This window comes from Prunus persica, chromosome G1 (genome assembly GCF_000346465.2).
Source record: "Prunus persica cultivar Lovell chromosome G1, Prunus_persica_NCBIv2, whole genome shotgun sequence".
Classification (NCBI taxonomy): Eukaryota; Viridiplantae; Streptophyta; class Magnoliopsida; order Rosales; family Rosaceae; genus Prunus; species Prunus persica.
This window is the reverse complement of record NC_034009.1, coordinates 14,815,738-14,887,436: the sequence shown is the minus strand read 5'-3', so window position 1 is coordinate 14,887,436 and position 71,699 is coordinate 14,815,738. Positions and strand designations below refer to the sequence as shown.

Genomic DNA, 71,699 nt, shown 5'->3' with positions numbered 1-71,699 from the left:
ACCAAAAGTTTTGAGAAATGAATAATTGGGGACTTTGTGAAATAAGATTTCATAAGGGGATTTATGATAAAGTAATTTAGAAGGGAGACGATTAATTAGATAGACAGCGGTATGCATAGCCTCAGCCCAATAGGAAGGGGCCATAGAGACATGGGCCAAAAGTGTGAGGCCAGTATCAACAATATGACGGTGCTTGCGTTCAACTAAGCCATTTTGCTCGGGGTGATGAGGACAAGAGAGACGGTGATGAATGCCATGATGAGATAAGAAATCCTTAAATAAATGATTAGTGTATTTCCCACCCCCATCAGATTGAAAAGCCTTAATTTGAGTAGAGAACATATTTTCAACCAACGCCTTGAATTTAACAAAATGAGAGAAGACTTCAGATTTTAACTTCATTGGGTAAATCCAAGAATAACAGGAAAAATCATCAACAAAGAGAACATAATAAGAAAAACCAAAAATTGATTTATTTGAAGAACTCTACACATCGGAGTGAATAAGTTCAAGCGGTGCAGTAGAAACAGAAATAGACGGACTAAAGGGTAATTTAACACTTTTACCCAATGGACAGGACTGACAAAAAAAAGAACTAGATTGAGAGCCAGAAAGCGGTAATTGATCATGAGAAAACAAAAATTGTAAAGTAGATGAAGCAGGATGACCAAGACGAGAGTGCCAGACTGAGCGACCGACCCGAACACCTAGCAAAGCAACACGATCAGGCAAAATGTGAAAGGACTCATTCAGGTAGAAGGAAAACGGATATAGGCCATTGCTACTCTTGCCCCAGAAAAGAATCTTCCCCGTCGCCAAATCCTGGATATAATAGTAATCAGGGAAAAAGGTGAACAATTGTTGTCAGTAGCAAATTTATGAACAGATGAAAGGAGAAGAGAGGCATCAAGACAATGAAGAATATGATGAAGAGAAAAGGAGGAGTTACGAGAGTGACCAATATGAGTAATAGGCAAACCTGTTCCACCAAGCACACCTCCAACATTGTCAGAACCATGATACTCTCTAACAAGGGAAAGATGGCTTAAGTCATTGGTAATGTGGGTGTTAGCCCCAGTATCAGCAACCCATTGTTGTGCACCACCATGGGACAGATGGTGAGCGGTCATGCCTTGAAGACTGGTAGGAGGAGTAGGCACAGAAGGAGCTTTGGAAGGACAAACAGCAGCAACATATCCAAAACCACGACAATTGTAACATTGTAAAGGCCCACGTGAAGAAGAATTGGACCCAAAAGAGGAGTGAGGAGGGCCCAAGGGAAGAGGCCCAAGAACAACTTGACTAGAATTTTGGTGACGACACGGCTGTGAAGAAAAATATTGGGAGATGCCGTAAGACCCAAAGTTTGGAGAAGATCCAAAACGCGGGGCAGAGAGCGAGGTACGACGATCGAAGCATGACCAGCGAAGCCACTGCGTTCACCAAAATCGCGCCCACCACAGCCATCGCGACCATTTTGGGAAACAACCATGGTTGTCACACCAGAAGAGATAGCCGGAAAAGATGAAGCTTGAAGACGTCGTTCAGCTGATAAGAGAAGGGCTTCAAGGTCAGGAATGCCGATAGGTGTCTCACGAGCTTGAGTGACAGCAACCATATTCTCATAAAGCAGGCCAACATTATTCATAACCATAGTTAGAAGATCGGATTCATGAACTGGAACACCTACAACGCCAAGTTATTTGTAATAGAGTGAATACGATCCAGAAAATCAGTGCGAAGCAAATCGCTACGAAGTTGAAGAAGACGATTTTGATTTGGAGAAGCGAAGCGGGTTTCAAGTGCCACCCAAGTGTCACGTGCGGTGGTTTTGGTAGCAACAGTAGCAAGAACTTTATGATGAAGAGAACCATTGATGAGAGAGAGAGAGAGAGAGAGAGAACAAATTGATCTTTCTGAACCCAGTCCTTATATTCGGGATTGGAGATGAAAGACGAAGGAGAAGACTCATTTTCCTTGGCCTTGAGGTCTGAAATGGTGGGAGAGGGACTCTGGCAGCTATCGTCGACATAGGAAAGCAAGCGGCGGCTGAAAAGAGAAGAGGGAAAAAAAATAGACGATGGATCGAAGACGGTAAGTCTCAGGCTCTTGATACCATGAAAGGATTTGAATCTCTTCGATGCTTTTCATTGATAAACAATATAAGAAATATATACATAGCTATTACTTGGTGATTACACAACATATCTCCTATTCTAGGTAAGAAATATACAGACATAAATACATATAATTGGCAAGTAAATCATATCTCAATCATATCAGCATTAAGTCCATTAAAGACTTCCTTAAAATGAAAGGAGGCAACTGAGATAGGTCTGGTACTACACACAAGCACTTCAAGGATTTCAGAGTTGTTAGAAAAGGCCAGTTGCAGAAGCTCAATGGGCAAGTCTGACCACAATCTCTTCAAAACAACCTCGTGTATGCTTGCGGGCAAGCTAATCTCATTTAAAACACTTGCAATTGTAGGAGATGATCTAAACTTACCAAAACCACAAGCATGTAACTTTTTTCATAAAGTTTCATGAAACTCTGAGCTAAAAAGTTCCTTCCCTTGATCATTATAGTGAATTTTTATTTTGTCATCTAAGACTTCATCAAGATTACCATTCAGATAACCACAGCAAATAATCCTTAAAAAGCAAATGTTCTCTATGTGATTCTTCTACTTTTTTTTACAAAATCAAACGATGCACAATGTCTCTGTAATTCAAGCTTTCCTGAGGACATAAGCCTTATCAATGTAAAACCACCAAATTCATCTGGCTCAGAAAGCAGAGCAGACAGATCTTTGTTTACAACGCCGAAGCCCAAAACAATTTCTTTCTTCTGCTGCCAATCAATCCATTCAGGAAGAGCGTCTTTTGAAAACTCTTCTTTTACAAGACAGCTTCCGTAATGGCACTCATGGCCTGAGAATAAAAGATCTGAAGGGAGCTCTCGTGCATAGAAGGATTTCTGAAGTTCTGCTATTTTCGAAGCTACTGATCCTATCGGAGCTGGGAGGGAAGATCCATAGCAAAGATACTACACTCACAATTCCAAAACGACCCCACTTAATGGAAACCGGAGTCAGAAGCCCAATTAAATTTGTCATCCCTCGACTGTGACCTCAACTCTGACAGTCTTAAAACATCAACATAGCTTGGTTTATCAAGGCCATAGGCCCATTGTAACATCGGCATCAATGGCTTGCGCACATCACAAACAACTAATAAAGTGTTAGAAGCCAAAACAAAGTGAAAATCATCAGAATCTGCGTTTGAAAGCACAAGGAACTATTCCTTTTCAAAGGAGGCATACATATGCAACATCTCAGTTTTCATCGAACAACTCACATTACACTCATGGGCCCTCAAATCAACTAAGAAAACTGCATATCTGAACGTGTAACTATCAAAACTCTAGGCTTGTTATACTAGAATCAACGACCAATAAAAGCAAGACACGTGGATAAAAGAGTGCATCGGCGGGGTCACCCTCGCCACCCAAGCCTGTCGATAGCATGATTAAGGAAAAATCATCCTCTGGACACGTGGATCCTCCACAGTGAATGTCAACAATCCCACATCGAAATTCTACACAACATGCACACCTCCCAAGGCCTATAAGAAGGGGCACAAGTCCCAAATTGGAGGTAATTGGAACTTTCGGCATACTAGCCATTGCTCTGTCCAGATCATTTACTAAATCCGAACTTACTAAAGCATTAGAGAGCCTTCGGCCGGTACCACACTGGTACCTTAGGTCTTACCTAGCGTTTCTTATCTTGCAGATCAAGCACTCTTGCCAAGGCCCAGAGCATTCTGAAGGCCCAGACATCACTAAGTTGGGCCCAAAAGTGCCGAACCACTTTTTTACATCAATAGTTTGGCGTCATCTGTGAGAATCGATTTTAATCTACCCATTATCCCTATCACATGGGGACCACATCAGTACCTGTATTTTGCCGTTCGGAAGGCAAAGTGGAGTTAGCCTAGCACTACCACCTTGCACTCCTTTCGGCAATTCACCCAACAACTGCTCAATCAGCAACAGACATAAAATATCCAAACCACACAATCCTCTCGGAGCCTGCAAACTCCAAGTAGGCAGAAGAAGGTTACAAAAGGGGCAAAGGTAATGCCAGCGCCCTCCAAACACCTTGTAGTTCTGGCTTCCAAGGATAAACCTCACTTGTAGAAGAAGGTTTATACCGACTGTCGCCATCGGCTGATAGATCGAGAAGTTGGAAAACAAAGATTACCGATCAGAATTGGGGCACATCTCAAAGACTCACGAATGAGGGTTCTAGGAAATAAATCCCCCATCCGAAAAGTGCAGGGTTTGGAGTCCACGGCAGAGTTCGATCACGAGTATGTTCCTTCCAAAACTAGAGAGTCCTCCTACCGTTCGGCCACACCAACACGATACTCCGAGGCATTCGAAGGGTTATGGATCAGAGGAGATTCCTGGCCGAAACCCTGTCATCCGACTCATTTTTCAGAAGGTTCAAAAAATGGAAGATGACCGAACTCGTTCTTAGGAAACCGACTGGGGGAAGCTTAGGCCAGGACCGTTCACCAAACGCATCAAGCGCTCCAGACAAGACAGAGATGTGCAGCCACTGTGCATACTGTTCTACACCGAAATAGAAGATCCCCTGACACACCTCAACTCATTCTAGTCTGCCGTAGGGTGCAAGAGTCTTAGTGACGAAGGGCAATGCTTGCTGTTTCCATATGCGCTTACCAGAGCAGTTTAAATTGGTTTTACAGGTTGGAACCAGGGACGGTAGACTCCTTCGATGAGTTGAAGCAGATCTTTCTCATCATTTTATGATCCAAACAAACCGTCTGTATGTTGCCGATGACTTATACACTATTCAGAGCCCTTTAAGAGAATATGCCATACATTTCAGTCATGAGTACTTGAGGTGTCTTGAAATTGATGATAGGGCAGCCTACGGCACCTTCAAGAGCGATCTTCGGTCGTCACACTTTCAATACTTGGTACATAGTAGCAACTGGCGTACCTATGACGAGCTAATGAAGCAGGCGGCAATCCACACAAAAGCTGAATACTTCAACTTAAAATCCTGACCATCGGCTCGACAAGAGGAGCCAGCGCTGAAGAATTATTCAGCGCAAGGATCACCATACGCCCCGACCGAAAGAACCGATGAATATCCGGTGAACCAAAAGCGGAAGGACCCCTCCGAAACTCGGCAAGGGCACTTGAAAAAAGGAAATGGTAAATACAGTCGCAACGACCACAGGGCACCTTTACCGAACTAAGATCGCGAGCTAATGAAGCAAGCGGCAATCCACACAAAAATCGAATACTTCAACTCAAAATCCTGACCTTCGGCTCGACAAGAGGAGCCAGCGCTGAAGAATTATTCAGCGCAAGGATCACCATACGCCCCGACCGAAAGAACCGATGAATATCCGGTGAACCAAAAGCGGAAGGACCCCTCCGACACTCGGCAAGGGCACTTGAAAAAAGGAAATGGTAAATACAGTCGCAACGACCACAGGGCGTCTTTACCGAACTAAGATCGCGGTCATGAGGTCTTCACTCTGCTCAACACCATTGACGAGGTTGTTCTCATGAATGAGCATGAGGTAATACCGAAGCCTGCGAACTGGAATCCTAATCAGCAAGACAATCGGGATACCGAAAAATTCTGCCGGTATCACCAGCACAACAGTCACAATACTGAAGAATGCATAAGCTTGAGAAAAATCTTCGAGCGATTAATTTGGGAGGGCAAGCTAGATCAGTACATTGCCAGGCCACCACAGGCGTTGGTTCAGAACACAAATCTTCAGATTGACATGATCAGCAACATTAGCGGAGGTCCAACTCTTGCAGGTATATCCAACCGCTAGAGGAAGCAATACGTCTGTGCTGCACAATACCCTCAGGTCTTCGGCATTGATATCAACCAGCATCATAAACTGCCCAAGATTCGATGGGAACCCATCACCTTCTGCTAGGAGGAAGAGGAAGGGATCCTTTAGCTCCATGAGACCCAATGATCATCCGAGCCAATATTTCCGACTTCGATGTAGGTCGGGTGCTAGTTGATACAGGGAGTTTGGTAAAAGTGATATTTGCCGATGCATTCGGGGAATTAGGAATTGATGATAGCCAAGTCAACTGACAGTTGACGGCCCTACTCAGTTTCTCAGGGGATGTGGTTCAGCCAGTCGGAAGCGTTAGCCTACCTATCACCTTTGTCGTTGCCCTCACAAAAAACAATGATATATGACCAATTTCTCATTGTTGATTGCCCAACGGCATACAACGTCATAATAGGATGAACGCACTCACCAGGATCAAGGCGCAATTGTCCCCTCACATGTTACTCATGAAATTCCTAACTTGGCACGGCACATGTGCAATTCAAGGAGACCAGTTGAGTGTGCGAACCTGCTATGCGATGGCGCTCAAATCGATAGCCCTCAAACCTCCCAGGGAGACCGTTGCTGTTCAAGGGACACCGAACGGTAAAGGACCCATAGACGACCTAATAGATGAGGCACCAACGCCTCAAACGCAGCCTGCCGAGGATTTGGAAACAGTCGTCTTGAACGAAGATCAACTAGACCGGTGTGTAAAGATCGGCACCACACTCACCCAGCCCTCCGATCAGAGTTTATTCAATTTTTGTGGCACTACTATGAGGTGTTCGCTTGGTCGTACGACGATATGCTGAGCATCTCTTCTAAAGTTATTAGCCACAAGCTCAACATCTCCCCTACTTACAAACTTATGCGTCAAAAGCACCGATCCTATGACTCCGAACGGTATGAGGCCATGAGAGCCGAAGTTGATAAGCTTCGCACTATTGACTTTATTCGGGAAGCTGTATACCCAGCATGGCTGGCGAATTCCGTAATGGTTCTGAAGGCAAAAGGCGGATGGCGAATGTGCCAAGACTTTACCGATCTGAACAAGGCTTGTCCAAAGTATAGCTTTCCACTACCTTGAATCCACCAGCTCGTGGACGCCACTGCCAGTCCTGACTTGCTCAGCTTCAAGGATGCATACTCGGGGTACAAACATATCTTCATGTACCCTGCCGATAGCGAACATGTGGCATTCATCACAGATAGGGAACTATACCACTATAATGTTATGTCGTTCGGCCTAAAAAATGTCAGAGCGACATATCAGAGACTAGTCAACCAAATCTTTGCCAAACACATCGGCAGTACTATGGAACTGCACTTTGATGACATGTTGGTAAAAAAGTAAAATTGCAGAAGGGCATTTGCCCAACTTATCCCTCATGTTCGGCATTTTGAAGGATTACCAAATGAGACTAAACCCTACGAAGTGCGCTTTTGGCGTATCTTCAGGAAAGTTTCTCGGTTTCATGATTAATCAAAGAGGGATCGAAGCGAACCCTGAGAAAATCAAGGCTTTAGTTGATATGGAAAGGCCGAAGACATAGAAGGACATTTAGAGCCTTACCGGACGCGTCACAGCGTTAACACGGTTCATTTTCAAGGTCACCGACAGATGCACACAGTTCTTCAAAGCCTAGAAAGGGGTCAAACAACACATCTTATGGACTGCCGAATGTGACCAGGCATTTCAAGATTTGAAGAATTACATGAGTAAAGCACCACTGCTGTCGAAGCCCCTTCCTGGAGAAATTGTATTCCTATACCTCTTTGTATCCCACAGTGCCGTCAGTTCTGTATTGATTAGGAAACTGGAGAAAGTTGAACTGCCGATCTTTTATGTCAGTAAAGCACTACAAAGCGCAAAACTTCGGTATCATCCCTTTGAGCAGCTGGCCCTAGCCCTTATCACCTCGGTGCGAAAACTCCATCCCTATTTTCAAGCTCATTCGATCACAGTCCTAACCAACCAACCGCTTCGACAAGTATTCTAGAGGCTGTAAACCTTTGGCCGATTGGTTAAATGGGCAATCAAACTGGGGGAGTTTGATGTACAGTTCAAACCCAGACTAGCCGAGAAAGGATAGGCGGTAGCTAATTTCATATCCGAGCTAATGCCTTTGGCAGCATCGGCGAATTCTGGTACAGAAAAGCCCTGTCTACCGAATGCTAGGTGTTTCGACCAGTCAATCCCAATTTGGGTCCTGCACGTAGACAGTTCGGCCAATCAGCAGGGGTGCGGAGCCGGCCTAATGTTGACCTCTCCTTCCGGGGTTAAAATGGAATATGCCCTCCGTTTCAACTTCAGAACCTCCAATAACGAAGCAGAATACGAAGCCCTTTTGGCTAGCCTTAGGCTAGCCAAAAGCATGGGCGCCAGACAGATCAGTATCAATAGTGACTCCTAGCACATTGTGAACCAAGTGACTACTGATTTCGCAGCCAAAGATGTATCCATGTTACCCTACCTATAAATGGCGTATCAATTACTTTAGAATTTCCTGGCTTACGAAATTCGGCAAATACCCAGAATAGAAAACAGCCATGCTGACGCACTCGTCAGACTAGCTTAAGCCATCAATGACACGGCCGAAGGGAACCTATGGAGATTTTGTCTCAACCAAGTCCGGCAACCTCTGAAGTATGTGTCATACGGTATGAGAGCACATGGATATCTCCGATACACGCTTACCTGACGAATGGTACTCTGCCCATTAACAAGTTCCAAGCCAGAAAGCTGCGATACCGAGCGGTGAGATATACGGTCATCAACGATATCCTTTACAAACATGGCTATACCACTCCTTATCTTAAAAGCAAGACATGTGGACAAAAGAGAGCATCGGCAGGGTTCGCCCTTGGTACCCAAGCCTGTCGATCACGTGATTAAGGAAAAATCATCCTCTGGACATGTGAAGCCTTCACAGTGAATGTTAACAATCCCACATCAAAATTTTACACAACATGCATACCTCCCAAGGCCTATAAGAAGGGGCACAAGTCCCAAAATGGAGGTAACTGGAACTTTCGGCATACTAGCCATTGCTTTGTCCAGATCATTTACTAAATTCGTACTTATTGAAGCATCGGAGTCTTCAGCCGGTACCTCACCGGTGCCCTAGGTCTTACCAAGCGTTTCTTATCTTGTAGATCAGCGCTCTTGTCAAGGCCCAGACATCACTAATTTGGCCCAAAAGGGCCGAACCACTTTTTCGCCTCAACAAGGCTGCCAACTAAACTCACAACTCAACCACCTCTAATTTCGTGAACTACCCGAACCATCATTAATATCCCAGGGCAATTTTAATATGGTCCCATTAAATTTAAAATTTTCATTCAAAGTGTGGGGGGTTTGTAGATGAGAGTCCAAATCAAACAAGAATAAATCACCATTCTCTAACAAGACCACACTCTTTTCCAATAAATGTGGACTCCAACAAGCATGTTCAATATTTCACACCATCGAGGTTTAGGGTGTGTATTAATATGGGCCCCAAGGTTTCAATTTTATCAATTTGATACCTATTTAGCCTCCGCGTTTTCCCAGTGAGCTGGAGAAGAGATTTCTTATGCATGTCGCCGTATGTTGCCTTTCGAACTTTATGTTCTCACTCTTTTGTTTTTGAAAATTGTCTAATGCCTTATGATTTTCTTTGCAGAGGTCCATGGATTTGTAAGTGATGACGTGAAAACTGCTAAAGCCAAAGCTCATATCACCAAAGGTGGGTAGGCCATGAGGGAGCACCACAAATTGGTGAAAGGCAAAAAAGATGCCAAGCAGAGTCTGAAAGAGGCCAAGGCCAAATTGGTGGAGCTTTGGGCGAAGGTCGAGGCTGCAAATTAGGTAGCGAGCGTTGCTGAAACTGCTAGGTGTTTGTCGAAGAGACCTTGAAGGCCATGTAACTGGAGAAAGAGGAGGAGCTTCAGGAGGAAAAGAACCCTGGGGCCGAGGAGGCTCTTGCCAACTTTCAATGAGGAGGAAATTGACATTGAGGTTGGGAAGCTGGGCCGTAAGTTGTTGTGGCACGTAAAGCGATACAACTATGGCAAGGAGCTAGACCTCCACTTCACCAAGAATCCTTCTCCTCTCCCCAAGGGTGTGACCGAAGACATGGTCTGTTCCCTGTTAGGGCAAAATATTATGGGACCCAATTTCATAATTAGACCTGGTCTATAGCTGTAATTGGGATCCCATATATCCTTGAGTAAAAATTGGTTATATTATATATACCCGCGGGTTTAGGGTGATTCTGTTCATAACCTCTCTCTCTCTCTCAAATAGCTACACATACGCCTACACTTAAATTAAAGGCCTCATAGTATTGTAAATTGTAATGCCCAATGGGGTCTCCATTTGGGTTATCAATCACCCTATTGGGTTAATCACATATATAAACTATAGAGAAAGAATATGGTCGATGACAGTTAAGTTCCCTTTGCAAATTGGGATGCATTTGCATTTGTTCTTTGAATGATGTGACTGAAAATTTTGAATCATCAATCACAACTCAAGCAAGGCACCTTATTGGCTCCTTTACCATGTTTGGTTTTTACACGTTATAATGTATATGTGCTGAAAATGGAATTTTTTTTTTGTGAGCAACGTAGGAGGCTTTTTTTTAATATATTTTTTTTTTCATATGTTCAGGTTTATAATTTTAAGGACCCGCCCCGAATTTTCTCAAAACCCGGGACGAACCCTTTGGAATTCCTGACATCACCTTGATGTCGGGCCCACTTACTAAAAACCGAGACTTCCTGCCGAAATTTCGGCAGAGTCTCCCCTATAAATTGGACATTTTCCAAAATTTATACCTGCATAAAAACGCATTTAATATCCCCAACTGGCAGCATGCACAAAATAATTTCATGCAATTCACATAAATGGCCTTCGGCCTTCCAATAATTCTTAACCAACTACCCGTCAATATCAAATATAATTTATGACTAACATTTAGTCTGCGGCTGCACCTAATACCCTTAGGCTGCCTACGTACCCTCCTTGAGGGATCAAGCCACACGTAGTTCTTCCCTAAAACCCAATTCCACACTTGGGCGATACCTTATTTCATTTCTTTGTATTTCATATAATCTCCCCATACGCCGGTACAACCAACGCCACGTATGGGGCCTGTCAACACGCCGGATAACCTACGCCACGTGCGACCATGCCATACTATCATAATATCTCCCCATACGCCGGTACAACCAACACCACGTATGGGGTCTGTCTCAACGCCGGATAACCTACACCACGTGAGACCTGCATATCATATCACATAACTCCCCATACGCCGGTACAACCAACGCCAAGTATGGGGCCTGTCCCAACGCCGGATAACCTACGCCACGCGGGACCTTAATATCATATCACAAATCTCCCCATACGCCGGTACAACCAACGCCACGTATGGGGTCTGTCGACACGCCGGATAACCTACGCCACGTGCGACCTCAACACAATATCACAATATCTCCCCATACGCCGGTACAACCAACGCCACGTATGGGGTCTGTCTCAACGCCGGATAACCTACGCCACGTGAGACCTGAACATCATATTACAAATCTCCCCATACGCAAGTACAACCAACGCCACGTATGGGGCCTGTCCCAACGCCGGATAACCTACGCCACGTGGGACCTAACTTTCACTTGGTGGTGCTTGTAATGAATTCAAAGTCCGAGGAGGTACCTAGGGTAGTGCGTATAGCACTCCAAACGGACATTCTAGACTATGTTGTAACCTTGTACAACTTATTATAATTATAATAATAAATATTAATTCTAATATTGTGTAACCCCTCACAATAGTCTAGCACCCGAAAATCTCCCCTGGGAAGGTAAGATTACTCCGGGAGACTCACGGTCAACCCAAGGTCAAACTACTCTAACCCTGGTCAAACGGACCTGCAGAACCCACGACCTCCAATTTCCGATCCGAAAGTCTCTATGGGTTCTACCAGGTATAGGACACTTGTCCTGCGAGTTTGGTCCAGATCAGACGGTCGGATTTCTCACGATCGCATGATCTGACGGTTAATATAAAATATAAACTTTAAATTATTATTCGGAACATCCGGGGCCCCGATTCACGATCCGTGAATTCGTACACGATCCTAGAAATATCTAGATTAACATATATTAAATTTAGGACCATCCAACGGTCCCAACCTATCGAACCCGGATAACGCACACTATGCGATTATCCGTTCGATAGTCAAACGACGTCCGAATTGAGATCCGCGAAATCCTACGCACGTGTGACAACCTAAGGATCTCATCGGAACACATCGCTACGTTTTCTACAGTGCCCACGCGCCGCCGCACGCGCCGGCAGCGCGTGGGTGCCCAAAGCGATAACGCTTCGCCGGAAAATCTCAAAAACCACGGCTCCAAACTCCTATCCTAGGTATAACACCCTATTTGGAGCCACTTTTGTTCTTGGACCTACCCCAAAAAGTGGCTGAAAATGGCCGATCACGACGGCCGAAGTTTCGGCCGATTTTCAATTCGAAAATTGAGTTGTCTACGCTAAGAATCGATCTAATCCTAACCAACCATCAGCTAGAGCAGCTCGAGAGGTTCAAAATCCATACCTGGGTCGACGGAATTGGTGGCCGGAGGAGGAAGATCGGCGGCCGTGAAGATCAGGCGACATCCGGGCGAAAATCGCCATTTTCCGGCGACTGGAGCGGCGGCCGATGTCGGGGGAGGGCTGGGTCGTCACGCCGAGGTCGAGCTGGTTCTTTTGGCACCGGCCCCGTCCGCAGCCGCGGCCGGTGGCCGGAGTTACGAAGAGAGAGAGAGGAGAGACCGACGGGAGAGAGAGAGAGGTCGCGGGAGAGAGAGAGAGAGAGAGAGAGAGAGAGAGAGAGAGAGAGAGAGAGAGAGAGAGAGAGAGAGAAATCAGATTTTATAAAAAATCCCATTTCAAAATATTTACGATTATGCCACTAGGCTTCTTTTGACCATATCTGTCTCGTTACAACTCCGATTCGAGCCCACTACGTGTCTATGAACTCGTCTCAGTACGACCTATCCAAAAATACAAGTCACGGTCCCAAACTCTCTCCAGTTAAAAATATGACTAAAATACCCTTAAATAATTAAATCATTAAGTAAGGGTAAAATTTGGGGAAATTTGGGGTCGGGGTGTTACAATAATATTGGTTTTTTTTATTGTTGCAGTACTAAAAAAAGGTAGGAAGCTTCCTTCAGATGCAGAAAACAATGCATATGGTAGTATTAGGGACACATTTAAAAATGAACTTTAGGGTTTAGCTCAGTTGGTTACAGAGAAAAACGCCCAAAAAAGAGAGAGAGAGTTCGAAAAAGGGAAAAAAGGTTTTCTGGAGGCAGACTGATAGCTGGAGTTTAGAGAGAAGGGTTTGAGAAGGTTAGCACCTGTTTAAGGCTTATATCACAAGTGGTTTTGTGTGGGGTGCTCATTGCGATGTAAGTATCCTAGACTTGCTTTGGAACTATGATAAATATAAATGTGAATGTGTGCCTATACGTACGTAAATAAGTAATTGTATATGTGATTATATCATTTGATTGCGATGTTTGTATGTTTGCAAGTAACATGGCTGCTACGTAAGTTCGTTGGATTGGTGTATGTAAGTGTGTCTAAACCATGGCAAGTAGGTATGAGTAAGTTATATACAAGTCTTAGTACACCATTTAGCCGTGACTTAGTTTAAGTAAGGACTACTAGAGAATCCTAGGTCACTATGAGGCCTCATGCGTGGGGGTGCACAACAAGTTTAAGGCTCATAATGTGGGTGTCGCCGATGGGTGACTTTCAATAAGTTATAAGGCTCACAACCTGAGTGTCATCAATGGGTGACAATAAAATGTTATAAGGCTCACATTGTGGGTGTTGCCGATGGGCGACGACAAGGCCCCTTTATCTGTTAGTAAAAGTATTTGATAGGCCTCTAGTACTGAAGGATCACTCTAAGTGCAATTTGGATAAGTTAAGGCCATGCATTCTTTCTCATGCTAGGTGCACAAGCATATGAGCATATTGCTAAGTATATTTATATGTCTAGTATATTTGTAATTGTTTGTGCTTGTTTGAAGCGTGTTCTAGCTACTTACTGAGTTTATCTCACTAGTAGTTTATTGTGGTTCCAGGTACCAAAGTTATTGAGAAGTAATAGAAGGCTTGGTGGTAGCAGTCCTTGGTCATTGTCCCATAGGATTTCCGTTCTCTAAACTTAGTTAGAAAAAGAAAAAGAAAAATAAGTGTTTGACACATAACTTTTTAAATAAGTTGATTTGCTTCCGCTAGATGTACTTATTTCATTTAAGCTACAATTTTGTTTGGTGACCCTTGAGCTTCTTTAAGGAATTAATTTCTATTGGTTTTTCCATTTCAATTATAGTCCAATTGACCAATCTTTTGTTATTAACTCTCAAGTAGGTAGGGTAAGTAGCACCTTTCGAAGTACTAAAAGAGGGGGGAGGGGGAGTGTTATAGTTGGGTATCAGAGCAACGTTCTAAGGGACTATTAGCTCTTTAGACTGTAGGATTTGTGAAAGTAGATGGGACCAGTTCGCTGCCAAGTCATAGGTGTATCTGTCCGCTATCTTGAATTTCCTTGTACTTGTTGATTGTCCTTAACCTCCATGTTTAAATTGTTTGCATCCTGTAGTATGAATATGAAAGGAGGGGAACATGGGAAGCATCCAACATTCAATAGGTTCCATTCGTGTCAACTAATCAGGAATAGGATTCTGGTAAAGAATATTAGGGAGGTAATTAAAAAGCTGAAGGAAGATGAGTTGCAGCGAGAAAAGTTTAAGTTACAACAACGACTTCGTTTTTACAGAGGACCCAAGATGAAGTGCACAGCTACAAAGGAGAGTCTTAGGTATGCCGTGAAGTTCGAGTTATGCATTTTTAGGAGAGGGCGAAACATTATAAGTAACTTCGACATAAGAATCTTATGGTGAAAGCCGTGAAACCTTCGCCTCCTACTGAATCTCTTGTTGAGACTCCCGGTATCCCCACAAGGGGGCAGATAGTAGTACTTGATTTGTTCCCTGTTAGGGAGAATAGCACATTTATGACTGCGTGACGTGAAACTGTCGACTTAGATAGTTACCTGTGGTTTGATTAAATTTAAATTCTTTACCCTGCTATGACGTGTACAAATCTAAGTTTTGAATTGGTCATTGACATTTTGTGCGTGAATTGTCTTAAGTTATGATTGAAAGTTGATGTTTCTTTATTACTATATTTCCCATTACTTAAACTAAGACGTGTATTTTGTATCTAAATGGACATAGTTATGGATGGAAAAGGTAGGTGCAGTCGTGCGAGAAGTAGCCAAGAAGCAATCTTAAGTAACATACAGGACTTTTTTCGCATGATGACTTCATAGAGGAATACCATGCAGAGAGGGAATGAAGGGTCGAGCAAAGTGGTGGAACAGTTTAGAAAGAATTAACCCCCAGTCTTTGAGGGTGAAAGGGACACTCTTACAGCTGAGGAGTGGATCAGTGAGTTGGAGAGTATTTTGCCTACATTGACTGCCCAGATGCACATAAGGAGACTTGTGAAACCTTTATACTTAAGAAATGAGGAAGGCATTGGTGGAAATCTGCTTGTCGTGCATATGACAACAAATACTTCCCTGCACCCTTGAAAGCTGACAAGGAAGCTGTTGTCCAACTCACTCAGGGGTCAATGACGGTGTTAGAGTACGAGTGGAAATTTGAAGAGTTGATGAGATTTGTGTCTTATTGGTAGACACTGAAGAACGTAAGGCTAGGAGGTTTGAGAGAGGCTTGAGGGCTGAAATAAGAAGAGCTATTGAAATTATGGAGCTCCCAACTTCTGGTGTTATCCTAAGAAAGGCACAAATTCTGGACAAGACCGAGAAGCCTGTCGTAGTTGCTGAAACGAAGGACAAGGGACAAAATTCTGCACTGAAGAGACCATGGAACAAGGATAGCATGAAGAGGTATGATAATGGGAATGAAATAGGCAAGAAGCCAAAAGTTTATGGCACAAATAAGAGGGATGTCCTAGCCTATGACACGTGTGATAAGAACCATGGGGGGACCTACCATAAGAAGACTGGGACATGCTTCAAGTGTGGAAAGACTGGACATTTCATACAAAACTGCATAGATACTAAAGAAGATCAAGAAAGAACACAAAAGGATCAAATAGTACAAGGAAGAGTTTACGCCCTAACTATGAAAGAGGCGGAAGATGCAGCAACTATGGTGGCAGGTACGATCCTAGTATCTAGACAGCTTGCGTTTACTTTATTTGATTCTAGAGCTACATATTCTTCTGTATCCTCTAGATTTGCTAGAAAAATTAGTGGTATGCTTGTTAAGTTAGAGTCGGAGTTTTCTGTGGCCACCCCTTCCGGGGAGGTGTTGAATTGCAAAGAGATGCTAAAGGGTTATGCAATAACTATAGCGGGTAGGGAACTTGAAGCGAACTTGGTGATCATGGATATGTACGATTTTGATGTTATACAGGGAATGGATTGGTTGTCCACTCATCGCGGCTTAGTGAAGTGCTTTGAGAAGGAGGTTGTTTTCCAACCACCCAAGATGTTGAGTTTCTTTTGTTGGTGCTAGAGTGCAATCACTACCAAGGGTGATATTATTTTTGCAGCCGAAGAAGTTGTGAAAAAGGTGTGTAGGCTTCCTAGCCAGTGTGTTTGAGGCCAAGAAAGAAGGGAGCCATATGCAGGATATTCCAGCGGTCAAGGACTATGCAAATGTGTTTCCAGAGGACATACAAGGATTACCAACAGATCGCGAAATCGAGTTCGCAATTGAACTTTTACCAGGCATGACTCCTATATCGAAACCCCCTTATTGATTGGCACCAATAGAGCTTAAGGAGTTAAAAGAACAGTTACAAGACTTATTGGATAAGAGATTTATCCAGCCAAGTGTCTCACTATGAGGAGCACTGGTATTATTTGTTAAGAAGAAGGACGGGACAATGAGGTTATGTATCGACTACCGGGAACTCAACCGAGTCACTATAAGAAACAAATATCCACTTCCGAGGATAGAAAATTCATTCGATCAGCTACAAGGAGCAAGTGTTTTCTCGAAGATTGATCTTAGAGCAGAGAATGTTCCTAAAATCGCATTTCGCACACGGTATGGACATTATGAATTTTTAGTGATGCCGTTTGGTTTGACGAATGCTCCAGTAGCTTTCATGGACCTCATGAATCGAGTGTTTAATGAATACTTAGATAAGTTCGTTATTGTGTTCATCGATGACATGTTGATTTACTCCAAGACTCAGGAGGAACATGAGAAGCATCTAAGAGAGGTTTTGCAAATTTTAAGAAAAGAGAAACTGTTTGCAAAGTTCAAGAAATATGAATTATGGCTTAGTCAGGTTGCATTATTGGGGCATATAATCTTTGGCCAAGGGATCCTTGTGGACTCTAATAAGGTTGAAGCTATGGCTAATTGGTCAACCCCCACTAGTGTGGGGGAGGTAAGAAGTTTCTTAGGACTGGCTGGTTACCACAACCGTTTCATTAAAGGATTTTCTAAAATTGCAACGCCACTTACTTAGCTGACTAAGAAGAATGCTAAATTTCAATGGAGCGATGAATGTGAGAAGAGCTTCCAGGAACTCAAGAACCGACTGGTGACTACCCCAGTTTTGACCATACCCTCTAGTTCAAGTGGATTTGTTATCTACAATGATGCTTCTCACAAAGGGCTTGGATGCATACTAATGCAAAATGAGAAGAGCATATGCATCTCGACAATTGAAGACTTATGAGTAGAACTATCCAACCCATGATTTGGCATTAACAGCTATGGTATTTGCACTAAGATTTGGAAGGCACTATCTATATGGAGTGAGATGTGAGATTTACACGGATCATAAATGCCTTAAGTATTTCTTCACTCAAAGGGAACTCAATATGAGGCAGAGGCGATGGCTTGAGTTAGTGAAGGATTACGACTGTGTGATCAATTACCATCCTGGGAAAGCCATCGTAATAGCAGACGCTTTAAGTAGGAAGACTACTGACTATACCGCAGCACTGTTAACTACCCAACTAGAAATCACAAGAGATTTGGAGAAGCTTAGTATTGAAGTTTGAGGAAGAGGTGAGAGCTCATATTTGGCTACATTGGTAGTACAACCTACTCTGATGGACAGGATTAAAGAAGGTCAGGAAAAGGATGCTGAGATGGGAAACATCCTAGACAGGGTTTTAGATGGCAAAGAATCAAGTTTTAGGGTGTCGGAGGATAGGGTATTACATCTTGGAAAGAGGGTGTGTGTACCCAACGACGATTCAATTAAGAAAGAGATATTAGTTGAGGCGCATAGTTTACCTTACTCGATCCACCGGGGAACTACCAAGATGTATCGAGATTTACGAGCCATTTATTGGTGGCCTTACAAGAAAACGGAAGTAGCTCATCATGTTGAATAGTGTCTGACCTACCAACAAGTTAAGACAGAGCACTAATGGCCCTCTGCGCTTTTAAAGCCGTTGTTGATCCCGATTTGGAAATGGGAGAGGATATCCATGGACTTTGTGGTAGGCTTACCAAGGACTGACAAGGGATTTAATGCTATTTAGGTGATTGTTGATAGGCTGACAAAGTGTGCTCACTTCCTCCCAATCAAAAATACGTACTTAATGAATCGTTTGACACAATTATATATGGATGAGATAGTGAGGTGCATGAAGCACCTGTGTCCATTATGTCTGATAGAGACCCCAGATTTACTTCCACGTTTTGGAAGAGCCTACACAAAGCCATGGGTACAAAACTTAATTTCAGTACAGCCTTTCATCCATAGACAGACGGGCAATTGGAAAGAACCATACAAACTTTGGAGGACATGTTACAAGCTTGCATTTTGGATTTCATACAATAATAGCTACCATGCGACTATTGATATGACACCTTATGAGGCATTGTATGGAATGAAGTGTCGCTCGCCTGTACATTGGGACAAATTGGGTGAAAGAAAAGTGTTTGGCCGTGACTTAATTTAAGTAAGGACTACTAGAGAATCCTAGGTCACTATGAGGCCTCGTGCGTGGGGGTGCATAACAAGTTTAAGGCTCAAAATGTGGGTGTCACCGACGGGTGACTTTCAATAAGTTATAAGGCTCACAACCTAAGTGTCATCGACCGGTGACAATGAAATGTTATAAGGCTCACATTGCGGGTGTTGCCGACGGGCGACGATAAGGCCCCTTTATCTGTCAGTAAAAGTATTTGATAGGCCTCTAGTACTAAAGGATCACTTTAAGTGCAATTTGGATAAGTTAAGGCCGTGCATTCTTTCTCATGCTAGGTGCACAAGCATATGAGCATATTGCTAAGTATTAGTATATTTGTAATTGTTTAAGCTTGTTTGAAGCATGTTCTAGCTACTTATTGAGTTTATCTCACTAGTAGTTTATTGTGGTTCCAGGTACCAAAGTTATTGAGGAGTAATAGGAGGCTTGGTGGCAGCAATCCTTGGTCATGGTCTCATAGGATTTATGTTCTCTAGACTTAGTTGGAAAAAAAAAAAAAAAATTAGTGATTGACACCTAACTTGTTATAAGTTGATTTGCTTCCGCTAGATGTACTTATTTCATTTGAGCTACGATTTTGTTTGGTGACCCTTGAGTTTCTTTAAGGAATTAATTTCTATTGGTTTTCTGTTTCAGTTATAGTCCAATTAACCAATCTTTTGTTATTAACTCTCAAGTAGATCCGGTGTTACACAAATACCTTTCAATTCATCTTGACATTCCAATTGATATAATCTAAGCATAAACCATAACAATTTCCAAATTCACTACTCATACAAAGCACTACTCATATAAAGCAAAAGTTAATTGAGATGCATCTTTATGATTGTTACAAAATGATACAAAAGTTAGCCCATACATACAGACTCTCTAGTTTCAAGAAATAATACAGTACATGTTAATGAAATTAATGTATTTAAGGAGAAGTTTGTCAAATTATCGTTCAATTTTGTGTTTTTTTGTTCTTTTAACTTGTATTTCTCTCTCTGAACTTCTCACAAATAGAATTCAAATGTTATGTCTCTATTATATCTCAATTTTCTCTCTACTGGAGGCATGGCTAGAACCCAATATAAATTGTTTAATTTAAAATTTAATTGAATCAAGTTGATTGAATGTCACCTATCTCTGTATTTGCACATGATATAGAATTGAAATTTAAGTTTGCAAAACATATTGATTCTATTATTCTCAATGCTAATACTTTATAGTCAAACTAACTAATATGCACTTTAAATATACGTTTGTCATGAAACTTTATAGGGATGCAGATGTTAAGAAATAGGTTGGTCAATAGAGATGTATAATAATAGAGATGTTATTGATGAACTAGATACTAGTGGGGTTGGTATCAATCTATTTAATATCTTGTACATTGGTGTATCTGCTGATTTGGTGATACAAATGTTTCCTCCAAATGTACCAAATACGGGCAATTTGTTCTTAAGCTTGACAGAAGACAATGAGAGCCAAGATCCACTTTCTAAAAGGACGGATAATGAGCACGAGAGTGAAGAGTACCTCTTGGGGTTGTTGGCTCATAGGAGTGAGGAGGTCCATAATAATGTTAATTATACAGTGAAGGAGAGGGTAGAGACACATGAAGTAGGTTTCACTAGTATGGAAGGCCGATATAGGCCAACTAATGAGATAGGCAGGTCGTCTAGACTAACTAATGGTGCACCAAATGGAACAAATGACAAGGATAGGTTAGCAAAATGTAAAAGGAAGTCACGAGGCATTAACAAACAAAATTTTGCTGTTGACCACCCTGAAAAAGTATGATTCAATGAAGTGGAGCAAGCCGTTGACCTCCTAATTTGGTTGCAAAATTTGTGAGGTTCCTTGGAATTATTGCAACTAATGCATCATACTTTCCAATCGATGTATTTGATTTTAGGGAATTTGTTAAGAGTGGAGCAGCAGATAAGGCATGAAAGACTGTTAAGGTAAAAGAATACTAAAATTTGAATTTATTTTACATTCGAACATAGTTTATAGCAATTTTAATACTCCAACATGGTTGGTTCTGTTGTAAGAAGCTTTACATTGGTCAGATCCATAGACTATAGAAAGAGATGATGAGATAAAGAAAACCACTTTGGACAAATTGAATGAGCGTTAGAAGAAATTCAAAGCTTCTCTTAAAGATATATATTACAACCCAAATACGGAAGATGAAGACAAGTTTCACTGCTTGGATGACCATGTGTTAACAACAACCAATGGCGCCACGTAATACAATGGTGGGACGGCGATGCAAAGGTAAATATACAATAACTATTTATTTTATCAGTTTTAATTAATTTCAAAACTCTAAACTGAAACTGTATTTTCTTTTGTTTTATTTGTCACTTATAGAAACAATCAATCACAAACAAGAACAACCGCAAACAATCAAAGTGAGCCACACAATAAGAACTAAGACATTTGCTCAAGTGTTTTGCCGCTTCATCATTAATTGGCTTTGGAATAGGACCCTTTTGGTGTAAATAAGCCTGAAAAATGTGCACCGGTCCGGTACTTCACCTTCACAAGGGTGACTAAGTTGCTGCATTACATACAATCCATACATATACACAACATGCATAAGTTTATATGATAGTTTATAAGGGTTCACATTTCAATTAATGTTCTTGTAGTTTTCGTAGTACTATCTTTTTAACATTACCATAGAGGACATGCTACTTGTGTCCCAAATCCTAATGATATCCATAATGAAAAAATTAAATAGTATCACTATGAACTATAATCATAATAAATCCCTAAAATGCATAATAAAATCAATATTTTGCAACCTGAAATTAGTCTCCAAGCTTAATATTTGGGAAGTAATTGTTTAACAGTTTGAACCTTAGTTGAATTTTTATTTCTCTTTATTTTGTTCGAGGACTAACCATAATATATATATATATATCCAAAAACTGCAGAAAACCAAAGTTGTTGCTGAGTAGCCTGAATAAATGAAATGAAAAATGGGTTTATTTGTTTGTTGTTTACGTATTTTTATGATTCACATGGCTGAAGACTAGCTGATTTGTCTTTGTAAAGATGTTTTGCTCCCTTTGTGTTAATAATGCCACCTATTTTCTTTGACTTACAATATCTATTGTAGAAAAAATGCTTATTATAAAAATTAGGCAAAAGTAAATGGACATCATCAAATAATTCTTGTGATTACTCATTAGCATCCCATGCAAGCTTTGTGTTTGATGCTATGGTTTTTGGCATAGGATGAGTTGGAGAAACTCAAAAAAATGGAGCGGGACGCAGGGTGTGAGGTAACGGGTGATCTTCAAAAATAAGTTGTATGTAGAACGATTTGGCCCTAAGAAATGCCAACTAAGATCGAGGATATGGTGCTGGGGTTCGATGGAGATATATTCCTGGGATACTTATGGAGAAGCAAGGGATTTCTAATGAAGTCCAATCATTGAGAACTCAATGCAAGGAACAACGTGTTGCTGCTGAACAAGCAAGGATCATTGCAGAACACACACATGTTGAGGTTGAAAGAATGAAATAGGAAATAATTATGACAGAGCAAGAAATGTAATAGAGGGAGAAAAGGGTTGAGGAAAAGTTCAAAGAATTTGAGGCTCAGTTGAATGAGAGAAACACCAATCCTTTTGTGGTATTGTAGGAGGTACGGGAGTGGAGATGGCATCATTGATTATAGAGACATTGATGCAGCTATTTTCAAGACAAACAGGCTACGAGACTTATGTGGCTTGAAATCGGGTACCAATAACAGGTACATCAGATTCTTAGTTACCCAGGACAATTGCAGAATTTTCTGGTTTGGATGGAAATAAGTGGGGACGTTTAAAATATTTGGATTAATAGTTTTGATGGAACTTGGTTGGTACATATGGCATAGATTTAGATGTATTTTTGTGTATCTATGTTGCTCATGGGTATTTATCTTTTAGAACTAACATGCACATTTCTCAAATGTAGTTATGTCAATTGGAACCCTGGCACAGCAAACAAGCTATACTAGAAAACGCTAAATCCTACTTTTAGTCAATCAGTCGCTGTATGCAAAAATGTAAATAATCACTACACAAAATAACATCATACATAACCTATATGAATTAGGATAGTTGGTTAGAGCAGTAGCAATGATGATAAGTTAGAAAATTAGCTATTTGTTTCTTCTGAGTCATTATTATTTCTTCTTAATATATACCTAAATTGATATAAGCTCATCGCAAGCTGCTTCCATAATTATTTGTACTAAAAATGAGCGGAATAGGAAAGAGAGCTAGTGCAAGGAGAAAGTTAGAGTTTGATGAGGCACCAAACCCCTACAACCAGCCATACTATTCACCTTCCAAATCCTCGAATGCTCCACCTCAACCTCAAACTCCAGAATCATCTCCACCTCCCACACTTCATATATTCAAAGACTTCTTAGGTATATATTTCCCTAGCTTCTTGGAATTGCCCATCCCACAAGAACAGCACGACCGGTTTGCTTATGATACTGTACATAGTCCAATAAGACCACATCTAAATAATGGCATCGTACATTCACTACTCCACCTTGTGCCATGCTAGTTCTGCGATCTAGACCTCATTTTACACCATCAGCCCACCATTTAACTAAAGGTTTGGAATTTAGTGAGGAGATTGATTCTGATGTTGTCAACGATGGAAATTAGCATGGGGACCAATATGCTGAAAGTGAAGCCAATCCACTTAACAATGTAGGACTATCTATGGTTCAAACTGCAACCCCATCATCAACGTATGAATTGCTACGAGCCTACCATAAGTTGTGTAAAAGTTCAACACTGAAAATGGAAAATTTCTAGATCGCGATTCGTGGTAAGTCGTATGTGAGAAATTTCCTTTTTAGTTTACTGTAACAAGTGTAAAGTGCGTAGAACGTCCAAAGAACGTGTGGATGTGATATAGAACCTTTTTATAACTTTTGTTCAATTCGAAGACAATTGTAGTATGGGTTGTTTTGTTGTAAAGCTATGTGAAAGTTAATATGTTGAATGTTATTTTTCTTAAACCACATGTCTCTACTTCTAACACATGCAGGTGAGTATGCTCAAATTTGATTATATTTTCATTTATTTTCATAGAGTCCAATATAGATACATGAGCATTCAAAAGGCTATAAAATTGTATAAACATTTGTATAGTAAAATCATATGCTTCTCCCAATAACATATGAATACATTTAATCCATACTAGCGAAGTAGGGCAACCCAAAATAATCACATCAAACAAGTTTAACAATCCAAAAATCAATTATAGGTAACATATCACTGATTTCAGCTCCAATAAGTCATTCGAAAGGCAAAAAAAAAAAGGGCAAGATGTGGTATGGTTGACTACAATTTCCCACAATATTTAATACTTGCTCAAAAAATACAAGTTCACCAAAAAAAACTCAACTTGGTTCTTTCAAGTATGTGTTGTCCCAAATTTCAGGCTGAGAAGATACTTGCTCAGAAGATAAAATTGTCACAAAATCCCACAGTATTAATAATCTTGCAAGTTAATGCTAGTATGTAAAGATTAAAAAAGAAAACTATTAAAACTGAGTACCAATTGACAAACTTGACTTTTTAGGTGTTATGTTTCTCTATTGTCATCTCAATGTTCATGCAAACACTATTAACGTCTGTACCGTCATCTCATAAACACTATTTCTTGTATGCATTTCTAATATGGTATGTTTCTCCATTATCATCTCAATGTTTATTTAACACCAAAGGCAACTTTATTAGATATATTTCATATGTTTAAAGCTTATTAGAAATGCATACCATATTCTTGAGCTCATATTTGATTTTATTATGATTATGCTAGTTCACCAAATGACTTCCACATCTGATTTTCCTTCCACCTCATCAATGTCATTAATTGCATCATCCAAAGTTTGAGGTGCAAAAATGTCAGATTATGTATGCTTCCTGTTGATGCAAGAAAGTGGTTCAGCACTTTTGGGCCCAACTTAGTGATAAGGTATGATGGATGATGAGTGAATGTGAGGACCTTCAGCATGTGTATGAAGATTTGGGCAAGTGATAAATATACAGAAGACAAGATATACGTGGTTCACCCTTAATGAATGAGCTACGTCCACGGAGAAGTCTATTCTCATTATTATAATATTGTGTATTTACATTTGTACATGAGGTTGGACCCAAATATAAAGGTAAGAAAGGAGAAGGCCATGACTAAAGATCAAGCTCAGCCCCAGGATCCCCTCCTAAGTGGAGAGTGGTATCCTTTTATAGGTGAGGGAGAGTCTTCACCTCTTGTAATATTTAAATGTGGGACTGTTTGCTTTGTTTAGATTTGCTTCTAGTTGCTTGGTCAGATATGGTATAAACACTTCCCATGTCAAAATAATCCCTAGGTCTTGTACTTACTACAACATGTCATTATAGTTCTGTTGGATGTTGTGATCCCATAATAAACGTATCTAGAGGTGGAAGCAAGTGCATAAAGTTTACCCATGTAAATCCAAATTATCAGTTTTGAAACCATTACAAGGATTCGGATTAACCCAGTCGCAGTCAAACAGCACTACATTGCGTGCATTGCCATAGTCTAATTCAATTATGTCTTTAAGTACACCGTAGTAGTCAACAATTCCAGATCTCAGGTTTGGGTCTCGGCAGTAGCATAACTATCAGTCTGAGAAAACACAATACACCACTATTTTGTGACTTTAAGCCTTCAACAACTGATTTCACATGGAACCGAAAACCATTCATAGTGCACCTGGTCCAGAGACCAGCCCATCTTCTGCGGCTACTAGCCAATGCTCGTAAATCATCGCTAACTTGTCCAACCCCATTTTGAATTTGGTTGTAGATATGCACATCAATAGTTAAATGGAAATATCTATGTCAAAGAAAAGAAGTTGATGACCTTGTTCCCATCCACATATACATATTACAGAGTTACATTTACTTCCCAAGTTACTAAACCTATTTAGATTCATACATCTCAATCAGTTCAACGTTAACAGTTTAATAGCAAAAGACGATTAAATTCTTTCGTGTTCGTGGAACCATTGAGAAAATGACTTGTGTGCTTGACTTTGAGATTCTAAAACAGTCATCTGCGGACGTCAAGTGGCCTTTTCACATTCCACATGTTCCCTAAAAATGAACATGAAAGCTAACCTCAAATTCAATATGCAATTACTTTGTCAATTGGCACAACAATTACAATACTTAAAATATTTTTATCTATCACACCTGATGTAAGGTTGGACTTCTGGAGTGTTCCAAAAGACATGTCGGTACACCTTATCCCACTCTTGATGGTCAAGGTGGAAAGATTTGACCCTCCCGAGTGATTTACTGGGTCCTTTAAATGTTTCAAACCCTTCACGCATGTCACTTCCTTGTGCATCAACATTCCTTCCAGGTTTATTTCGCTTGTGAACTGTGCCATCACCAAGATACAAGGCACAAAATGATAAACATTCTTCGACAATATAACCTTCAACAATGCTACCCTCGAGACGAGATTTATTTCGAACTTATTTTTTTAGAGTATACAAGAACCTGTAAACAGTATGGAATGATGTTAAGGTTACATTGCACTTACATTATATAAGACATACAATAAATACGAATTAAACTAGGGCTGCAAAGAGAAGGAGGTGAAATAGGAAAAGCAAGGATGGGTGCCTCTTGGTAAGAACTAGAATTCTTTTTAGGAGGTTCTAAATTGAAGCCACTCATAGCAATTTTACTAAAAAATATGTAAAGAAAAAACAAATACAAGCATGTTTTGATCAATATTTGATTAACACAAATAAATCATCATTTCTTCATTACCCATAACTGTTATTTTTTTCTAGAGTAAGAGATTGACCAACCAATTTGAACTAGCGTAATAGAGATTGACTAGACTATTTTCTTATGTTGTCTGTCAATAGTTAGACTGAGGAAGAACAACTTCCCATGTTGTAGTTTTTGGCTTTTTTACCGTCATCAAAGGAGAACAAGTAAAAACAGACAGATAAATTGACTTATCATTCCACAAATAAAACCAAGTCATTTAAACATATCATTCAATTGGATACATCCACCTATAATGAACTAGGCCAACTATTGCAGCTTCATCAGGAAGGTTAATTAGTAAATGTAGCATGATGACAAAAAATGCAGGGGGTAACAACTTTTCCAATTCACAGAATAACACTGCAACACTTTTAGATAATGAATGAAAGTAAATAGCCGTTCCAACTTTCGTAGACAAGTTTTGAAAAAACGAGCTAAGCTCTAATAAAACTGGAACAACTTCCGTGGGGAGGGCACAAAGTACACCAATTGGAAGAAAGTATTTCATAATGATATCACAATCATGACTCTTTATCCCCAGAAGTTTATTCTCTTTTTCTCTTACACATCTAGCAATATTAGATGAAAACTCATCTAGAAGCCTAACGGATGCTAGTACTTTGCACAATAACTCTTTCTCATTTTTTGTAAGTGTAAATGTTGTACCACAAAACACAGTACGATCCCTAATAGTCTTATGGTGAAATTTCTCCTTAATATTAAGCTCCTTAAGATCCAATTCGGGCATTAAGTGAATCTTTGTTCTTTCAGTCCATGCCCAATAAAGTTCCAAGGACATTCTCAGTAACATTTTTCTCAATGTGCATGACATCAAGATTGTGTCATATAAAAAGATCCTTCCAATAAGGTAGATAAAAGAAATATGCTTCTTTTTTTTCCAAGGACTAACACAAACATCCTTTGTACTACCTCTCCTGCACTTAGTTTGTATTTGCTTCTCCATTCCAAATTGCCACCTCAACCCACTTAGTGAAGCCAAATATTGTGCACCTAACATAACAATAGAGGGTAACCTTGACTCAGTATGTCTATTGAAAGAATGAGTATATGTCCAATACTTATGAACGATTGGCAGCCATCGACGGTGTCCCAAGTAACAAATTTTTTGCCATGCTTCAACCTCAAAGAGTTGGTGCCATATGCACAATTTGGGCATGTTTTCTTACATTCAGTGCTCCAACTGAAAAGCACGTCATATACAGGGAAGTCATTGATTGTCCACATCACAGCAGCGCACATAAAAAATGTCTCTTGCTTGAAAGCATCAAAAGTCAGTAACCCATGTACCCACAAAGTTTTCAACTCATTGATCAAAGGTTGAAGATAAACATCTATATAATTACCAGGAGGGATAAGCAATAAGAGCATAAGTGCATAACGACGATGAAAGATTGTAGAGTGTCATTACAACTGGCCAAGTACTATGTGATAGGTTCATCATACCAAAAGGATTAAACCCATTGAAAGCCAAACCAAGACGAACATTGCGTGACTCAGAACCAAATTCAGGGTATATGGTGTCTAACTTTTCCAAAGTCAGGGTATATGGTGTCTAACTTTTCCAAAGTGGGTCTGAGTAGGATGCCTAAGAACCCCATTTTTTGTCTATGTTCAGCATGTCATACCATTGACTCAGCAATATGTCATGACATGTAAAGACGTTGTAGTCGTGGTCGTAATGGTAAGTACCGTAACACGTTATTTGCTACTTTTAGGGTTGTAACACTTTTAGAACCAAACTAGGTTTATATCGACTAGGCCCACACACCTTACAATATAACATCCATATTGAAGCCAAGATACACTTTACAATATAACATCCATACAGTATCTTCGACATGACCCGTCCAATATAACATGCAATGATTCTCGCATGCATCAATTTTTCTATAACTCAATACCAAGTCAGTAAATCGGGCATGGGTGCTAGACTCCATCTTTATTTCTAAAGCTTACGACATCCATATTGAAGCCAAGATACTCCGGTATGTGGTTAGGCGATGGAGTACCGAGACACATACATTTATCTGTTCATGGGGATAGTTTACTCCTACGCTTGAGGACGTAGCCAATATTTTCACCCTTCTACCTTGCCGCAGCCAAGATCCTTTCCACATCACACTGACTCCATAAGATGAACTAAAGCTTGAGGCTTTACGAAATGGTGCCCTGACTTCTCCTAGCACTTCTCTGCAGTTTAGCAATTGGATACAGTTTTTCAGAGATGTTAACAAGAATGAGCCATGTCGTCTTACAGCGCTTATATCGTTATGGCTTGGGAGATTTCTCTTCTGAGATTTTTCCTAAGACTGTTTGCATGAGCGGGTGTTTCCTTTGGCCTTAGTGATAGCATATGGCAACATGCTTCCTCTAGCCCCCATGTTCTTGGGGCACCTATACCGCTTGCTTGACCAAGTTCAGCTTATTGAGAAAGGGGCGGCATGAACCATGGTTGTAGAAACCAAATTCCAACACTCGCTTGGAGGAGCCGGATGCCTCAGGCATGCTTCCCGAATTTGTTAGTGACCATGAGCGGCATGTTGACATTGAACCGGTATCAAATAACATTCTTGCTTGTTTTACTTGGTATATACGCGTTGCGTGCTGCCTGTTGTGACTTGCAACTCATAACCTGTATTTCTCCCGTAGGTTGTGCCCGCCGTTGAGGACACGACGGGTTGCTCACCGGAGGCTGGCCTTGGCCTTCCTGCTACCGTTACTGACACTGCGCAGACTATCGGCAAGGTATTTATCACTTGCTTTTCATCTTCCATGCTTTAATTTGCTTCCTTTTTCTCGTGCCTCCTATCATTTTGGTTTATTTTCCTTTGCATCTTTTCCCTTTTTTCTCAAGTTGAAAGCATCTCACAAGGTGTAGAGAATACACTTCCTATTCCTCCTCTTGGGACGTCTAGCGTAGCTGCAGACACTGCCCTGCACCTTCCAACAGTGCAGCCTCCTGCTCCTCATCTCCTAGGGACATCCGACACAACTGCTGGCATTTCTCCACAGCTTCCAGCAATGTTGCCTCCTACTCCTTCTTTGCTAGGCACATCTGACACAACTGCCAGCACCTCTCCACAGCTTCCAGCAATGCCGCCTCGTGGTGAGATTATTGATGACAGCCATAAGGACGGTGATGCTTCCACCTCAGTGGGGGCATTTTATTAGAGAAAAACATGTCTTGGCAAGATTGTGAGAATTCCTTTATGGCATTCAAAGCCTTCTTTGGTGGTGGTGCTAAGATCCTTCAATCTATCGATGAGCTTCTTCCACTTCGTCAGAGGTGTGATGGTTATGCACCCTTTCAAGGCGCCTTTGTGTATCTAGAGACAGTCACAGTTTTAAGGAAATTTATGGATCGCCATAGGAGTTTCATAGAGGTCACCGATATCACCTCCTCTTTCTTGAGAAGTGCCGCCTCTTGGCTTGGTGCTTCATGGAGTAGATAACATGGAGCTTCTTGATATCATCAACTACAGACTACTTTGTTGGCGGGACGCGATATGCAAGGCCATAACTCTAGGCTTTCATGTGGACTTCCTCCTCAACCTCGTGAGGAACCTAGCACGTGTCGTCTTTGGGGCCATTCATAGCATGAAATTATCACATGGTTCTGATGAGGTAAAAGCTGCTGCCGACGCCTTGAACACTAAGCAGTAAGAATTGGAAAGTCAACACCGGGAAGTGCATGCCCTTTTCTTTGCTAAGGGTATTTTCGCTGACAATGTTGAGTGTGTGACGGAAGCAACAGCCAGATCATCTCCTAGGGCTTCCTCCGTTCTTTTCGGGCATTCTTCATAGCCTTAAGGTCATAATTCTTCTCTTTTCCTTTTTTTATTTTTTTATTTTATTATTTTATTATTTTTTATTATTTTTTATCGGGCTACACCTTCCAGCATCACTTGGTCTTGACACATATCTTCTTTCTTCTTGCAGGTTGTCTCTTCTTGGCTTGGTGATCGATTATCTTCGCCCGTGGTTCTGTTCCCTTGGAGACCATAGGCTGCATGGGTCTTTAGCATGTGTAGTTTTATCTTGCTTTGATTGTTTTTTTTTCCCCTTCGGACACTCTAACGACCATGTCGTTATGACTTTGTAATGTAGTGTTGAATCACTGGAGCTTGTATTAATTTCTGAATGCTTGAGGCATGTTGTGATCTGCATGTCTTATATATATATATTGCTTGGTTGGCAAAATTTGTTTTTATCAACTGCTTGAGATTCTCTGACAGGTTGGATATCCTTAGAAAAAAGGTACATGCTACCAAAATTTTGTCTGACCACTAGGCCTAAAAACACCTTCTTGTCATGCCTAAAAAGGGCCACACTAGTATGTGCATGGTCTTTGCCAAGGTTTTGTAAAATTCCCAGATGTTTTGCATATTCTGGTTGCTTATCAAAAGGGTACAATGGTTTCGTTGTTCCAGCAACTCAAGAATGCATGCCCCATATTATTTGGCTTAGGCATGGTGCTTGTTGATAGTCCGGGACCCCATCCAAATGACTTTGCTTGGCATGTCTTACTGCTAAGTAGCGTGTTTTTAAAAAAAAATAAATAAATGTAAAGGAGGTTTAAAATGTATAAAAGGGCAATAAAACTCCATACACATATATATTTTTTCAAAATAATCTTTCATTCTCATTGCAAAACCCCTGCTACCATGATGGTGCACCACACAGAAGTGTCTTTTTTTTTTTTTTTTTTCAAAATATGAAGGTAAGACAAAATGAGTTTATATAAAAAAAAAAAAACAAAAGGAAATGCAATACTAAAAAGTGCTTGCCATAAGATTAACTTAGCAGTAGTAAAGCTTGAGCCACTTTGCATTGATGAATACTCTAATCAAATCAAGCCCCCAAGTATGAAAGGGCCAAGGAGTGTGCATGACTTGCAATAGCATGAAAGCTTGTGGCTTAGGTTGGCATGTATTTGGCATGTGTTATACAAGGCTGCCATGCTCTGCAGAGATATTTAATAGAGCCACAGATGCCGCTTTACTTTCATGCGGCTCATAACCAAATTAATCAGAGAGTGATTTGCGGCTCTTATGAAAGGTTATGGCAGCTGTTTCTCTATAATCTTGTTGACCAAATGAAGCCCCCAAGTAGCGCTCTTCCTCTTCACTCTTCCAAGATTCTTGCCCATTTACTTTAACTGAAATGCTTGTTTTCCTCACTGCTTCCAACAGCCAAGAAAATTGGCTGATACCAATATTCTCCAAATAAACTCTATAATCTGCCACAATATTATTGATGCAAATTTCGACAAGCGCCTCCTCATCTTTCTCATCATAGCAATCCAACGCTAGGTCCCGGAACCTGCACATAAAGTCCACGAGATCCTCTCCATGTTTTTGGCTAGTGTTGTTGAGTTGAATGGTAGTAACTATTTCTTCATGCTGGAAGTACCACTTACAAAACCTGCTTGCCAAATCTTCCCAAAAGCGAACAGAGCCTGGTGCCAACATCGTATACCATGTGTAAGCACGATCTATAAGGCTCTTTGAAAATTCTCTAAGTGGAGATTATAATCACCAACATGTGGTCCCAAGGCATCGATGAAGCGGTTGACATGCTCCTTTGGGCTCCCTTTCCTTCCGTCGAAAAGGACAAAGTTTGGTGCTTCGTAGCCTTTAGGATATGGCTGCTGAAGTAAGCTTGATGGATAAGGCGGCTGAGGAAGGTACTTCCAATCTTCCTGGCTTGGACTTAGTTCTTTCTCCAGTATAGCAATGACGTCTTCTTGGGTGACAAAAGATGGTCCCTTTTGTTCAGACCCCTTTCCAGCAGCAACAGATTCCTCTTGTGGAAGTCTCTCGTTTTCTTCGCTTGGCTTAGCAACTGAACTTTTCAGTTCTTTGATTGTGCCCGCCATCTCTCTCTGGGTCTTTCCCATAGCATGGATGGCTGCAACCAGGTCTGAGAGGGTAAAAGCTCCCTCACTTGCATGTTCTTCTTGTCTAGATGAAGCATTTTGCCTTGATTTCGAATCACCATGGCTTGGCCCGTCTTGGGAAGTCATGTTGTTGCTTCTGGTCTTATTTTTTGGAGGCATTAATGAAGATAATGGCATAATCCCCAGCATAGTCGCTAATTTATGTATGGGCCTTTTTCTTCTGGCAGCTGCAGATGGGTTGGGCTGCCATAAGGAGCAAACTGAAGAAAATATCCCCTGTGTCTGAGTTCAAAGATCAGACCCCAAAATATTTCGAAAGGGTAGTAAAGCCTTAGGAAACACCTTGGTTACCTTCATCGACAAAAATGATGGTTGCTTACAAATAGATTCTTAGTGCTTACAGATGAGTTCTTAGCTTGGCATGAGGAAATTATGGCATGGAAGTAAAATTGGCATGAGTTTAGCACTAAAGAGAAAATTACGTGTTCTTGGAGAGAAGAAAGGGTGCCCAGATAAGAGAGGAAAGGTTTGCAAATAGATTTGGCTAAGAAATAAGGGAGAGAAAGAAAAGGGTGACTTGAGTGTTTCTTCCGGTAGCTTGACAGTGACTCTGTCAAATATTAGAGCAATCTGCCAGAAGAGGGAAAATGGGGAAGAAGGGTGAATAGTGCACGAAATTGCTGAGAGAGGAAACTTGCTCTCTGGTTGTGGGTGATTCGTTGGGTAGAAGAGGCCCCATTTTATAGTCGGTGGAAACTATCCTTTCCTACGAAACCCTAATGGTTTCTACCCAATTTGGTCAAACTTTTTCCTTCCTTTCTCATCTCCTCCCTTGACTTTTCCTATCTTGGTGAAATTTCCTCTGTTTATTTGCACAAAATCAAGAATTTTGGAGCTCAAAGCCCCCTTTCCCACAGCTGTTCAATGGGAGACTCCATTCTTAGCTTTTTTTCTTCTTCTTTCCTTCCTCCTTCCCTGGCCAGATCTGATGAAGGAAAGCAAATAGGTGCACGCGCTGGTTTGAAGGGTCCTTCTCCTCCTGGCAGCTTACATGCTAATATCCCTTAGGTCCTTGCATGTTTTTTGCTTTGAAACTTGTTTCTTCCTTCCCATCAACCCACATGGTCTCCCATGCTTCTTCATGGCTTTATCCTTCAGCCAAAAGAGGGAGTTTTTGCTGCTTGCTACTTCTAATTGTATGGGTCTTCTAGGATAGGAAGTCAAATGGGTCACTCTTATCAAATATTGCGCTATTGGGGTTAGTTTTAGTGGGCCATTTTGAATAGGCTTTTTGGTTGGGTTATTTAGGTTCTTTTGGTTGAGGTATTTTCCCTTTTGTGCTCACCCATATGTTTGGGCCTAAGAAATGGGCTTGGGTTCCGAGGCTCCCAAGCAACCCGGAACCTCCATTTCTCGGCTCATCAATGGCCTCATGACAACTTATTACCATCCATGCCACAACCCACTCAAGCAAGCCTCTGGCATTCTAGTGGCTTAGGCCTACTTAGGCTTGTAGCGTGGTTGGGTGTGTAATAATGATTTTCTGCTTGGTATGGCATGTCGCTTGGCATGGCATATCGCTTGGCATGCTTTTAATTATTTTGCTTGAAGGGATAATTAACATGGATTTGCAGAGCTAATGCATTTTATAATCTTAATCTTGATTCCTAGCATGTCGAATTATTTATTTAGCATGACACGTGGAGTGTGATTCGTGCATGGCGGACTTTTATGTGTTCCAAGTCGGATTTTTTCTCAATAAGGTATTGTGCTGGGCCGGGAATTTATTTGGGCCAAGCCATAGATTTTTTGGGCCTCAACACATAGACACCAATAAATCAAACCATTATATGCCATTATACCTATCATAAATGCAAAAATAAAAAAGAAGCCACAAACACAAATGAAAAGTAACGATGAAATTGAGCATTGAAATTACATACTATTTCCAAGGTGGGGGTATTCTACCAATGTATAACGTGATTTCAATCCTCTCTTCAAGCAATGAGAAGTCAATGGGTCTTCAAGCAAGAACAAGCAGATGGGTCTTCAAGGACTGAGAAGAGGATGGGCTACTGAAGATGAGTGAGGAAGATTGAGAAGAGAATGACCGGTAAATGAAATGTTATTGGCGAAAGAGCGGGTAAATCTAATGTTTTTGGGCACTGAAAGACAGCGACTAATAGCATTAGCCACTAAAGAACAATGACTAATATGATTAAGGACCGAAGGCAGTGTCTAATACATTAGGGATTTTGTCAATGTTTTTTATATCCGTGCCTAATGGGAAATTAAGTACATTCGTTTTCCCAAAATACGACAGTATTGATGTCCATTCGTTTAAAATACGGATGCTAATAACAATAGGGACTGTTTTGTGTCTCTAGTAGTGCAATAGGAACGGTTTTGTGTCCCTTGATGTTTATAGGGACGGTTTAATAAAGTTCCGTGCCAAAAAGCAATTTTTAAGAACTGTTTGTCTATCAGTCTCTAAAAAAAGGTCCTCATTGCCCAAATTTCTTGTAGTGTTGGTTATGATGAGGAAGCTTTTCCTCTACATATCTAGTATCAGCTAGTTGGGATGTTGTTAGAGTTGGACCTTGGAACATCACTCAATATAGCATAAGCTATTGTTTTGATTCTTAGCCACTACAACAAATTTTTCCTGGGCCAAACTAAATTTGTATGATACAAATTACAATGTTGGTCCAAAATGTATTAATTTATGAGTTAGTTTATACAGTCCTGATATTTTGGACTACATGGATCTAAGAGATTTGTGGTCATTCACCGTTGGATGTAAATTCAACGGTTCACTCACTCTTGCACTCCTTTTAAGAAACTTTTTTGAACTATTAGATTAATATCCAACGGTGGGCGACCACAATCTCTTAGACTTCTGTGATCCAAGAGAACATGACTCTTAGTTTATATACTCAAAACAGAAATATTTGTAAAACTAGTTTACCTATCCTGTATAAGATAGTTGATAAAAAAATAATAATAATTAAAAATTCCCGTATTAGATATAGGAGGGTTGTAAAAATAATGTCCAATGAAAATCAATGAAGAAAAATTAAGATGTAAAAATATTAACGAATTATAGTGAATGGGCTAATTACGGTTTATGATAACCGTTGATCATAAAGCGAGTAGAATATTGATCTAAATCTTCCTGGAGCTTCTCGATAATTTCGTCCTGCTCACTAATGGTCTCTGCGAGTCTCCTGTTCTCTTCCTTGAGCATCTCAAACTGGCAAACAACACTTTGAATCTGCGCTTCAATGGCCTCATCACTCAACTCAAAAGCACTCTCTACAACCCTAACAACACGCCACAAACTCACCACAACAAGCAGCCCCCCTCCCTTCCTCTCGAAAAAAGCTTCTAAAACCAGCGCACCCATCAAAACGACGCCGTCAATGACGTAACCGGGACGCCTCCGGAGAAACGTACGCATGCCAAGCCCCACAGCTTGAGCCACCGTCTTTGCCGAAAGCAGGGCGAGTATAGCAATGCCCACCCAGTGGTACCAAATTTCTGGTGTGGTTTTTTTGTTCTTGTTTGGTGAGTTGTTGCACTCGGTTAGCAAAGATGAGGAGAGTTCAAGGATGGTGAGGATGAGATCTACAATGAGGAGGGAGATAGAAATCGCATGGATTGGTGTGGACTCTAGAAAATTGGCCAAGTGGGTTCTCCAAGGGGCTAAATTTAGGTCTTGAAATTGTGTGGAATTATTATTATCAAACCAAAAAAACCTGTGCCATTGTTGCCTTCTATGCCAGCTCCTTGTGAGGCTTTGGATTGAGGCTTCAATGGATTCAATAGAGAATGAGTTGGTGGTGGTGGTGGTGGTGGTGGTGGTTGTGGGAGGCCCAGGTTGTTGAATTTGAATCTGAGATGAGGCAATTTTCATTATTGGTTTTGGAAATTTGGAGTTTTAAGTTTGTGTTTTTGGTTTTTTGGGGTTTGATTTGGTGCTTTTATGTGTGAAGTGCAAGCTTGGAGTTGATGATATGCTTTGGAGTCACGTTGAATGAATGCCATGCTGTGCAGTGCAGTGTAGTGCAGTTGTATTGCATGTGTCACCATTGGAGACGCGTTAAGCATCAAATCAAAACCACCTCCTCACCTTTTTTCTATACTCATTTCTGTCAAATGAACTGAAGCCCTCGTTAAAGAAAAAGGCTTCACCAACACCAAATAGACCAAACCATAGAGAGATATATATAATTTAAATATATTCTTACATGTATTACCAAGTATTAGAATTTGAAATATTGTTAAGTAATTATATATATTTTTATTTTAATATTTTGTAATTTTAATAAATTATTTTTTACATATGTGTTAAATTGTAATTTTCAAGAGAAAGAATGGCTTTTTGGTAATTAGTTAGAATTTTTTTTTTTTATGGTACATATCAAATTGTGACTAGCTTGAAATTTGAGTTTCTAACTTTTAAGGACTCCGAGCTTTTTCATTCCTCCTTTAAAAGCCTAACTTTCATTTAAAGACCACCCAAAAAACATATTTATGGTACTCCTTTAATTTTTCTTTTACTTTAGAATTTTCTGACTTTTGTCCTTTGAAATTTTTTAAAAAAATTTTGAATTACTAGATTAATATCTAATAGTGAGTGATCATAATCTCTTGAACTCCTGTGGTTTAACAAATCGAGACTGTTGTTGTGAGATACCTCCTCCTTATTTCCCATCCCATGTGTTGCAAGTAAAAATAAGAAACCCTTTCTCAACAGTTCTTCTTCTTTCTCCCAATAGTTTCCCAAAACCCGTATTTTCCCAGTGAATCAAAGCCTCCTCCTCCTCCATTGAAACACATGCAGAGCTCAAACTTAAAACTCCCAAACAGCAAATCAGGAAAGAACGCTACCCAGACAAATCGTTTTATACAGTAAGGCGCAAAATGCTTGGTATTTCGTACGGAGAGCTCTTCCTCTTGATCGGAGCCACAGCTGCTCTAGTCGGTATACACCCAATCTCTCTCTCTCTCTCTCTCTCTCTCTCTCTCTCTATTTTGTGTTTATCTCAAAAGAAAAATGCTTTATACTCCAATTTTTCTCTCAATCTTTTTCTGACTTAGGCATGGGATGGAACCTAAATGTTTGGGTACCCATGTGAGAGAATTGGGCTGTTATAGCTGTAGCATTTTCATTGTCCGCATTGGTTCAGAATTTTTCTTTGCCAAGGTCAAAACTTGGGTAATTTTATTGGAAATATTGACTGAAAAAAGTGAACTGGGTTTGATGTTTAATGGGTTGTAAATTGTAGGACCAAAGGATTTGCCTAGAATCGCTAGAACAGCAGGGAGGTTAGCGGGTCGGTCAATCGGGTATGTTCAGTTAGCTAGAGGCCAATTCGATAATGTTATGCAGCAGTCTCAAGCCCGCCAGGTACATTTTCTAATTACTTAATTAATGATAATTATCATTCTATCGTCAATTCTTTGTGAGCTAACATGCATTGTGCACAATCGGGTAATGATTAGAATTTCAATGTCCTTGAACCAAATGATTTATCTGTTCATTTATGCCCCGTGCTTGACCTTTAGGTTCATAAAGAACTTCAAGATGCACTTGCACAACTAGAGTCGATTCGTTATGAAGTCCGGAGTATATCACTTATGAATCCCGGTCCTATGGCTCGAAGGCTGATGGATAATCCTCAAGACCCGGCTCCTCTGAGTGATGGTAGTATTCTTAGCAGCCATACATTGCTGCCAAGTAATGTTTTGCTTCTCTCCTAACTACCAGTTTATATGTTTTCTTTTTAGGGGCCAATAGTTCACTTGAGAAGCCTAAGGAGGAGCTGAAGTCAAGAAATACTGTGGTGAAGGTTTGAATAACACATTTCTTCGTATAAATGGCCCACGTTGCATCATCTTGAATTCCTTATGCATATCTTTGACAGGATGATACTTTCAGAACCTCAGACTCACCTAATTTGCATAGTCAAGCAACTGCGTATGCAAAGTTGGCTGAATCTGATGCCGTGAAGACTGGCTCTTTGAAGAGCAATGCAGAGCAAGAAAACCTTAAAGATGAAAGTGGTCTTTTCGTTGTCCTCCCAATTTCAGCTGAAAGCACTGGGATGCTACCAAATCGCAAAGGTTATAATCTTCTTGAGTTACGACACTTAATGATGTTATCATTTAGTTTACTTTGTTGTCTCAATTTGGAAACTCTGCTGGGAGCTGCTAGGAGTGGACATTTCCTTTTCATTATCTTGAGGAACAACAAATATTTAAATTTTCTCAAGTACACTACTTAATTTTCTGTATTGCCCTCATTATCTTCGATTATAGAGGTCATGAATGTGTGTGCTGCTCATATATTATGGTTTTCATATCAATGTTGTCTTTGCTAGCCATTTTGTACGTTTACCTTTGTATAATTGGTCAACAAAGGTGTCGCTTATGCTCTTAGTCTAGTTGTGTATGATTTTCCCTATATAATTGGTTTCTATTGACGGTAACTATATCTGGATTGTTGAGGCTTCACTTGGTGGGCTATTGGCTTAAACATGTCATAGGAATACTCTTGAAATAATGTTTGGAAATACAATCCTTGATTGCATAGGATGAAAACTCTTCCACATTAAATTATTTCTATAAACCTATGTTCTGACACACAAAATATTGCTCCAGTGTATAACTGAACATGCCACAACTTTTCCAGAGAATTCGCAAATAGTTTTGCTTTTCATCTTAGATATATATGTCCAAATAAATAACCAGTGGTTGTGATGGCAGAGAATGTTAAGGGATCAGACATTGTGTTGGAAGCAATAGTTGAAGCAGAGGTAGCACGTAATGCCAAAGATTTCTTTTCACAGCCTGAAAATCAAGTACAGTGAACTGAAAAGGTGACGATACTTTTATTTATTTATTTACAATCTTCATCACTCTGTTTATAATTGGGTATGTTTAGTGTTAAATAACAAATACATAAATGAAGAAGGTTTATGTTAGGGGAACTTTTTGTTTGGTTGATGATAAAATCGAACAAGGTTTATGTTACTACTCGAAGATGTAAAACTACTGGTGATCCTTAAGATCTTTTTTTTTTTCATGCATTGGGACCAATGAGAATTGTTACATAGAAAGCAGTTTATTGTGATGGACAAATTTTGTTCACATTTTAAAATGGTTGGTGCATTAATATGTGGGGATGTTTAGGGTGTAGGGTGTAAGGGCAGGAGAATGTGTGTGAGCCAATTTGTTTTTGGCTATGCATATCAACACATGCTAGTTTTACAATGCTAGCTCAATTGCTGGCATTATTTGCTGGTGAAAATGCAACATGATTGGCCTCAATTTCCCTTAGGTGGTGTTTGATTCAAAGGAATTAACTGCAATGGAATGCAATCGTTGCCATTGAAACTCCATTACAATGTTCGTTTTGGCAATATGACTGTTGAAAGCCCATTCCTATAACTGTTGGTGGACCATTTCCAAAATAAAATGGGTGGAAAGCCCGTTCGAACATGATGCCCATTGGGTGCCAACACCTCAAGCCCTAGGAGTTCCCTTCCATGGTTTTCACTTCTCGGTCTCTCACCTCAGGCTCAACCAGTTCACTTACATGGGTTCCCATTTGTATTTTGAAGACCTGATCAACAGGATTCTTTCACCAACAGACTCTGAAACCAATCTACAGAATGATATTAGTTTTTAGATTTTAGTCTATAATTCTTGTTCTGTTGCAGATAAGTCTTTGATCAAGCATATATAATATATATCATCCCTGTAAAGAACACCAAGATCATATTGAGTTATTAATGCAATCTACAAATTTGCCATTCCTTTGTAGAAATAATGAAGGTATTATAAACTGTAATGTGATATGATTTGTCACATTTTATGGCTGTGATCTGTTTCTGAATGCCTTTTATATTATTCCTTGGATTTTTTAGAGGTAAAAATGTCCAAGTTCATTTGCTTTTCCTGTCAAGATTTAGAGGTCAAAATGTCCACCCACGTTGTCCATACCTCTCTAACCTCTCTCCTCCCATTTTCTTAAGTTCACATTTGCCCCTTCCAACAATAGACTTGAGACCAAAGTGACAAATCGAATGTTTGAGGATGTAAAATTTAGCTAAAATAAAGCGGGAAAGCAGTAATAATTCAAAGTCCATAATTGCACTACATTTTACTCATATTTAAATAATGGTTAATTACACTTTCCACCATTCTGATTTCGATCCTTTAACAATTTAGTCCCTCATTATTTTTTTTTTCAAAAAATGACAACAGCAAACTTAAATTTACAAATTGTCACGCCATTGATTCCTTCTTTTATCTACTATAAAGTCACACGTTATTCCAGTGAGTCCATGTTTTTCTTACATTACATAAAAACCAAGGTAATGTCAGATGAATTAAAATATGCCATATCGACAATAAGAATACTTTTCAAAGGCCAGTTGGGTATAATTCAGTTGGTTAAGCTCTTCCATCTTCACCCATGTGAGCATAGACCTGCATCCCAAGCACTTAATGGATATTTGTCCAAATCCCTCTTCCACAATGGCTTGTACTAAAAAAAAAAAAATTTCTTTTAAATAAACCTTAATCTTTTGTGTATATAAAGTAAGGGTGGGCATTCATACTAGAAAATTGGAAAATTGAGCTGAATTGGGCCAAAAACAACTGGGTTGACCAAAAATCGGATTGAGTTGACTAAAAATGGGACCAAACCAGTTCTGTTCGGTTCCAATTCTGGTTCTTATAGTGAAAAAACCGGACTGGGTTTGTATTTTTAATAAAATATTTAACTCCAATACTAAATTTCTAAACCCATTACTAATTTTTCCCCAAACCCAACACCAAATCACCTCCTTTTATATAAAATTGGGTCATTTGTGAATTTTTTGTTAGAATCAAAACGAATGAATAGTGTTGGTTTCCATTTTGGGTGAGAATCGGTGTAAAAAATTATTCTGCCATATGTCACTTCAGAAATATTTCTGAAGTGACGGACAGAGTTTGTAGTTTTAAATCATTTGTGCTTTATTTTTTTTGGGTGAGAAAATTTTGTTCAATTTTTTTAGGACAATGACATTGTTTTTTAATTTTATTTTATAGGAAGACAATGACGTTGTTAGGGGAGGAGGCACTAAACTACAAGACTGCAAAATGTAATCTAGGCTTAAATTTATGCTCCAAAGTCCAATAACTTTGTTTCACTTGTTTCCATCCCATCTTGACCCGCTGCTGCCTTCGCCAGGCTGAAAGAACTTTCCACTCTCTCTCCATTCGGTCAAATGACTCAAATGCTCATTAACATCAATGCAAACGCACTCCCTTACGCAATCCAATTTCCCTTTGGGCTTCACCTACCACTCCACATCAGATAGAGATGTCTTTATATCTTTATATATAGAAACTAGTGAGAAGCAAGAGGCATTATCAGTCCTTCACTTGGCTGCTTCAGTTCAGAAAACACAGAAAACCACAGTTCCAAAATGGCAGGAGGAGTGAGGAGGATCAAGTTGGGTTCACAGGGCCTTGAGGTCTCGGCTCAAGGCCTGGGCTGTATGGGCATGTCTGCCTTCTATGGCCCTCCCAAGCCCGACGCAGACATGATCAGTCTCATCCACCATGCCATCGACTCCGGCGTCACCTTCCTCGACACCTCTGACATCTACGGTCCCTTCACCAACGAAATTCTGCTTGGCAAGGTAAGCCACTAACCTTGACTTTGCCTCTTAATAATCGCTCTTAATTTGTATCAATTGCCTTTTGGGTTTGTTTGGGATTTCAAATTGGATGACTTGATGATGAACTAAATTTGGTTCTGTTCACTCTTGTTCTTGTCTTTAAGTTACTAAATCAAGCACAAGCACAACCACTGAGAGAGACAATAATTTGTAAAATTGCTTTATGGGTTTTGTTGTATTGTTGAATGGGATGCAATAATGATGAAGTGAATTGGATTGTGTTCACTATTGTTCCTGTATTTAAGTTACTAAGCCAAGAACAAGGACTGAGAGAGACAATGATACACGTAATTGCTTTTTGGGTTTTGTTTAGATTGTTCAATTGATTGTAATTGATGATGATGAAGTGACTTGGATTTTGTTGGATTGATGAGGAACAGGCTCTGAAGGGTGGGGTACGGGAGAAGGTTGAATTGGCCACCAAGTTTGGTATCAGTTTTGCTGATAACAAGAGGGAGGTTCGAGGTGACCCTGCCTATGTGAGAGCTGCTATTGAGGGTAGTTTGAAGCGCCTTGGTGTTGATTCGGTTGATCTCTATTATCAGCATCGGATTGATACTCGTGTCCCCATTGAAGTCACGGTTTGTTTTCTTCTCTCTTGAATTTTGATCTCTTTTTAATTACAATCGCAGAGATACTTGATAATATAGTTTCCATTGAATTGAGAAAACAAGACATGCGTGTTTAGTAAGAATGGTGCTCGAGGGGGACTAATTGGAATTAGTAACTATGCATCTGCCAGTCTATTGAAGTCATGGTTATTCAAAGATCTACAACATCTTCTATCATTTTATTAGTTCACAATTTTATCAATTCCACATTCAAATTCGTTTGTGTTCTACGTAGAAGTATGGTTTGACCACATCTCTTTTGGATTGGAACCCTTTTTCAGTTCCATTTTTCTAAACTAATTTGAGTTGTTCAAGCGTGAAAAGGTTGTCATTGATGAATGTAGGGAGATTCCCCAATAAGTATTTAAGTATTGGTTACATACTTCTAATCTTGGGCATTGGATTGCATCTAAGAGACTACCAACATATTTAATGAAGGCAATCCAACGGCCAAGATTAGAAGTTTGTAACCCATCCTTAACATAAAATACTTATTGGAGAATCTCCCAATGAGTGTATTTTCATATCTTTAAGCGTCAAGTGACGATGAACTAGTTATAAAAGTTTGAATTACTTTTAGTTATTTATCAACAATGTTTGAATTACTTTTAGTTATTTATCAACAATTTCTGATGATGGTTTGTGTAAATCTTCTTACTGATTTTAACTGAAAAATATTTTATCTTGATTTTTTCTTTGTTTGACCCTCAGTTATTATCTTTATCATATGTCTGAACTTTGCACTGGATATAGGAGAAATTTGTATTTTATACCTCTAGAGTCCAGATCTTTTACATTTTGAATCTTGAATTAAGCAAGTGTTTTGGAGATTAACATGATTGAGCACTAGGTTCTTTTGTATCTATTTAAGTGCATATATCGTATCTGAATTAGTCAAATTACACAAACTTTAGCATAAATTTATTGTAGGCTGTAGCTATGTTACTTTCCTTCTATACTTGACTGTTAGTATTATTCTTTTTTGTACTGGCATGCATCATGATTCACTTATTTTAAGAAATGCATGTCATTCCTTAAATTCCTTTATCATGTCATTTACAAGGTTGGGGAACTCAAGAAACTAGTTGAAGAAGGTAAGGTAAAGTACATTGGCCTATCCGAGGCCTCTGCTTCCACAATAAGAAGAGCACACGCTGTTCATCCAATAACAGCTGTGCAGTTGGAGTGGTCGTTGTGGTCAAGAGATGTGGAGGAAGATATAATTCCTACTTGCCGGTGAGTCTTAATGGAACTAACTGATTTGTTTATAAAGTAGATAAAATTTCATGCTAATCTCATTTTTTGATTTTCCCAGGGAACTTGGCATCGGCATTGTTGCGTACAGTCCTCTAGGAAGAGGATTCTTTTCATCAGGAGCTAACTTGGTCGAAAATCTTCCCAACGATGATTTCCGAAAGGTATGTTGATATGCCAAATAGATATTTATTTTCAAGTGCACAAGTGCATGCACATTAGAGAAAATTAGTAGCATTGTGAATGTCCTTCTATCTCCTAGAAAGTGCTCAAATTAGTAATTGATCTCACAAGTTTTAGTAATCTCACCTAGCAGGCAAGAACTCTCCTATCAGGGCCTTTGAATTGTGCCTCCTCTTTATCATATCATTTTGATAAAGTCATTTTAACCTTGATTACTTTGTTGGTTGCAGTATCTACCCAGGTTCCAAGCCGAAAACCTAGAGCATAATAAAACAATATTTGAGCGGGTTAGTGATCTTGCAGCAAGGAAGGGGTGCACCCCATCTCAACTAGCACTGGCCTGGGTTCATCACCAAGGAAACGATGTGTGTCCGATACCCGGAACCACCAAGATTGAGAATTTTAACCAGAACATTGGTGCTCTCTCTGTGAAACTGACACCAGAAGAACTGGCTGAACTTGAATCTTTTGCTTCTGCTGATGCCGTTAAAGGTGACAGATATCAGAATGACTTTAGTACTTGGAAGAATTCTGAAACTCCTCCAGTGTCTTCATTGGAAAGCACATGACATGTGCCTTTTGTCATGTCATAATGCTTCTCTGTACCTCATAAGCTTTGTGAATTTCCTTACCGTATGAGAATAAGTAGTTCATGTGAAGTGGTATGTAATGACCGACTTTGAGATGTTCGACATTTTGTACGCAGATTTCATCACGTTTTATGAGTATCCAAAAGTATGAAATAATCTGGGGTCAAGCGAAGTTTTTCATTTTATTTCTTTGACTTAATTTTCTTTGTCACTAGCAAGTTTTAAGAGATTACAACAAAGAATGACATTGCCTGCCACGAAACCAGAACTAGGGTTTTGCTTTCCATTTTTTCATGTGGGTTGAAACATACATTTAGTGTCTAAATTGTATAGTTATTTTTCAAATAATTGGGGAAGACAAGTAGATTGTCAAACTCTTCCACTCTCTTCTTAGCCCCAAGACCTCCTTCATCCCCCTTTCCTTATCCTTAAGATCCAGCTACCTGTCTCTTGGAACTAACTGAACATCATTTCCCTTGGTAGCAACAACATTTCTATTAGAAGCAGCAACCATTCCTTTAGAAGCATCAACATTTCCTTTAGAACCCTCAACATTTTCGTTCACTGTGTTTTTTTCTTTCTATTTTGACAATACGATATCAAAACTATTCCAATGTATGAGGAGGGGGATCAGACGTGAGTAGAGGGGATCAGATGTGGGTGTAAGGAACGAGTACCCTGCTTTGCGCTATTAACCTAACTCTGTATTGTGGGCCCAATTTCAGGTCAACTCGATTGAATCACTCAACCCGATCATAAAAGGGTTGGCGTAGTAATGAGTGGGTCTTGGGTTCAAAAAATCATAAACTGCTATGTACGGATTGGAACTAAGATTTAAGAGTGGACATAATTTTGGGTTAACCTAATCGAATTGCCTAACCCAATCACAAAAGAGTTGAGTTGAGTTGGATTGGTCTACCTAATAATAAGCGGGTCTCGTACCCAAAAGATCATAAACCGCTATGTATGAGTTGGGTTATGAATTAGGACCAAAACCAACCCAACTCGTGCCGACATTTGCCCACCATGTGTCACCCAACTAAATGCCTAATCCTAATGTGGTAATTGACCCAGGAAAAAGAAAAACCAAAAGAACCCAACCGCTCATCACCCCTATCCTCCCTCCCTCCATGGGGAGCCGACACCAAACCCCCCTCCGTCATTGGCAAGTCCTCCTCCCTCTCTCTCTTCTCTCTTCCCTCATCCCTCTTTGTAAAGTAGTATAAATTATTCCAAGAGGACCAAACCAAATAAATCATGACGACAAGACCATGTACCCCAAATATTAATAGAAAGGGAAATTTGTACAAATACCACCTAGACTATCTATTAGGGGTGTGTGCTTTACCGCATAATAAAACAAATTTAGCTATTTACCACCAATACTTCACTTTTAGTGCTAATGTACCACCTTCCTCAGCTTCTGTTAAATTTTCTCATAGATGTGGGCTTGTTTTTAATTTTTTTAATTTTTTAATTCATCAAAAAATACCTTTGGTTAATACAAATATTAAGAATTGAAATTATTAATTAAATAAGTATAATATGATAAATTCACACTTTTCATATTAAAAAGAAATTTAAAATTAAAAGAAAAATCAGATAATGATTCATATTTTTATGGAACTCAACTACTCATTATCTTTTTTAATTCTAAAATAAATTTAAATTTTTTTAAAAAGGCCTAGCGTATACGCAGAAGTGCGTGCGAAGAAACTAGTATAATTTAAATTAATAAAATTTCTAAAATAATAATTAAAAAAATGAAAAAAGAAAAGAATTTGTCTGCCGATCTGGGATCTTCCCCTCCACCCACCTCCTTAAATACCTGCAGTTACCGTTGTGGTGCACTTGGTACTAACACTAAGCTGGGTGGTTGTTTACAAATTGGCGGGCTATTGGCTTCATCTCTGGTTTTGGACTTGTCATGGTGAAGAACCATGGAGGTTGCAATTAGGCAATTTGCTGCACCTCTGTGGATGCATGATTTGTCCAAATATTCATAGGTAGGCTCACCAGACGTTCTATTGTAATAGTCTAGGTGGTATTTGTGCATAAAAGATTTTGAGATCCTTGATGTGAACAATGGTAATCCAAGGGCCGTCCCCTTATCCTCCCCCGTGGGCTGGTCTGCTCCCGAGGTGGACATGGTCAAAATTAATGTCGACGAAGCTGGGAAATCTTCTTCATGCTGTGCAGGAGCTGGTATTGTTGCTAGAAACGCTAATGGTGAGTATCTTGGGGCTAAGGCTATCCCCTTTCTCTCGGACTCATATGGCTGAGGCTCAGGCAGCAGTGGAGTGGTGCAGGTTCGCTATTGAAAAGAGTTTCTCAAAGGTCTGCTTCGAATCTGATTCCAGGGAGGTGACGCAATGTATTAATGGAAATATTAGGACGGGGAGATGGAATGAGATTTTCTATTTAAACCTCACACTTCTCTTAGTTCACCCTAATACTTAAATACTTAAATCATTAAGCTGTAAGTTTTATTATTGTGTAAAAAGACAAAAAAAGGTCATCTAACTTAATATTTAACCCAATACATCTATACACACACCCAACACAACCTCACCACTCTTCATATTAAGTTTTAGAAAAATACCTTTTAGAAAAATACAAACTCATCTACATCGTATTGCCAGAGACAGAGAATATTGATGAGCATGTCTCTTAAAAATTTGCGTGGGAGCTAATAGAAAGACTTGCTGATTATTTGGCTGTAATGATCTTATTCTCTTTCCTTTGTTGATTGCTTTTGTTTTTTATTTTTTTTACTTGATGCTTTGGTAAGCTGTTCTTTTTTTTTTAGAAAGTATTAAATTTCGGATTTGAGGTTATATTTGTTTGTGTTTTTTTTTTCTTCTGCTAGGAACAGTATTATTATTGTCACAAATTCCAGTATGCATCTAAAATCATAATTCTGCTATTGCTGCTTCAATAGTTGGGTTATTTTTCTTGTTGCTTTTCCACTCTGATAAACGCTTCAATGTATTCTCCATTGATGGCCGATCAGATGGCCTACTCCTATTGCAATGTGTAGCAACCTCAAGTACCAGTTTTATCTCATATCAAAGTAAGTGCCTAAAGCTTCAGTACATAGTGTTTCAATGTTTAAAAATTCTAGATGGTATTCGGAGGTAGAAATCAAATAAGAATCACATATTATGCACAAAAAATTTACCAATCTATAAATTAACATTGTCAACAAATCAAGTGTCTGTCAAATAAGAACGTACTTTCTCCTCTAAGGGTAGCTTGTGGGGTTTAAATATAAAATTTCTTTTATTTCTTATTTTTTTTAGCTTAGGGTGTATTTAATGGTAGTTTGGGAAGATAATGGGGTTTTCTTAGAAATTGTGAAAATTTAAAGTTTGGGTAAACTTAGAACATGGGGTGAACTAAGAAAAGTGTGGGGTTCAAATAGAAAATCTCTAATATTAATTAATGATAAAATGATAACCTTTAGAGATCTCATATCCTCATTCACCATATTAAATCAATTTTCAACCCAAAATTCTTTATGCAAGAAATTCCATATTAGAAGAACGAAGTACACTTAAACACAAACATCCATTTATTTACTAATAAACATAGCCGAGACCCAAGACTCGTTTTCATAACCCATCGATCAAGTATCTCATACTCATCCCTTCCATAACTTCAATTATCAAACTAATAATCCAAGAATTTCATACATTATTATAAAACAAATCTCAAAATCCCAACATAGTCAACATAACTCAAATAACAGTCAAGACTTGTTAATGAGGTCGTTCTAGTACTCCTTGAAGGGTGAAACTACCTCAAAAAACTCACAGTCAACCAATGGGTCAAACTACCCAAACTTGGTCAATCGGACCGGCGGGGCCCACGTCCTTCGATTTCCGATCTGAAAGTTCCTATGGGTTCAACAGGATTTATTATACATGTCCTGTAAATTTGGTCCGAATCGAAGGGTCCGATAGCTCGTGATCGTACGATCGGACGGTTATTGTTTAACGCAAACTTTAAGTTATTGAATCCCATTCGAGGCTCCGATTCACGATCTGCGAATTCATACACGATCCTATGAATGCCTAAATCAACATAAATTGGAATGAAGTCGATCCAATGGTTTGAACATATCGAACCCGGATAACGCCTAATATACGATATTCGATCGACGATCAAACGATAACCAAATTCATATCCGAGCATACCATCGTGCTCGGGACGACATGGGGATCATTTTAGGACTCAAAGACAGGCCACAAAGTGGCCCATGCACCGGCAACGCGTGGGTACCTAAAGCAATTTTTGATAATCGAAAAATCTACAAACCGACGGTCCAGACTTATACTACAAGATCAAGACATTGAGTGAAGCAACTTTTGTTCTTGGACCAACTCCGAAAAGTCACCAGAAATGGCCTGAATCGGGGGCCGAAACTGGCCAAAACCTCCAAAATGTAGAAATTAATTCTAAACAACCCAACCTGCAGCTAGAACACATCGAGCCGATGAGAAAACATACCAAGTTCGAAGAATTTGGTTGCCGAAATCACCCGAATGAGCTTAGTGAAGTAATGGGTAAAACCGATATGTTTTTCGCAATTTTAGGCGAATGGTGGCAGTTCCAATGGCAGTGAATGGTCGGGATAGGAAGAGGAAAGTGAGCTTGACGTTTTGGAACCCATACCGTCGCTTGGGGTGGCCAGAGGAGGAGTTGGCAGCCCAAAAACTGTTCGGATGAACAATAACAGAAGGGAAGGGGCTGCTGCTTGCGAACCAAAGGGAGAGGGAGGAAGAAGAAGAAGAAGGAAAAAATAAAAATTTTAAATTTTAAAACTGCCCGGTTACTGTAGAATTTTAAAATTTCCTTTTGTGTCCTTTTCGTTTTCAGACTTTTTCTCATTCGTTACAACTCGGAATTAGGCGTGCCGCATGTCTACAAACTTGTATCGACGAGCCCTACGCAATAGTGCCACTCATTTTTCCAAAATCCTTCCGGATCAAAAAGTGACTAAAGTGACCCTACATCCCGAGGGCAAAATTGTAATTTTACAATTACATAAATTGAACAAAACGATTAAATTGGGTCAAGGTGTTACACAACTTCTATTACAAACAGAACCAGTACAACACCATGTAGACAAGTGCTCAAACATCTAAACTACAACTATATGAATCAAACAGCCCTACGAAAAACTAAGTGGAACTTTTAGACAGATTAAGAATAACATATGTGTTTGTGCAAATAATCTCACAGGAGAATATTGGCCCAAGATTCCATCGTCTTCTCCGCCTCTCCTTCTCCCTGCAAAACAGATCGGAGTAAAAAACCACACCCGGGGGGTGTTGGCCAAAGGCCCTCCGATGCCTAAGTTAGGTAGGGTAATTCAAGGAAAACCGGGTGGCCGGAGCCGTGTGTGGTGGCCGGAGCCTTGTGTGAGAGAGAGAAAGAGAGGAGGTGGCTAGGGTTTTTGAGAAATAATTTCTGCAGAGCTTTAGTAAGAATTTAGGCGTACCCCTACCATGGTGTGTGGCTATGCTTTTATAGTAGTCTCGAAGGCTAGGGTTTCAGAGGAATAATTCCGTAGATGGAAGGGAATTATTCCTCCCCTTTTTGGAATTGATTTGATTAATTAGGGATTTGATTAATTAGGGTAAATCAAATCCCTAATTGTGGTAGGTATCAAATCAAATCCTGATTCAATTAGGCAACTCCTCATTTAATTGAGGATCGTGGTAATTAACCAAATCAATTCTCAACCTAATTAGGTAACGTTCAATTTAATTGGGTAATTCCCAATTAAATTAAGTAACTCCCAATTAGGTTGATTAATTCCCAATTGGGTCAAATAATCCCCAAATGGTAGGAATTGTTTGACCTAGGGTTTGATTTAATTAGGTTCCCACAATATGCTTAAAGGGTGGGGTGAAATGACTTAAAACAACCTAAGCATCGCTTCCAATCCAGAAATTTGAGACGATTAAGAACGGAATTAGAATAAACAACTCTAGATAAGATCCGCATCATTATGGCTTCCTCTTTTCCCTGCAAGACAAAAATGAGCATATCGTTCCCTTTTATTTTCGGCCTGAATATACATGCATGTGAGTTGTCTAGTATTCGTCAAAGCACACTTGACTTAGGTAATGGTAGAGTACTGTGCTGCGTGGGTTTTAAGTTGGACATGCAGTGCATTGCAGTCCAAAACTTAAATAATATACAGAAACATGTGTATTAGACACTCCACATCCCATGTCTCTTCAACTTTCTTTTTCTCTGAAAGATTTGTAATGCCAGCAAAATGACCAGAAAAGCTTGCTTTCTCTCTCTCCTTTTCTTTTTTCTGGTCAAAGCTAGCTTTCTCTTAAACCCTTTAATAAAACAATATTTCCCTTCTTATGTAAATTCTATCAATTTCATTGTCTGCTGCATATTTTCCTTTGTGTATAGCTTTCATGTCTGACACTGAGATATTACAGACTTTCTAAAGTGAGCACACACATGAAAATAAAAAAGTTTGCAAACATAGGGAGAGGTGGATGCCATTGACGGCAACAAAATCAAGAAAAAGGATTGAGATCAACCAAAGGACAAGTAGTAAAAACTTGAAAGAGGTAATAAAGATACAGGTGTCGTTTTACCAAAGTTAAGTTCACAGACTTCATCAAGTCACGTAAAGTGCTCCGATGGTTTACTAAAAATGGGATTCATAAATGAGCTTAAAATGGATTAGATTTTATTAATGGTGGTATTTTACGAATATGAATGTACATAATTTGACGTATCCACATAATGGATCCGGATCCCAAGAGGATAATTTTGTTCGTTGGAGGCCAAAAAAACAAGCTTAGACAACAACAAAAATGGTCCTGAGGAAAAAAAAAAGTGCCGAGGGAGAAAACCTAATTTCTACTCTATTAGGGTTAATGACCTAAATGGTCCCCTAACTATTGCTCCATTATCATTTTGGTCCATCAACTAAAATTTTCAATTCGAACGTCCTTAAACTTTTTATTTTGTACCAAGATGGTCCATCCGTCAAAGTCTGTGTATTATTCCGTGAAATCGAGGGACAAAACCGTATTTTTAGGTGAGTATCTTCCTCTAAAAGGGTTATTGATCCCAATGGTCCCCCAACTATTGCTCCAGTATCATTTTGGTCCACCAATTAAAATTTTCATTTGAACCGTCTTTCAACTCTTTTTTATTTTTGTATCAAGATGGTCTTATTGTTAAAGTCTGTCAATTTTATTGTTAAATTGAGGAGTAAAAATGTCTCTATGAATTAATAGTAATATATAATTAAAAATTAAAGGAAACTATTATAAACTTAGAAAATTTTAAAAATTGAATCTCACTAGCCAAATGGCTTTATTTTTTTGTGAGACTGACCTAACAATTAATAATAAAAAATTCTCTATTGTTTAAATTAATTAAAATCACATATATATATATATAAAATAACAAATTTTTTAAAAGAGCAAACAATAATTAAAAATTAAAGGAAACTATTATAGGAACTTGTACCTAATTAATTTTAAAATTGAAAAAATTGAATCTCACCACCAACATGGCTTTTTTTTTTTTTTTTTATGACATGGACTTAAAAAGTAATATTTTTTTTCTCTATTGTTTAAATTAATTAAAATTTTAAAATAAGATAAATACAAAAATAAATAACAATAAAATTGACGGACTTTGATGGTAGGACCATCTTGATACAAAAAAAAAAAAAAGTGGAAGGACGGTTCAAATGAAAATTTTAGTTGATGGACCAAAATGATACTGGAGCAATAGTTGAGGGACCATTTTAGTCATACCCTTCGATAGAGCTTCTCAAAAAGTCGCATATACCCTTCAAAACTTAGTCACGTGGAAATCGCATGATCAGAAGTGACGGAATCTATCACGGATGGACTATATTGGTACAAAATAAAAAGTTTAAGGACGTTTGAATTGAAAATTTTAGTTGGTAGACCAAAATGATAATGGAGCAATAGTTGGGGGACCATTTAGGTCATTAACCCACTCCATTAATAGTAATATTTATAGATTTTATTTGTTGTAGGAGGATCAAAGAAGATGGAGGAGTTTTGATAAACAAAAGGAAGATTGCATTCATAAATCAAGCCACAAAATCACTATAAATACAATAGCCATTTGAAAGCCTTGGTATGTAAATCCTTTTACAACAAGGAAGGGTTTATTTATTTATTTATTTTTTTGGGGGCAGAATTACAATTAAGCAATTACACAAAGTAAGCTCAAAAAGATCAAATTGGAGAGATATAGGGATCAACATTTGGTCCGCGGTCTAAAGTGGGTAGTTCGATGCTCGATGGGTCAAAGCCCGGCCCAGTACGATGGTTAAGTCAACTTGGCCCGATCTACTTTAAAGTTGGGTAGGGTTTGGGTTTAGGATTTGAAACCTGTTGGGTTCATTTTTACACATGATTTATCATGTTATTCACCCATTATTTTGAGGTAGTTCTTGACATGTTATAGCTTTTTACTTCCTTTTTGTGTTTTCATAGGTTTTACCTTGGTTAAAATGAAAATGAGATAAAAATGCTTTATTGGTTATAAATTCTGTTTTTGTTCATTTTCGTAGGTCAACTTCTTGGCCTTGGGTCAGCATGCTCCGGTGCTTGGATGAGGTGAAGATCTTCATGAAACTTGTTCCAATGGATGTCGACTACAACATATCTAAATTTGAGCTCCATTGAACCAGTATAGCCTATCCAACTGATCCAGCATGTTACAAAAGCTCTAGAGATTTGTCTTGGGCCAGTTTTTACCTTCATAGTGTCATCTTGATTCTTCTTGTTACCATACCATTTGGTAACAAGAAATTACTTTGATGGAGTGCAATTTTCTGAGACAAAGAGCATCTTGGTGAAGACAAGAACCAAAGAGCCCATCATGATATAAGAAAACAAGGAATATGTTATTGATGGGTGAGTTGTAAAGGAGGAGAAAGAAGGATGAGCAAAGGAGAAAGGCATCAGCCATTCGTTGAACCAAAATATTCCTTATTATGAATTTTGCAGAGATTTCGGGAGCTTGAGAGGAAGACAAGGGCAGCCAAGCAAGAAGTGAAGAAGATTTCAACCATTGAAGACCTTGAGCTTCCACCACTTTCACAAAATTTGTAAACTCTTTCTAGTTTTGTTTTGAATTTGTGTTTGAAATAAGTATGAGGAACTAAACTCCTTAGCTAGGGCTTAGGTTGAAGCCCTAAACATGAATACTCTATTGTTTTGATGCTTGAGTGTATGAATTTCTAGATATTGTTGATGAATTCCTATTCACTAAAATAATCTATCCTTGATGTATGTTTTTCTTTGATTGATCACCTTTGAAAGCATGCTTCTTGAGGTTATTGGGATTATGTGTATTCTCATGTTTTCCTAAGCAATAATCCTCCAAGTTTGTTGTGTGTTTGTGTTGTTTGAAACGTTATGTGTCTTCTTTACTGAATTTTGTTTGTTTCCGTAATTGTTTTTGACTTTTGGTCCACCCTGTAGTCTTTCTTTTCCTGTGCTGAATCCAACCGTATAAATAACATGAAATTTGGACAAACTGTTGGAAAGTTATAGGTCAAAAACTGGACAAAGGTCGAAGCTGAAAAACAGAGAAAACGAACCTGCCAAAAAAAGACCGGTCGTCACTGTTCAACGACCAGTCTCTCATGAATCTGTCCAAAAACGATCGATCACTCTGTTCATGCAACCGGTCGTTCACTATTCATCATTTTTAACTTTTGGTTTGCGTTGAGTTCTTCCTTTTTCTGTTATGAATCCAACCATATAAAGTGGGTGAAATTCAGACAAACGATTAGAAAGTTATAGGCCAAAAAGGGGACAGAGGTCGAACGTGAAATTTGTGTTTATCTTTGGTTTTTTGTTTGTTTCATTTCTTTTACCTTTCTTTACTCTTTTTTAGTTTCCAATTTACACCTTACATTTGTGGTGTGTTAAATAAGTGTTCTTTACGTACTCAAATTAGAACTTGTAATAAGCCGACAATTCCTCGTGGGATCGACCTCGTACTTACATAATCTATATCTCAATAAATTTGTGCACTTGCGGGTATTTTTAATTGGATGATTGCACATTAATTTGTGTCAATTATTAAATACAACAAAACCGTCAGTCGGCCCATAGCCCAACATGACAAGGCCCCTCCCATGAGCTGGCCCTGCCCGGTCTAAGCCCCCTTCTTTTTTAAGATTTAATTGATGCACTCTCTAGCTAACCTTCTTTTATACTTAATCAAAATAATGTAATATGTATGATAAACTAACAAACTTCTTATTTTGTTTACACATGTTATAAATTAAGTTAATTGTTTGATGTTATCTAAAATTTTGTAACAAACAAGCAATATATACACTATATCTTTAGTGCTCATTTTTGTCAAGTTCAAATTTAATGGTTCAATAAAGAATTTGAAAGCTTATTTTGCTTTTATTAATTATAATGGCATAAATTCCTTTAATTTTCATGATGTCAATCCTAGTTTGGGATAAAAGTAACACATTTTCATTATGATTCATTTTTAGGTATAATATTTTTAAAAATATATTGGCTATTGTTCTAGGTTTAGCAATTATATTTTTGTTTTCTTAAGTTATACTGTAATCTATACTATTGTTCCTTTTATCCATCACACCAAAAAACAAAAGTGTAACAAAAAAGATTTAAAAGACTCTGAAAAATAATAATTTTTTTTTAAAAAAAGGGCACGGCTCATTTATGCCCATGATTCCTCGGCTTGTTAGACCCATCAAAGTCCGACCCGATGGGCGGCTCGGACTCAGGACAAGCCCTTTGAAACCTTGGCCCAGCTCGGCCCAGTCCAAAAAGTTAAAAAAAAACTCGTTAGGCCCTGCCCGGATCTAAAAATTTTTGGGTGGGCCGACGAACCCTAAAGAACGTCTTGTTCTGTTTTTGGTAAAGTCCAAAAAAGTAGTTAGTCCAGTTCCTTCATTCACAATATTGGTGAGCCCAACAAAAGCAACAAAAAAGACTAATGGCCCAAGAACAACCAACCAAAGCTCAAACAACACATAAAGCCGACCCGGATTTTGTGGTTAAGGATGTGCCTAATGATCATATTAGTAAAGTAGAGACAATGGCAATTGTTAACTTCCTGCCTTACTTCATCTAAATAACAATCCAAACTTCCAATTGTTTTTTTTCCTTCTACTTTATTGGTTATCTTCTCAAACTAAAAATTCAATTCAATTATGTTTAATTGAGCTAAAAATGGATTTGGGGTTTTATAAAAATTAGAGAAAGTGAAGAGTATAGATAGGAAGAAGGTTTTGGGGTGGGGAATGCTATAAAATAACCTTAGAATTGTCGTCTTCGTATCCATTAACTATTTCTTTCTTCCATTAATTTCTCTTCCATTAACTCCTCCAACTATTAATTTCTTATTTTTTCTCAGTCATGTTTGCAACTAAAAGTTCAGACATCAAGAAGATCGGCAATCCCATCATGATAATATTTGAAATGATTGTGTTGTTTATCTTGTTTGTGATGGTGTTAGTGGTGATGGCTGGTTCTTGCGTCTATTTTGTTATCTCCTTGCACTCGGGGTATGAAACTCCTGAATTCAGCATCAATGGTGTGTATCTTAATCGATTCAATTACACTGAAACCAACCATACTCTCTCCTACAACCTCACCCTCACAAACCCTAACAAAAAAATCCACTTTAACTTGAGTGACACCCAAGTCATTGCATACTATCAAAACAAGAAATTTGGTCTCATGACTTTGGTCGATAGCCATACAACGATTCACCAAGACCCCAAGAGCACAACCACTTTTCAGAATGCCCTTATTCAAGGGTGGAAACCTCTCCTGTTTGAGGAACCTGTGCTTCCCAATACTGCTCACCTCTACAGTATTGATGTGGTGATTGCTTTTCAAGAAAAGATTGGTTAAATGTCTGGCGAGGTCCTGTGCAACCTAACCGTTCCACCGAGTTTGAACGGAACATCTTGGGATGGTTTCAACAATACAAAGTGCTCTTTGTCCTCGGTAAAGAGTTTGATGGATTAACTGATTAATTTCATGTACATTTATTATTGTATGTCGCTTTCTGTGCATATGTTGATTTGTCTGCAGTGTTAGAAACTGACACCGGTAAACATCCTAAATCACAATGTAATCAAATATAGAAAGAAAAAGAGATGAAAGAAATTGCTTAAACGTACTTGGTACTGCTGCTTTTTTTTTTTTTTAATACCAAGAAGTCTTAATTACTATTTATGGAAATTTGAGTTTGGGAATTTGAAGTAATAATTGGAGGAAGTGAATCATTTATATCCATTCTACGAGTATCACTCTGCCAAAACAAGTTTTATAAAAGTGTCTAAACGAATTTGCTAGAGCGTCACTGGTGCATCATTTCGGGTAATCGAAGAAAATATTAGCACATTGCATAATTTGTAAAGCTCCAAACTTGTCATTTTGACTTTTGTCAAAATATGTTTGAAAAAAGCATCACAAAGATTTCTTTAGGGCTTCAATACTTATTAAAATTGAGAAATTGAATAAGAAAATTTGTACAAAAGAATGCAGGCTATGCAAAAGTCCAGCGCAGAACCAAAGTATTATAAGGAAATTGCATTGAAATGGAAAAACTTCCAACTTTTAAAGCAAGGAAATATATATGCTGAAAGAGTTGTGAGCATTGAAACAGATGATGTAACGTAATCATTCAACTTGGTCATCTCTGCCAAACCAAAAGGCAAGCTAAAAATCTATGCACCTGACCATCGTACCATCCAGTTCAGAGTCTTCATCTGTAAACAGAAAGAAGAAGAGCAGAAAATTAATGACAAGTATATGATAACCATTACTTTTTTCTAACAATTAACATGGGACGCCACCTGTCATCTATTAAATTATTTATTTGTTTTGACATCAAGATTGATTTTCAAATTGATAATAATTATATAAAAAAATCCCAAAAGAATGAACATAAAATTTCTAAACACCCCTTTGAGACATTATCTTCAACTATATTAATGTGTGAAAACTAAATTTTGACTTTACGAAATTTGAAGTAATAATTGGAGAAAAAGTTGTTGTAACGTATTATTGTTAGTAGAGAAACAAAAATTATATTTTAAAGCTTAAAATATGAAATAAATGTCACAAGGAGTTCGTATGATTTTTTATGTGTGAATTTTTGTGAATTTATTATTATTTTTGGATGTTAAAGCATTGTAAAATAGTAGTAATTGGAATCTAATGACACATGGCATCGTCTCATAGGTGCGTCATCAGAGAAAAATTATCAATAGAATTGGAAACCAAGCGGCAGATCATTTGGCGTCGCTGGCAGTGGCACTCTCGAGGTCGAGCCCGGAAGTCTTGGAATCTAGACCCCCGACCTCTCTTGTGCATGTACTTAACGACGATGGCCTTCCTTGCCCTCCAGGATGCTAAGGATCTCCCGTACTGTTCAGTGAGCTTGACATCCTGTTTTGGAATGTCATACCCTGTTGCTTCCTGCGCAGTTTATGTCTTGTTATATTTCCTTTCTTAGCAGTTTGCTTAATTCCTAGTTTCTGCTTTTACTCTTGCGTTTGCTGACGTGTGTCCTTCAGCCCTTGTCTGTTTGTTTCCTCTTTGTTTTGGTGGGATGAATATCTTTTCCATAAAAAAATTTATAATTAAAAAAAAAAAAAAAAAGCAAGAAAAATCAATAGGAGAGATGCTCTGCCGCCGGCAAGTTTGAATTGTTGCTGATTGGTGAGCTCGTTTGAAGTTTCCACTTTCTGCAGAGATAAATGTACGAACCAAACTGAAACAACCACAGATAGCAAATGGCAGGAGGAGTGAGGAGGATCAAGTTGGGTTCACAAGGCCTTGAGGTCTCTGCTCAAGGCCTGGGATGTATGGGCATGTCTGCCTTCTATGGCGCTCCGAAGCCCGACGCAGACATGATCAGTCTCATCCACCATGCCATTGACTCCGGAGTCACCTTCCTCGATACCTCTGACATCTACGGCCCCTTCACCAACGAAATTCTTCTTGGCAAGGTACGCCACTAACCTTGACTTTGCTTATAATCACTCTTAATTTGTATCAATTGCGTTTTGGCTTTGTTTGGGCTGTTAAATTGGATGAGTTGATGATGAACTGAATTGGGTTCTGTTCACTCTTGTTCCTGTCTTTAAGTTACTAAATCAAGCACAAGCACAAGCACAAGCACTGAGAGAGAATAATTTTTATAATTGCTTTGTGGGTTTTGTTTGTATTGTTGAATGGATGAACAAATGATGAAGTGAATTGGTTTGTGTTCAGTTTTGTTCTTGTACTAAGTTACTAAGCCAAGCGCAATCACTGAGAGAGACAATGATATATATATATATATATATATATATAAAATTGCTTTTTGGGTTTTGTTTAGATTGTTCAATTGATTTGATTGTAAATGATGATGATGAATTGGATTGGATTTTGTTGGATTGATGAGGAACAGGCTCTGAAGGGAGGGGTATGAGAGAAGGTTGAGTTGGCCACCAAGTTTGGTATCAGCTTTGCTGATAACAAGCCGGAGGTTCGAGGTGATCCTGCATATGTGAGAGCTGCTATTGAGGGTAGCTTGAAGCGCCTTGGTGTTGATTCTGTTGATCTCTATTATCAGCATCGGATTGATACCCGTGTACCCATTGAAGTCACGGTTTGTTTTTTTCTCCCTTGAATTTTGATATTACAATCGCAGAACAATTGTGTTGATAACTTCATATGATAATATAGTTTCCATTGAATTGAGAAAACAAGACATGTGTCTTTAGTAAGAATGGTGCTCGAGGAGAACTAATTGAAATTAGTAACTACGCATCTGCAGGTCTACCGAAGTCATGGTTATTCAAAGACCTACAACATCTTCTATCATTTTATTAGTTCAATCCCCATTCAATTCGTTTGTATTCTACCAAGTAGAAGTATGGTTTGACCACATCTTTTGACTGAAACCCCTTTTTTAGTTCCATTTTCTAAACTACATTGTGTTGAGTTGTTCAAGCGGGAAAAGGTTGTCTTTGATGAGTGTATTTTTATATCTTTAAGCGTCAAGTGATGATGAACTCGTTATAGAAGTTTGAATTACTCTCAGTTATTTATCAACAATTTTAGATGATGGTTTGTGTAAATCTTCTTACTGATTTTAACTGAAAAACATTTCATCTTGATTTTTTCTTTGTTTGACCCTCAGTTATTACAATCTGCACCATTTCCTCCCCACTAGATGAAAGGGTCTTAATTGTTTGGGCTGTGTTCTGTGTGTGTGTGTGTGTTATCTTTATCATATGTCTGAACTCTGCACTGGATATAGGCAGTAGCTGTGTTACTTTCCTTATATGCTTGACTGTTAGTATTATTCTTTTTTGTACTGGCATGCATCATGATTCACTTATTTTGAGAAATGCATGTCATTCCTTAAATTCCTTTATCATGTCATTTACAAGGTTGGGGAACTGAAGAAACTAGTTGAAGAAGGTAAGGTAAAGTACATTGGACTATCCGAGGCCTCTGCTTCCACAATAAGAAGAGCACACGCTGTTCGTCCAATAACAGCTGTGCAGTTGGAGTGGTCGTTGTGGACAAGAGATGTGGAGGAAGATATAATTCCTACTTGCCGGTGAGTCTTAATGGAACTAACTGATTTGTTTATAAAGTAGGTAAAATTTCATGCTAATCTCATTTTTTGATTTTCCCAGGGAACTTGGCATCGGCATTGTTGCATACAGTCCTCTAGGAAGAGGATTCTTTTCATCAGGAGCTAAGTTCTTTGAAAATCTTCCCAATGATGATTTCCGAAAGGTGTGTTGATATGCCACATAGATATTGATTTTCAAGTGCACAAGTGCATGCACATTAGAGAAAATTAGTAGCATTGTGAACGTCCTTGTATCTCCTAGAAAGTTCTCAGATTAGTAATTGATCTCACAAGTTTTAGTAATCTCCCCTTGCAGGCTAGAACCCTCTTGTTGAGTTCACATGGAAAAAAGAAATTTTTTTAGAATTGCTGTATCCAAGTATCCCTGATTTATCCAGATAGTCCCAAGGCTTAAATACTCTTAATATAATCCTGTTCTAAGGTAAAAAATTCTCAGAGTTGAATTAGGCCAAATCAGAATGATTTGTTTTAATATTATTTATGTATTTGTTTTTGGAATTCACTTCCCACCTTTGTTATAATTTGAAGAAACAAACATGCTAGCCAGGTTGCCCATCAGCTTCTCCTTATTTCATAGAAAGTAACTGTAATTTTGTGTTCTCCCCAGGTAGACTAATTTTCTGGTAATTGACAGTGCACTGTCTGACAGTGTTACTTGAGTTGAAAAAAGAAAAACAAAGGAATAACGTGTTATGATCATTATCATTAATGAACCTGCCTTAGTTGACTTCTTCACTGCAATCCTCAAATATTTTGTAATGCCATGAAAATAATGGATTTCTGCACAACATCTGAAGGAGTCTCTATTCTAGTGTTACAAAGTTATGTTGACTTCTTATCAGGGCCTTTGAATTGTGCCTCCTCTATATCATATCATTTTTATAAAGTAATTTTAACCTTGATTACTTTGTTGGTTGCAGTATCTACCCAGGTTCCAAGCTGAAAACCTAGAGCATAACAAAACAATATTCGAGCAGGTTAGTGATCTTGCAGCAAGGAAGGGGTGCACCCCATCTCAGCTAGCACTGGCCTGGGTTCATCATCAAGGCAACGATGTGTGTCCGATACCCGGAACCACTAAGATTGAGAATTTTAACCAGAACATTGGTGCTCTCTCTGTGAAACTGACACCAGAAGAACTGGCTGAGCTTGAATCTTTTGCTTCTGCTGATGCCGTTAAAGGTGGCAGATATCAGAATGACTTTAGTACTTGGAAGAACTCTGAAACTCCTCCAGTGTCTTCATGGAAAGCCACATGAGCATGTGCCTTTTGTCATGCCATAATGCTTCGTTGTACCGCTTGAGCTTTGTAAATTTCCTTACCGTTATGAGAATAAGTAGTTCATGTGAAGTGGTATCCAATGACTGACTTTGAGACGTTCGTCATTTTGTAAGCAGATTTCATCATGTTGTATGAGTATCCAAAAGTATGAAATAATCTGGGGTCAAACGAAGTTTTTCATTTTATTTCTTTGACTTAAATTCTCTGTCGCTAGCAATTTTTAAGAGATCAAACTCTTCCACTCTCTCCTTACCTAAGATCGCCTTCATCCCCCTTTTTCTATCTTTAAGATCCAACAACCTGTCTTTTGGAACTAACTGAACATCATTTCCCTTGGCAGCAATAACATTTCTATTAGAAGCTGCAACCGTTCCTTTAGAAGCATAACATTTCCTTTAGAACCCTCAACAATTTCGTTCATTTTTTATTTTTATTTTTTGATATTTAGTCATATACCAATTTTTAGCACTAAAACTATAAATAAACCCTAAACCATTTAATTTCTATAAACATACCCAAAAAATGATAGTTAGCCCTATTAAATTTAATTTTAATTATTAAATAACCTTGATGCCCCATTGAGTGATTTGGGCTTTTTTATGAAGATTTTGGGTTGGGTTTGTTTTAAGAGATCAATGGCAGTTTTGTAATTTAAAAGAAGTTAAAAGCCTTTTTGTTATGTTGTAAATGAATTTTGGGTGTGTTTCTAAACTCCATTTCATATAAGTTTTTTTTTAAATAATTTGGGCTCCTATATTAAGTATTATAGTGAATCTTCCCTTCTTTTATTATTATTTTTTTTTCCTATTTTGATAATACAATATCTATACTATTCTAATGTACGACGAGGGGATCGAACGTGGGTGAAAAAGAACGGGTACCTTGCTTTGCGCAATTAACCTAACTCTATGGTTATAATTTTGGGTCAACTCAATTGAATAGCTCAACCCAATAATAAGAGGGTTGGCTAGTGATGAGTGGGTATTGAGTTCAAAAAATCATAAACCGTTATGTACGAGTTGGAACCAAAACTTAAGAGTGGGCATAATTTTGGGTTAACCTAACCAAACGGCCCAACTCGAGTACAAAAGAGTCTGATTGGGTGGGCCTAATAATAAGCAGGTCCTAAGAAATCATAAGCCGCTATGTATGGGTTGGATTACATATTAGGACCAAAACCGACCCAACCTGTGCCGACATCTGCCCATCATCTTCCCCCAACTAAATGCCAAGTCATAATGCGGTAATTAACCCAAGAAAAAGAAAAACTAGAAGAACCCAACCACTCAGCACCCCTACCTCACTCCCTCCATGAGGAGCCGCTGCCAAACACCCCTCCGTCACCGACAAGTCCCTGTCCCTCTCTCTCTTATTTCCTCCCTCATTCCTCCCTATAAAGTAGAATAAATTAGAGATATTTAGTCATATACCTATTCTTAGCACTAATAATATAGATAAATCCTACACCATTTCATTTCTATAAATAAACCCAAAAAAAAAGCCCCAAAAATGACAGTTGGCCCTATTAAATTTAATTTTGATTATTAAATGACTTTGATACCCTAATGAGTATTTTGGGTTGGGCTTATTTTAAGAAATTGATGGCAGCTTTGTAATTTATAAGAAGTTAAAAGTCTCTTTGTTATGTTGTAAATGGGCTTTGGGTGTGTTTCTAAAGTCTATTTCATATAGGGTATTTATATATATAAAGCAAAAGGTAAAAAATGGTAAAACATTGAAAATACCAAAGAATGCACTTGGTTAATGCAAACATTAAGAATTAAAATTGTTAATTAAATAGGGATAATATGGTAAATTCACACTTTTTCATATTAAAAAAAATTAAAATTAAAAGAAAAATCAAATAATTGATCCTATTTTTATGGAACACAACTACCCATTATCTTTTTCAATTCTAAAATAATTTTTTAATTTTTAATAAAAAAATCTCTCTGGCGTGGAAGAGCGTGCAGAGAGGCTAGTATATATAAAGTAAGGTAGAGAATGGTGAAACATTCAAAATACCAAAAAAATGCCATTGGTTAATACAAATATTAAAAGTTAAAAATTATTAATTAAAGGAGGATAATATGGTCAATTTATATTTTTATATTAAAAATTAAAAATTAAAAATAAAATCTGATAATGAATCCTATTTTTATTGAATAGCTACTCATTTTATATTTTCGTAATATAGTCAATTTAGAGCTTCAACAATCATGCTCTCTATTTTTTTAGTTAAAATTTAGCTAAAAATACTAGAAAACTATTTTAAGAGCTCTATAAAAAATTTCAACTTCAACCATACTCCCTAGTTTCAAGAATCATAAATCTTTTAAATATTTTTTAATTCAATTTTTGAATAAAGTGTAGACACAAAAACAATAATAAAAAATAGTTGGCATTAAATAAATATTTAAAATAATATTAAATACAGAAGCACTTAATTGTAGGGAGTCACTAGGAGTAATTTCCTATTTTTATGGAACAAAACTACCCATTATCTTTTTTAATTCTAAAATAAATTTTAAAAAATTTTAAAAAAAATCTATCAAGCGCGGAAGAGTGTGCGAGATGCTAGTATATATAAAGCAAGGTAGAGAATAGTGAAACATTCAAAATACCAAAAAAATGTCCTTGGTTAATGCAAATATTAAAAATTGAAATTATTAATTAAAGGAGGATAATATGGTCAATTTATATTTTTATATTAAAATATTAGAATTAAAAATAAAATATGATAATGAGTCCTATTTTTATTGAATAACTACTTATTTTATCTTTTCGTAACATAGTCAATTTAGTGCTTCCACAATAATGCTCTCTATTTTTTTTAGTTAACATTTAGCTACAAACACTAGAAAACTATTTTAAGAGCTCTATAAAAAATTTCAACTTCAACCATACTCCATACTTTAAAGAATCATAAATATTTTAAATATTTTTTAATTCAATTTTTGAATAAAGTGTAGACACAAAAACAAAAATAAAGAAATACTTGGCATTAAATAAATGTTTAAAATAATATTAAATACAAAAGCATTTAATTATAGAGAGTCACTAGGAGTGATTTCTCTCTTCTCAGATTTAAGAACTCCTAAAGATCTCCCTATTTTAGGAGCTGGATAAGGAGCATGGTTAGAGGTGGGTTTTTCAATTCCTCCCCAAATTTTAGCTAAGAAGGTAGTTTAAGGAGCACATTGTGGATGCTCTTATTCCTCTCCACCGTTGTACTCCTCCCACCAAATCTTGATTGGATTAGGTGAAATAAAGAGGACTCATCATCTGTGTCTTTCTCCTTTTCAAAAAAAATTATTTATTTAATCTTTTATGGCAAAAAGTCACTTTTAGTGTTTGTAGTTTGTTACTTTTACCATGTTGGTCTCTGTCATTTTAATTTGAAGCAATGCAAGTAGAATCTGCAATTTCTGTCACGTTTTTTTTTTAAAACTTCTGTTAGTTATGGAGGGGTAATTCAGTCTATAAATTATTAAAAATATGCATTCTTTTTCCGGATAGAAGGGCGAGGATCTCCAAGGGAGATGTCAAATACTAAACATCAAATTTAAATTTGATGGCTAATGTGGTAATTTAATATCTTACACAGTTTTACACTCCACTCAATATGTCAAATTAAATTATTATTTTATTACATTTTAGTGTAGATTTATTTTAAATTTTAAAAAATATATATATTCATTTGACATCTTGCTTTTGGAATGTCAAAAATAACATTTCAACTTCTAGTCTTCATTCTACATTAGCTTTGACATATTGGTTGGAGTGATATGAGATAGTATTTCTAGCTATTAAATATCTATGTAACACTTTTGACACGTCAGTTGAAAATGCTGTCTTACCAAACGGTAGCTTGTTCAAATGACAACCAACAGTTGCAATGGCTTCCGCATCAGCCATGACGCTTGCTGCACCTATGTGGATGCATGATTTGTCCAAATATTCATTGGCAGGCTCACCAGACATTCTAATAGTCTAGTATTTGTGCACAGTTCCCTGAAAGAAATTTGAAAAGAGAGAGAGAAGAAAAAAAAAAGCATCGATGGGAGAGATGATCTGGCGCCGGCACGTTTGAATTGTTTCAGATTGGCCAGCTCGTTTGAAGTTTTCACTTTCTGCAATTATAAATATACGAACCAAACTGAAACAACCACAGATAGCAAATGGCAGGAGGAGTGAGGAGGATCAAGTTGGGTTCACAAGGCCTTGAGGTCTCTGCTCAAGGCCTGGGATGTATGGGCATGTCTGCCTTCTATGGCGCTCCGAAGCCCGACGCAGACATGATCAGTCTCATCCACCATGCCATTGACTCCGGCGTCACCTTCCTCGACACCTCTGACATATACGGCCCCTTCACCAACGAAATTTTGCTTGGCAAGGTACGCCACTAACCTTGACTTTGCTTCTTAATATTTGCTCATAATTTGTATCAATTGCTTTTTGGGTTTGTTTGGGCTGTTAAATTGGATGAGTTGATGATAAAATGAATTGGGTTTGGTTTGGTTCAGTCTTGTTCCTGTATTTAAGTTACTAAATCAAGCACAAGTACTGAGAGAGACAATAATTTGTACAATTGCTTTGTGGGTTTTGTTTGTATTGTTGAATGGGATGAATTAATGAAGAAGTGAATTGGGTTGTGTTCACTCTGGTTCCTGTATTTAAGATACTTAGCCAGCCAAGCACAAGCATTGAGAGAGACAATGATAAATGTAATTGCTTTTTTGGGTTTTATTTAGATTTTTCAATTAATTGCGATTGATGATGATGAAGTGAACTAGATTTTGTTGGATTAATGTGGAACAGGCTCTGAAGGGAGGGGTAAGAGAGAAGGTTGAATTGGCCACCAAGTTTGGCATCCACTTCGCAGAGAAGAAGATGGAGGTGCGAGGTGACCCTGCCTATGTGAGGGCTGCTGCTGAGGATAGCTTGAAGCGCCTTGGTGTTGATTCTGTTGATCTCTATTATCAGCATCGGATTGACACCACTGTCCCCATAGAAGTCACGGTTTGTCTTCTTCCCTCCTTGAGATTTGATCTCCTTTAATAGCAATTACAGAGCAATATGCATCTGCAGGCCTAGTAAAGTCATGTTTATCCGAAGATTTGACAACATCTTGTATCATTTTTAGTCACATGTTTTATCAATTCCTCAATTTGATTACATTTGTGGTTTACCTTGCAGAAGTCATGGTTTGACCTCATATCTCATATAACAGGAACCACTTGTTTGTGATGGCAAATTAGTTGTAATTTTTGAAAGTTTAGTTCTATCTCAATGTGATTGCATCCTTTTTTTGGGACTTGCTCTAGAGTATCATAAAATGTAATATTGATCATCTTGAAGCTAGTTCTCTTTTCTTACTAGACTGATTTTTTTTTCTTTTCGTTTGGTTCTGGCTTGCATCATGATTAACTTATTTTGAGTATTTTCTTTTGATTCCTTAAATTCCTTTATTATGTCTTTTGCAAGGTAGGGGAATTGAAGAAACTAGTTGAAGAGGGTAAGGTGAAGTACATTGGCCTATCTGAGGCCTCAGCTTCTACAATAAGAAGAGCACATGCTGTTCATCCAATTACAGCTGTGCAGTTGGAGTGGTCCTTGTGGTCGAGAGATGTCGAGGCAGAAATAGTTCCTACTTGCCGGTGAGGTTTTGTGGAACTGGTAGAACTGTTATATTTGTAAATAACAAATATGTACCAAATTCATTATAATTTATCTCACTTGCCTAAATTTATCAGGGAACTTGGCATTGGTATTGTTGCTTACAGTCCTCTAGGGAGAGGATTCTTTTCATCAGGGGCTAAGTTTGTCGAAAACCTCTCCCAGAATGATTCTCGAAAGGTTTGTTGGTATTTCACAAATTTTTTCGATTTTAAATTACCAAACTGCCAGATAAAATTTTCTTGGTATCATCATGATGCTATGATTGTGTATTTCCTGAACTTCCATCTACCCTGCAAGATCTCAAGTTGATAATTCATCTCGCAATCTCTCCCAGAACCCTCTTACTGAGTTTTCTCAGTAGTCTTCTCTCCATCAAAAACTTGGCTAGTGCACAAAATTTCTTTCTGTAACGTTAGTACCTAAGTAGCTGTCATTCATCCAGACAGTCAGAGCCCACTAACGTTCTAATTTGCTTCAATATTCTGTATTTTATAATGTTTTGTGGTGGCAAGGAAAATTTCTCAGAGTTTCACACTCCCATTTTTCATTTAGGCCTTTCGGTTTCTCTAATGCTTCACTATAATTTGAAGAAATAAATTGGCAAGAAAGGGAGCTTCTCCTGATTTCCTAGAAAGTTAACTGTAGTTTTCTGGTCATGCTTATTTCTGTCCATGGGATTGTTGTACATCTTTATCATGTCATTTTGATCAAGCAAACTTAGTCTTGATTCTGAATTGTTTAGTTCAATGGTTGCAGCTTCACCCCAGGTTCCAACCCGAAAACGTAGAGCATAATAAAACACTATTCGAGCGGGTTAGTGATCTTGCTGCAAGGAAAGGGTGCACCCCATCTCAGCTAGCACTGGCCTGGGTTCATCATCAAGGAAACGATGTGTGTCCGATACCCGGAACCACCAAGATTGAGAATTTTAACCAGAACATTGGTGCTCTCTCTGTGAAACTGACACCAGAAGAACTGGCTGAGCTTGAATCTTTTGCTTCGGCTGATGCCGTTAAAGGTGACAGATATCAGAATGACGTTAGTACTTGGAAGAACTCTGAAACTCCTCCAGTGTCTTCATGGAAAGCCGCATGAGCATGTGTCTTTTGTCATGTCATAATGCTTCTTTGTACCTCATGAGCTTTGTGAATTTCCTTACCGTTAGGAGTTATGTTATGACTGACTTTGAGACGTTGGTCATTTTGTGCACAGATTTCATCATGTCGTATGAGTATCTAAAAGTATGAAATAATCTGGGGTCAAGCGAAGTTTTTCATTTTATTTCTTTGACTTAATTTTCTTTGTCACCAAAAGAATGACATTGCTTGTCAAGAAACCAAAACTAGGGTTTTGTTTTCTAATTTTCATGTGGGTTGAAACATACATTTAGTGTCTATATTGTATGGTTCTTTTTCGAATATATGGGGAAGATAGGTAGATTATCAAACTCTTCCACTCTCTCTTTACCTCAAAGACCTCCTTCATCCCCCTTTTCCTATCCTTAAGATCCAACAACCTGTCTTTTGGAACTAACTGAACATCATCTCCCTTGGCAGCAACAGCATTTCTATTAGAAGCTGCAACCATTCCTTTAGAAGCATAACATTTCTTTTAGAACCCTCAACATTTTCATTCACCATTTTTTTCCCCTAGTTTGACAATACGATATCTATAATATTCTAATGTACGAGGAGGGAATTAGATGTGGGTGTAAAGGAATGGGTACCCTGCTTTGTGCCTTTGCACAATTAACCTAACTCCATGGTTATAATTTTGCGTAAACTCGACTGAATAGCTCAACCCGATCATAAAAGCACTTCCAGCAAGGGGCCCTTGCCAGGGCAAGAGGGGGCCCAAGCCCAAAAGCGCATTCCAGAGGGCCGAAGCTGCCCGAGCAGCTTGGGGGTCCCACGAAACGGGGCTAGCCCACAGGTGAAACGAGCCTGTGCTCTAGCCGAGGGCTGCTGACGTTATGGCTGACGCTAGCCTGACGTCAACACCCGAGTTTGAAATTATTTTACCGTTGGCTCGTACATTTCACACTCCAAAAGTTTTATAAAAAAAAAAAAAAAAAATTCGAATTTCGTGCGCAGATGCTAGGCTGGCATCAGCCCTGATTTTGCACCAACGGCTAGAAGCCACGTGGCTGCCTTTGGGCTCTCCGATCTAGTTTTCTCCTTCAATCCAATGGCTGCCCTTTTTTTTGTGTATAAAAAAATATGGAAAAAAATTCAATTTTTTTTTCTATAAACACCTACCAATATTCTTCACTTTCAACACCAAATCCTCATATATTTTCTTCTCCTTCTAATATTATTCACTTTCTAGACAAAATTTTATTCACTTTCAAATTTAGTTTTTATTCATCATCTTATGACATCTTCCATCGAAGCCGGAGGGGCGTGGACAACCATGGAAGATGTTCTATTGTGTAAGTGTTGGGTCCAAGTTGGTCATTGTCCGATCACGGGCAATGAGATGAAATTCTCTCATATGTGGAGAAAAATTCATGCTGAATTTTGTGAAAGATTGGGTTTGGCTTGTACGGAAATGGTCTTGGCTAGTAGGTGAATTTTTTGAATAAAGAGTTGGGAAAATGGAGAGATGCGTTGGCAAAAGAGAGGGACAACCATCGAAGCGGGGAAAATCGTGGCAATGAGGTAAAGTATTTGTAATTTCCATTTTATTAATTTTTATGTCCTAATTTTTTTTAAAAAAATTTGTAATGTTTCTTGCATTTCCAATATTTTTTTTAAATAGATTATGCAAGCACAAATATGGTTTGGTGCCATTGGGCAAGGCAAAAAATCTTTCAACCATGACCAATGTTGGGAGGTTTTGAAAAATTGTTCGAGGTTCAGAATTATTCTCGCAGGTCCGACCGTTGTGTTGAACGAGACACCATTCCATGATTCAACGGCGTCAGATTTGCCTTTGGATTCCCCGATGAGTCAAGACTCACCAATTCAAAGGGAGCCGAGGCCCATTGGGAGAAAGGCGACGAAGGCCAAGAGAGAGAGTACTTCCACCAATGATACTGCAAAACTTTTGGAGCAAATTGCAAAGAACGACACCATGAGAATTGAATTAGACATGAAAAAAGATGCGGACAAGAAGGCACTGAATAAAGAATATGCAAGAGAAAGGGAGTATATACGCAAACAAGACATTGAGAAGAATGATCGAGAAACCATGGCCATGGATACAAGCCATATGTCCATTGAAACAAAACAATTTTGGAAGCTAGAACGAAGGGATGTTATGAGAAGAAGGCTTTTCTGTAACGATGGACCTAGCAACACCGATTGGTTAAATGATCAAAACCATTAAGTTATTTTGCTTGCCTTTTATTTAATTGTATTGCTTGTTTTTTTTATTAAAGTAGTGGTAATTCTTGTCTTTTATTTAATAAGTAGTACATCATAATTAGTTCTATTGCTTTTCTTATAGTGACTAAAGAAATCATTCAATAAAATACCTTTTTATTCAACAGATTGCATACATCAAACTAAAGCATAATTTTAAAAAAAAACATAACCAAAGCATAATTAAAAGTAAAACACAACCAAAGCATAATTCAAAACAAAACATAAACAAAGCTTCAACACAGAGTATCTTCACTTGACTTCATAGGTGATATTCGGGGCTTCACCCCTCAAGAGGTCGTTGAATACCGAGGATTGACCCAACACATTCAGGTCATTTTGAGATCCGGCAATTCCAAAAAAGGCATGCCAAACCATGTATCGAATCCAGCAACGGCTTCCAGAATGATATGCTTTTGCCTTTTCCTATTCCCATAATCTCCTTGCCAGGCAGTTGGGCAATTCTTTCATTGCCAATGCATACAGTCGATGCTTCCAATCATGCTTGGAAAACCTTGAGCTTCATATTTGTGTAGAAACCTTTGGAGGTCCCTAAGCGTAGGTT

The 71,699-nt window shown here is 38.6% G+C and overlaps 5 protein-coding genes and 1 pseudogene across 8 annotated transcripts; 5 read left to right on the top strand and 1 right to left on the bottom strand.

The window, feature by feature from the left end:
* On the top strand, positions 15,209-16,776 carry LOC109946469. Its single transcript, XM_020554397.1, has 3 exons — positions 15,209-15,233; positions 15,682-16,509; positions 16,595-16,776. The coding sequence occupies exons 1-3, from the start codon at positions 15,209-15,211 to the stop codon at positions 16,774-16,776; spliced, it is 1,035 nt and encodes a 344-aa protein (XP_020409986.1).
* On the bottom strand, positions 35,749-36,822 carry LOC18790326 (voltage-gated hydrogen channel 1). The gene has a single exon (XM_007225460.2). The coding sequence runs from the start codon at positions 36,642-36,644 to the stop codon at positions 35,847-35,849; it is 798 nt and encodes a 265-aa protein (XP_007225522.1). The 5' UTR covers positions 36,645-36,822; the 3' UTR covers positions 35,749-35,846.
* On the top strand, positions 37,438-40,562 carry LOC18788911 (sec-independent protein translocase protein TatB). 3 transcript variants are annotated; one of them, XM_020567222.1, is made up of 7 exons: positions 37,440-37,715; positions 38,020-38,141; positions 38,300-38,438; positions 38,522-38,583; positions 38,659-38,857; positions 39,500-39,612; positions 40,074-40,562. In XM_020567222.1, exons 1-6 carry the CDS (start codon positions 37,655-37,657, stop codon positions 39,601-39,603), a joined length of 687 nt encoding a protein of 228 aa, XP_020422811.1. In that variant the 5' UTR covers positions 37,440-37,654; the 3' UTR covers positions 39,604-39,612; positions 40,074-40,562. The 3 variants fall into 3 exon arrangements, with proteins under 3 accessions (XP_020422815.1, XP_020422811.1, XP_007223915.1); XM_020567226.1 differs by lacking the exon at positions 40,074-40,562 and having other exon boundaries at positions 37,438-37,715; positions 38,522-38,577; positions 39,500-39,893; XM_007223853.2 differs by lacking the exon at positions 40,074-40,562 and having other exon boundaries at positions 39,500-39,893.
* On the top strand, positions 42,214-45,291 carry LOC18790952 (probable aldo-keto reductase 2). The gene is made up of 5 exons (XM_007222350.2): positions 42,214-42,429; positions 42,849-43,049; positions 44,143-44,315; positions 44,395-44,497; positions 44,747-45,291. The coding sequence occupies exons 1-5, from the start codon at positions 42,214-42,216 to the stop codon at positions 45,083-45,085; spliced, it is 1,032 nt and encodes a 343-aa protein (XP_007222412.1). The 3' UTR covers positions 45,086-45,291.
* Positions 58,456-62,287, top strand: LOC18788905 (annotated as a pseudogene). The gene is made up of 5 exons (XR_002272326.1): positions 58,456-59,162; positions 59,606-59,806; positions 60,594-60,766; positions 60,846-60,948; positions 61,726-62,287. The product of XR_002272326.1 is annotated as a probable aldo-keto reductase 2 (transcript).
* On the top strand, positions 65,987-69,152 carry LOC18788904 (probable aldo-keto reductase 2). The gene is made up of 5 exons (XM_007222344.2): positions 65,987-66,484; positions 66,909-67,109; positions 67,575-67,747; positions 67,844-67,946; positions 68,526-69,152. Exons 1-5 carry the CDS (start codon positions 66,269-66,271, stop codon positions 68,862-68,864), a joined length of 1,032 nt encoding a protein of 343 aa, XP_007222406.1. The 5' UTR covers positions 65,987-66,268; the 3' UTR covers positions 68,865-69,152.

Bases quoted from the DNA above. Each gene is read 5' to 3' on its own strand.
- LOC109946469 (XM_020554397.1), top strand. From the start codon at position 15,209: ATGGACATAGTTATGGATGGAAAAG. The intron at 15,234-15,681 runs GTAGGTGCAGTC...TCTTATTGGTAG, and splicing joins CATAGTTATGGATGGAAAAG to ACACTGAAGAACGTAAGGCT. The intron at 16,510-16,594 runs GTTTCTTTTGTT...AAAGGTGTGTAG, and splicing joins CCAACCACCCAAGATGTTGA to GCTTCCTAGCCAGTGTGTTT.
- LOC18788904 (XM_007222344.2), top strand. From the start codon at position 66,269: ATGGCAGGAGGAGTGAGGAGGATCAAGTTGGGTTCACAAGGCCTTGAG. The intron at 67,110-67,574 runs GTTTGTCTTCTT...GTCTTTTGCAAG, and splicing joins CTGTCCCCATAGAAGTCACG to GTAGGGGAATTGAAGAAACT. The intron at 67,947-68,525 runs GTTTGTTGGTAT...CAATGGTTGCAG, and splicing joins CCCAGAATGATTCTCGAAAG to CTTCACCCCAGGTTCCAACC.
- LOC18790952 (XM_007222350.2), top strand. From the start codon at position 42,214: ATGGCAGGAGGAGTGAGGAGGATCAAGTTGGGTTCACAGGGCCTTGAG. The intron at 43,050-44,142 runs GTTTGTTTTCTT...GTCATTTACAAG, and splicing joins GTGTCCCCATTGAAGTCACG to GTTGGGGAACTCAAGAAACT. The intron at 44,498-44,746 runs GTATGTTGATAT...TGTTGGTTGCAG, and splicing joins CCAACGATGATTTCCGAAAG to TATCTACCCAGGTTCCAAGC.
- LOC18790326 (XM_007225460.2), bottom strand. From the start codon at position 36,644: ATGAAAATTGCCTCATCTCAGATTCAAATTCAACAACCTGGGCCTCCC.
- LOC18788911 (XM_020567222.1), top strand. From the start codon at position 37,655: ATGCTTGGTATTTCGTACGGAGAGCTCTTCCTCTTGATCGGAGCCACA. The intron at 38,142-38,299 runs GTACATTTTCTA...CTTGACCTTTAG, and splicing joins AGCAGTCTCAAGCCCGCCAG to GTTCATAAAGAACTTCAAGA. The intron at 38,858-39,499 runs GTTATAATCTTC...TTGTGATGGCAG, and splicing joins GATGCTACCAAATCGCAAAG to AGAATGTTAAGGGATCAGAC.